The sequence below is a fragment of the Lathyrus oleraceus genome, chromosome 6 (genome assembly GCF_024323335.1).
Source record: "Lathyrus oleraceus cultivar Zhongwan6 chromosome 6, CAAS_Psat_ZW6_1.0, whole genome shotgun sequence".
Lineage (NCBI taxonomy): Eukaryota > Viridiplantae > Streptophyta > Magnoliopsida > Fabales > Fabaceae > Lathyrus > Lathyrus oleraceus.
The window spans coordinates 122,471,216-122,543,304 of NC_066584.1; the positions used below are offsets into that span (position 1 = coordinate 122,471,216).

The following is a 72,089-nucleotide window of genomic DNA, read 5'->3' on the forward strand; positions in this document are numbered from 1 at the left end:
CTAGATACCGCTCACTGTTTATTATGTTAAATGCATAATTTAATATAATTACCAACGTCACGAAAACCTACAGGGTCACACACAAAGGACGGATTGATGAGAGATAGGGTAACTAAGGAATACCGTAAGGTACGGTGCCCTTAAATGAATTAGAGAACATCGTAAGGTACGGTGTACTTGAGCAGAATACGAAATATGGTAAGGTACCATGGGCTTAAGTGATTTTGGGCATATTATAAGATATGGGCCAAAATACACTTAAGTGGGCTTTTAGCTTGAAGCCCACACAAGTGGTTCTATAAATAGAACCCTTGTGCAGAAGCATTTTTTTTGGCGGTTGCATTATTTTCGTTTTCTCTCTCTCTCTCTCTCTCTCACTCAAAGCCTTCATTCGTACCAGCTAGCACTGAGATTGAAGGAAACCGTTCGTGTGGACTGAGTAGAGACGTTGTCGTCGTTCAACGTTCGTGATCGTTTCGTGGATCTGCATCAAAGGGTTTTGATCGTTACAAGAAATCTGCACCAAAGGTTTCAACCGTCACAAGAGGCAAATATTCTATCACTGATCATGACCATTCGTAAGGATCTCTAAAGGAGAAATTTTTAAACTTCCGCTGCGCTTTGGGTCGCAATTCTCCTTCAATAACTTTCAAGCACTTTAATCTTCTCAGCCAGCAGCTGAATCTCCTTGTTCTGAGGCGGAGCACTGTAAGGAACGAACGGTTCATTATGCATTGAGAATTGATCAGCCTCCCTGTTTTCCTCTCCGTTTTCATCAAACCCGTAGAATGGAGGCAACAGACCATCCTTCATATTCTGCCCCAGACCGGGCCCAGTTTGACCACCAGCACCGAAACCAGCAGCATTGTTCACAATACCAACAGTTGTCCTCTTTCCGCCGTCACGAGACCCCAGCCCCTGGTTGGAGACACCATCCAGGTTTACACCACTGTTTGCTGCAGAAGCCCGCTCGAGCTTTTCAACTTTGTCCGCTAACGCCTTCTGACCAACTGCAAAGCCTTGCATGATGTTGATCAGCTCGTTCATTTTATCCTTCAGCTCGAGAATATCTGTGTTGGGAAGATCCATGAGTCTGGGAGTATTGCGTCTGGTAAAGTATCTGTAAGGGCGTGTTGAGTGCAAAGGTACAGTTCTGCGAGCACGAGCAATGATTCCTGAAACAATCAAGCACGTTAGCGACAGATACCTGCAAAATAAAACACAAGTTATCATGATCAATGCATGGATGCAGTGTCTATCCACATGAAGGACACTTTGTCTCTCGATCCTGGCATCATTGAGACAAATAATAATCCGGCAACAATATTCTGATAATCATCATTTGATTCCATCGTGCAGATTGGAGATATGTGATTTAGCATGATACCCCCAACCATGTGTGTGCTTGTGTGAGTGCATACAGTAAAGCAAATAAAGCTTGAAGATCAATCACTGAACGAAAATCACCATCACATAGCAAAAAGTGCACAATGAGTGCCATAGTCATACATCAAACCAGATACAAATCTCCAGAATCAGTAAGAAATACAAGCAAATGAATTCCGTCAACAAGCCTGACGGTAATCCACAACAAATGAAAGATCTAGCTGGATGAGGGTCCCACAGATGGCCCTATCTCATCTTCCATCTTCGCGAACTCTACGGCGAACCTGAACTCGGTATTCTCCTGCTGTAATCTCCCCACTTCTTTCTGATGAATCTTCATCTGTCTGAAGCAATGATCTCTCTCTGCCATATAATGATCTCTCTCGGCGATGATCTTCAGATTCTCTGTCTCCTTGACCTTCAGCTTCGACTCCCACTCAGCAATAAGAACCCGGACTCTGTCGTCCCTCTGATCTTTCACCAAGATTTGCCTTCTCTTCTCATCCTCAATGACCTTTGAAGCTCTAGCCAATCTCTCTTTGGTGATGTCATGCTCCCTGGTAGATGATGCTAAGGCTTGGCTGATTTTCCCATAATATGCGGTATCCATCTCAAAACGCTTTGCTTCCAGGGCATGTCGCTTGTCTTGATCTTCCATCTTCACTTCTCCTCAAAGTTTTCATATCTTTCAAAGATGCCCCAGGTGGATAATTCTGACTTTGGAGGAAAGACTTGATATCAAAATACCACGATTTCTCATCTTTGACTTCTTCAATAGAAAACACATAAGCTGGTCTATCAAGACGTATCACAGTCAAATTGGGAACTTTATTCCAATACTTCACCATAATCATTGAAGTCAATGTTGCAAGAGCATCTGCCATCCGGTTTTCATCTCGAGGGATATGATGAAATTCAACCTTTGTAAAGAAAGTTGAAATCCACCTTGCATAATCTCTATATGGTATCAAACCAGGTTGATTCGTCTCCCATTCACCTTTGATCTGATTCACGCCTAAAGTTGAATCTCCATAGACATCAAAATACTTGATTTTGAGATTAATGGTCTCCTCAAGCCCCATAATGTAAGCTTCATATTCAACCATATTGTTTGCACACTTGAAAGTCAATCTAGCTGTAAATGGAAAATGCGTCCCTTGAGGAGTAATAATCATTGCCCCAATGCCATTACCATATTGATTAACAACTCCATCAAATACCATGCCCCAACGTGAACCAGGTTTCGGCCCTTCTTCAAGCAATGGTTCATCACAATCTTTCATTTTCAAGTATAAAATCTCTTCATCAGGAAAATCATATTGCACTTATTGGTAATCTTCAATGTGTTGGTGAGCCAAATGGTCAGCCAAGACACTATTTTTAATCGCTTTTTGAGATCGGTATTCAATATCATACTCAGATAACAATATCTGCCAACGGGAAATCCTCCCAGTTAAAACAGGCTTCTCAAAAATGTACTTAATTGGATCTATTTTGGATATCAACCAAATGGTATGATTCAACACATATTGATGCAGACGCTTAGCAGCCCAAGCTAATGCGCAACAAGTCTTCTCAAGCATAGAATACCGAGTCTCACAGTAGGTGAACTTCTTACTGAGGTAGTAAATAGCATATTCTTTCTTTCCAGTTTCATCTTGCTGACCAAGAACACAACACATACTCTCATCAAGCACAGTCAAATACATGATCAACGATCTTCCTTCAACAGGAGGAGACAGAATCAGAGGTTCAAGGAGATACTTTTTTTTACTGTCAAAAGCTTTCTAGAAGGCTTCAGTCCAATCACAAGACTGATCTTTCTGAAGAAGCTTGAATATAGGCGAACATGTGGAAGTCATGTATAAAATGTGTCTTGAGATATAATTCAAGCGGCCGAGAAAACCTCTGACTTGCTTCTCAGTTTTGGGCGCAGGCATCTCTTGTATTGCTTTGACCTTGGTAGGATCAACTTTAATACCCTTCTCGCTGACAATAAAGCCCAACAACTTACCAGAACGAACACCAAATATACACTTATTGGGATTCAAGAGGAGTTTGTACTTCCTTAAACACTGGAAATAGCTTCAACAAATTCTCAACATGTTCCTCTTTATCAATGGATTTAGCAATCATATCATCAACATAGACTTCAATCTCTTTATGCATCATATCATAAAAAAGAGTAGTCATTGCTCTTTGGTAAGTTGCACCAGCATTCTTTAAACCGAAAGGCATCACTCTATAGCAGAATGTTCCCCAAGGTGTAATGAACATGGTATTCTCCATATCTTCGGGTGCCGTCTTGATCTGATTATATCCGGAGAATCCATCCATAAATTAAAAGACTTTGAATTTAGTTATGTTATCTACCAACATATCAATGTGTGGCAGAGGAAAATCATCTTTCAGACTAGCTTTGTTGAAATATCTATAATCAACACACATGTGGACTTTTCCATCTTTCTTAGGAACAGGCACAATATTGGCCACCCATTACGGATACTCAGCAGTAACAAGGAAACCAACATCAATTTGCTTTTGCACTTCTTCTTTGATCTTCATTGCCGTATCAGGATGTGTCCTTCTCAATTTCTACTTGACTGGAGGGCATTCTGGCTTCAACGGCAATCTATGCTCCACAATATCAGAATCCAAACCAGGCATGTGTTGATAGGACCAAGTGATGCGTTCTTTTCACAAGTATACGAACGCATCAGAGTAATATAAAAGATTGTCGAATCCACAGAGACCAAGTGTCAATCTATCGTTATCTATTGTTATGGTGTTTATCAAAGGTAATCAAAATAGGGGTTTTTAGAGTGTGCAATGAAAAGTAAATAATTAAATTTAATTTAATTAATAAAGACAGGCTCGAATGTAATTCACATAATCAATTAATAATCCAAGTACTTGCTAATAGAACTACTTATGGGCAATGTTTCCTACTTTGAAAAGAACCAATTTAACAGAAACTGTCGTTTTTGCGTATTCAGAACCGAGTTGTACTCCCTAATCAAACCCTCTTATTGTCACTTATAAAAAGGCGTGCATTACGTTAGAGTAGTAAACCTATTTTTAAGAAATATAGTATCTTGACTAAGTTGAAAACTATTTTAACTTGGATTACTTAACCAAAAGAGGTTCTCACGAACCAGACTCTAAACTTATAAACGCGTCTGAAAATAGTTTAAAATCACTTTTCTTCTTAAGTTAAAAACTCCTAATGAACTAAACAAAGCGCTTTCGGTGTATTTGAAATAGTTAAAAACAATTAAGTTTAAATAGACGTTGGACGGCTTTCTATCTTACCCAACGGAAATTAAGTGCGGGAAAACTTAAGTTGAAAGTCAAAATAGCCCTTAAGTGTTTCTACGAACAATTGTACGGATTATCGGTTCAATTACGATCCTTATATTCTAACCTTTATAGATTTAGTTAGACATGGTAAAGTAAAGGTGCACTTTAATTTAAATAAAAGTAGTGCGAGTGCGGAAAGTAAATAAAAGTAGTGTGAGTGCGGAAAGTAAATAAAAGTAGTGCGAGTGCGAGAAATAAATAAAAGTAGTGCGAGTGCGAGAAATAAATAAAAGTAGTGCGAGTGCGAGAAATAAATAAAGTAAAGCGAGTGTGGGAAATAAATAAAGTAAAGCGAGTGCGGGAAATAAATAAAGTAAAGTGTGACTGCGGGAAAATAAAATAGATAAAGGTAAAGCAATAAAAACCTGCTCCAATCAGAGGGTTGAATAAAATGCGAAGCGGAAATGAAAGTGGCGGCAGGATTAACTTCCTTCCAAAGTGCTCCAAACTCGATTACAGACTCGATCACAGACTTGATTACGCAATTTTGGTAACACCCCAATGCGAAGCAATTACCACTTTAAAATACTGAATATATGCCTAAGTGAAACTAAGTTTGCTCTAAGTTTGCATCTGCTCTAAGTTTGGATGCTTAAACAAATGAAAACGAGTCTGTATTTATAGGCAAAGGAAAATAATGGAAATGACAAGGACGCCCTTCAGTTTGAAAATGGGAGGGAAAACTTTTCTTCTTGTGGCGCCCACCACAAGTCCATATCGCTCGCCATAAGGCCAAACTGTGGCAGTGTGGAATGTGGCAGTTGAGGGAAGTTGAACTGTGACACGTCATGGTTGGATCTATGGCGCCAACCACAGTGGGAGCCACAAGTGCAAAATGCTAAATTTTAGTCTTTTTAGCTCATTTTCACTCCTTTTCTCGATCGGTGCTCCGATTAAAGTAAAAACCTGAAAACAAAGAGAAACATAGTAACAACACAACAAAATAATAATAAAACCACTAAAATGCATGCGAAATCGGAGTCGAAAATACGGTGAAATTCAGTGTCATCAAACTCTCCCAAACTTAAACCCTTGCTTGTCCTCAAGCAAAACACTAAAAAGATCATAGAAGAAGAACAGGTGTCAACGAGTGATTCGGGCTAGAAAGATTTCTAAGTTCAAGTCGGGATGCAGTGATAGGTACTAACTGAGTGAACTAAGGGTATTGTGTGACACTTATCCGCAAACACTGACATAAACTCCATTCCTATATTAACCAACCCATATTATCCCACAATACCTAGGCTTGCCTCTTCATCACTTTTTGTGTCCTTTTCATTCAGGCGCAATCACATTAAGCCCGTTATCCGTACATGCTTCATAGCAGAGTGACCTGTTAGTGATTATGATCCAAACATGGGGTTCCTGACACATAAATATGTGTAAACCCTTTTATTTGACCCAACTGCAGTTGTGGGGGATCGGATCGTAATCCGCCCTACCGAGTTCAGTGCCAGATACCTCTGAACCAACTAACAGCGGGTAAGTTTTTCTTTTTCTTTTTATTTTTGTAGCAAATTTTTACAACTCTTTTGGTTTAAATAACGTTGTGAGGGTCACCTATATCGGATTTGCCTTTTTGCTTTCTTTTATTTATTTCACTGGATCATTCACTTATGTTCATCGGTCCCCTACGTAGAGGATGCGTAGGCCGGAGCTGACTGCTGGAATAAACTACTGAGGACTTATACTGAAATGATGATTAAGGCCATGATATATGGGGTTTCGGGAATGATTCCTATATTTACGAAGTCTATGGTGCTAAAACAATACTGATGTTTCAAAAAGTTTTCCCAAGTCACCGTATCCTTACTCAAAAGTCGTCTTTAAAACCCAAAAACTTTTAGAATAACACTATTTTCTTTTACAAAAAAATTTTGGTAGGACTAAAGGAATGGGGAGATTTGACTATACTAAAGATACACTATACTGGTGACTCGTCAGACTCATGCATTATCTAAAACACTTACACTAAAAGAAAAATGAAATAAAGTAAACAAAAAAGCAATAAAAATAAACAAACTATCTAAAAACAACAAAGAAAAGCGATAAAGAAAAGCGATAAAGTCTCCTCCCACCCTTAAATCGAACATTGTCCCCAATATTTCGAAATAAGATAAGGGGAGAGTCACCTGACATCCTACTGTTGACCACTGGTGCCTTCGCCATCCTGAGGTGGACGACGGGATCGGGTACGATGATGGTCTCTCTGATCCATCCTGGCCTGTAGGGCATCCTAAGCACTCCTCACCTCTCGAAGGTTACCCAAATGGAACCTTGAGTAGCTTCTATGAGTGCAGTATGTTGACGGTGGTATTGTTGCTGACGGGCTTGCGTATTTGTGATCGTAAGCAGGGAATGTACAACAGTCTCATAGGATCTATCTGTCCTCTACTGCGATTCTTGCATGAAGCTCATGTTATCCGCCAATTGTTGTTGAATGGTAGAGAGTAGGTCGTCACGCCTTTGCTCTCTAGACATGTGGTCACGCCATATCTCCTCTGTAATATAGAAGCCAGGAGCAGAACCTGCAAAAGAAGAAGATGGTGCGGTGTGTGGTGGTGAAGGATGATGGGGGGACACATGAGGTACGGGAGATCGCTCTCGCCGATCATATTCTTCATCAGTGTCGTGTCCCTCTGCACCAGGAACATTAGGAGGAAGTGGACCTAAAACAGGTGGAACATCTAAAACATAGATCCAATTCCTTTCATCACGTACATCAGTACGTCTAGTGCATGGCAAGACAACAGATGGGATAGCTACACCGTGAACCATAAGTACATAGCCTCCTTCTCTCCTCAATCGGCACAATTTCATATCTCTCAGAAATTTTAGGTTGATTGTGCGAGGAGGTAAGGGATCTAGGGTAGCTATCTCATTGTTCAGGTTAAGCGCCCGAGCAATAGACGTAATGAGTCATCCGAAAACAATTGGTCCTGCTTTGTTAAGAGTTAAAGCCATATACGCGAGCATAAACTGGATCGAATTAATTCTTCTATTTGTGAGGCTTCCTTGCAAAAATAGAAGCTCTCGAGCATTGACCTTGTTTGGATTCTCCCGACCAAAAACAGTACATGCCAACAGATATCTAAAAACTCTGATGGTTGGGTTATGGATGGTCGAGGAAAGAATTCCTTCAAAAGAATTTATTGAAGTGTTTGACAATCTCTACTAGAAGGAAAACACCTCAACCGACCAATCTGAATCCAAAGGGGTCTCATAAATAACACCGTCCCCATGAGGGATTCCTAACAGGCCTGCTAGTGCGTCGGTACTGAATTCATATTCAACAACAAACATTCTAAATTAGACAGTACCAACTGTGCTAGCAGTGTTAGGATTGACAATATAGATTAAAGAACTTAAAAATTCGATTGTCAATCTCTCAAAGGTAGGTTCTTTGTTTGAAAAGATACTATGCAAGCCTAAATTATCTAATAAATAAAAAATGCTATGGTAGATACCCAAAGTGTAAAGACAATTTTCATCAACATACCTTGCCGGGAGGATCTCCCAATTTTGCAACCGTTCGATAATCTTCCTTTGCCTATCTCCCGGTTTCCCTCCTCAAAGGATGAATCCATTGAACTCCATTATTTAGCTCTTGAAATGCGATGAAGAAGATGAAGATGGGTATGAAAAAAGGTATGATTTTTATGAGATTTGATGGATGAAAATGGAAGTTGGGAAAATGATTTGTATTGTGTGAAGATGAGAAATGTGGGAGCTTTTGTAGGGGTTCAAGGGCTTTTTCGGAAGGTGAAAAAATGGGTTTTGAAGGTTTGAAGGTGTGAAAATGGTGAAGAATGGGAGTCTGCCCCGAGATTATATAGACGCTGTGGGGGGACCACAACATCTATGGCGGGTGCCACAAGGCTAAATTCGGCTGGGCCAGATTTTGGTCATTTGGCTTGGGCTTCTCGTTCTCTCTTTGGTTGGGGGGTCTGGATAGCATTTGCATTGTATTTTCTTAGTGACATAAGGCTTGCGTAATTTTATAAAAATAAAATTTAAACATTAGACTAAAAAATAAATAAACAATTAATATAATTAAACTATAATAAGAATATAAATATAATAAACAAACATAAAACATATATGTATAAATGTAGAAATATCAATGTGCTAACATAGTTAAGAAAAATATCCCAAATGCAATGATATAAAATAAGTTATGTAAATGCGAAAAATATAAGCATAAATGAGACAAAATAAAATGAGATGGTAAGATCATATAGTAGGGGGTTCGTCTTCCTGAGTAGATCCACGGAGCATGACTATCTCCTGGAGAAGCTCGGCGATCTCCTGGTATAAACAGTCGGCCTCGGTAGCGTGTGTGAGATCAGATACTCCCATATGTAAGGTGAGGTCAGCCACCTCTTGTCTAAGCCCGACAATCTCTCTACGACACTCTGCGATCTGGGTGCGGATGTATGGGGTATGCAATGATAAATTGTTAGAGAATACAGTGATCCTGGGAGAAGGCGGTGTAGGGGTATACTCAGAAATAGGTGGGGATCTCGGCTCCTCGATAGTCTCTCCCTGACCCTCCAAGGCATAACTCCAGTTAGTTGGATCATGCACACTAGTCATCACAGGATCAGGCAGTGTAAAATAATGAATCGCCTCGCTATCGACCAGCAATCTGAACTGTCTTGGGTGGAAAGAGGATCTCCTCATCAACCCTCTGGTCAAGCAAAAGTCGATATCCATGGTAGTGTACCCACAGTAGGTCCGGAGATGTAACAACTTGCGAGATAGACCTAAAGCGATGGCAATCTGTGTGATGATCCCTCCTACATGAATGACTCCTTCGGTCAATCTGGAAACACCGCTGAGGCCACACAACAGAAAGTTCCCACATGCTACTAGGCGAGACTGGGATGCACAAAATAGTAGGAATATCTCCTCCCCACTTAGTAATGTCTCAGCATTCGGTCTTCCTAGGAAGGAGTGTGCCAGTATCATCTGGAAGTATCTAAAAGCAGGGTTATGTATAGCCTGGGACAACTGCGTAGAAGGATCCTGACTCCCTCCACCTGATATATTACTCCAGAACTTGTCCACCTCCTTACCCAGAAAATATCCCATCGGTGTCTCAGGGATAATGTCAGGGGTGGTCTGGAAACCCAATAGGTCACCGAACTCTTTTTGGCTGAAAGAGTACTCAACTCCAAGGAGCCTGAAAGCAGCATACCCATCCGGTTCAGAGTAAGGGTCATAATCAAATGAACTGAGGAACTCCAATGTCAAGTTCCTATAGGTGTTACTCAGGTCATCATCGAACTTGTCCCAATGGAGCTGGTGGCTCAGAAATCGGATACTCGGCTCGATACCTAGGGCTTCCATGCAGTGCTGATCTGGATAGCGTGTGGGCGCCATAGGGTGCTGGTAAAGAGCTATGTAGAGATCTCTCTGAGCATCATCTCTATAGGCTACATGCATATCGTCGAAGTCCTGGATCCTGTAAAAGTTAGGAAAAGGGATCCTGAAAATACAAACCATTCAAATATTTAGTCCTCGTAAAAATATGATAAAAAATCAAATAAAAGAAAATAAATAAATGCAAAAAAGTAAAATAAAATAAAAAACCATGGTTTGCCTCCCAAGCAGCGCTTGTTTAACGTCATTAGCTTGACGATCAGAATTTATACACCTGTAGTAGTAGGAATCGATGGATCAATCAAAGTGTGGCTTGAGTAGTCTATTGGAATGTCTCCTCCTTCGTAGAGCTTTAGTCTTTGTCCATTTACAATGAATGGACTACAGGTTTCGTTCTTGATTTCTACGGCTCCGGATCTCAGAATCTTGGGTACTTCGAAAGGGCCAGTCCATCTTGAGCGCAGCTTCCCTGGGAAGAGTCGTAACCTAGAGTTGAAGAGGAGAATAGGGTCGCCTATATTGAAGTCTTTCTTTACTATTCTTTTGTCGTGCCAGGCTTTTGTTCTCTCTTTGTATATTTTTACCTTTTTGTAGGCAGATTGCCTAAGTTCTTCTAGTTTGTGAATGTCAAGGATACGCTTTTCACCAGCGGTTATGTAGTCTAAATTCAAAGTTTTAATGGCCCAATAGGCCATATGCTCTACTTCGAAAGGTAAGTGACAGGATTTTCCATAGACTAGTTAGTAGGGAGTTGTTCCTATAGGGGTTTTGAAAGCGGTTCGGTAGGCCCATAATGCTTCTTGAAGCTTTTGAGACTAGTCTCTCCTAGAGATAGAAACAGTTTTTTCTAGGATTTGTTTTATCTCCCTATTGGATACTTCTACTTGGCCACTAGTCTGTGGGTGGTATGGTGTTGATACTCTATGCCTAACTCCATATTTTCTTAAAAGTTTATCAAATATCCTCGATATGAAGTGTGATCCTCCATCACTTATGACTAAACGTGGTGTTCCAAATCTAGGGAAAATATAGTTTTTAAATAGCTTGATCACTACCCTAGTATCGTTTGGGGGTGCAGTTATAGCTTCATTCCATTTAGACATGTAGTCTACAGCTACTAAGATATACCTATTTTTTAAGGATGGTGGGAAAGGTCCCATGAAATCTATACCCCAAACGTCGAAGAGTTCTACTTCCTGAATGTTTCTTAGAGGCATTTTGTCACGCCTTGAAATGTTTCCAATGCGTTGGCATCTATCACATTTGACAATGCAAGCATGGACATCATGCCACATGGTAGGCCAGAATAGGCCAGCTTGAAGAATTTTGGCTTATGTCTTAGAAGTGCTCGCATGTCCACCATAGGGTGCAGAGTGACAATGCTCAATTATACTCTTTACCTCCTCTTCTGGAACGCAACGACGAAAAATGCCATCTTTACCCATTTTGAAAAGGACCGGTTCGTCCCAATAGAAGTTTCTCACATCGTGGAAGAACTTCTTCTTGCTGTGGTAGTCAAGATCAGGGGGTACGATATCAGCAGATAGGTAATTAACAAAGTCTGCATACGATGGTACGTTACTTATTGCTAAGGATTTTTGGAAGTTCTCATGAGGGCCTAGGTTATCGTCTTCAATGGTTTCTAGTCTAACTATCAGTCTATCATAGGCGAAATCATCATTTATGGGTACTAAGTCTGGTTTTAGATGTTCTAGCCTAGAAAGGTGATCAGCTACTACATTTTCAGTGCCTTTTTTTTATCTCTTATATCTAAATCAAATTCTTGTAGTAACAGAATCCATCGGAGTAACTTGGGCTTGGCATCTTTTTTACTTAATAGGTAACGAATGGCAGCATGATCGATGTAAACTATAATTTTTGCTCCTACAAGATAAGATCTAAATTTGTCTATAGCGAAGACTACATCGAGTAATTCCTTTTCAGTTGTTGTGTAGTTAAGTTGGGCAACGTCTAGGGTTCTACTTGCATAATAAATTGCATGTAACTTTTTATCTTTCCTTTGTCCTAAAACGGCTCCAACCGCATAATCACTAGCATCGCACATTATCTCAAAAGGTTCTGACCAATCAGGAGGTTTCATAATAGGTGTTGATACTAATGCTTGCTTTAAAATATTAAATGCGTCATTACATTTTTCATTGAAATTGAATTCGGCATATTTCATTAAAAGGCCAGTTAAAGGTTTAGTTATTTTGGAGAAGTCCTTGATAAAACGCCGGTAGAATCCAGCATGTCCAAGGAAACTTCGGACTTCTCTGATAGTTTTGGGTGGTTTTAGGTTTTCTATAACTTCTATCTTAGCTCTATCTACCTCTATACTTTTTCGGAAACTATATGTCCTAAAACAATTCCTTCGATTACCATGAAATGACACTTTTCCCAATTTAGCACGAGGTTCACCTCCACGCATCTCTCCAGGATTTTCTCAAGGATATCAAGACAATTGTGGAAATCAAATCCGCAAACCGAAAAATCATCCATAAACACTTCCATGATACCATCTAGGTAATCTGCAAAGATTGACATCATGCAGCGTTGGAAAGTGGTTGGGGCATTACAGAGGCCGAATGACATTCGTCTGTAGGCAAAAGTTCCATAAGGGCATGTGAAGGTAGTTTTTTCTTGATCTTCAGGGTGGATAGGTATTTGGAAGAATCCAGAGTATCCATCTAGATAGCATAAGTAAGAGTGTCTGGCTAGACGCTCTAACATCTGGTCTATAAATGGTAAAGGGAAATGATCCTTCCTGGTTGCTTTAACTTTCTATAATCTATACATATCTGCCATGCTCCTTCTATCCATTTTGCTACATGTTCGCCTTTATCGTTTTGTACGACTGTGATGCCTCCCTTTTTAGGTACTACATGCACAGGGCTCACCCACTTACTATCCGAGATCTGGTAGATTATACCTGCCTCAAGTAACTTAATAACTTCTTTTTTAACAACATCACTCATTATAGGGTTTATTCTTCTCTGATGTTCTCTGGAGGGTTTTGAATCTTCTTCGAGCGAAATCCGATGCATGCATACAGATGGGCTTATACCTTTCAGGTCAGAGATATTATATCCTAAGGCTGAGGGATATCTTCGTAAAACTTCTAAAAGTTGGTCTGTTTCCTCTTGGCTCAAGGTAGCACTGACTATAACTGGACGGTTCATCTCTTCATCGAGGAACTCATATCTCAGATTCTTAGGCAGTTCCTTAAGTTCTAAGGTTGGTTTCTTAGGGCACGACATAGGATCTGGGGTAAGGGATAAACATTCGTAAAGGTTATCATCGATATAGGGTTTCCTAAAGTCATCATCTTCCAGTATGAGAGTTGATGGCAACTTAATTGTTTTTATGATTTCTTATTGTTCTAATTCCCTAACGCATTCATCAATGATATCTAAGGCATAACATGTGTCTCCCATCACAGGTGCCATAAGAAATTTCGAAAGTATAAATTCTATTTTCTCGTCACCTACCTCAAAGGTCAACTTTCCTCTCTTGACATCTATTATGGCTCCTGCAGTTGATAAGAATGGTCTACTGAGAAGGATTGGTATATCATTGTCTTCTTTGATGTCCATGACAACAAAATCAGTAGGGATAAACAATTCACCTATCCTAACAGGGACATCTTCTAAAATGCCTATCGGATACTTAACAGATCTATCGGCTAACTGAAGTGACATCTTAGTGGGCTGTAATTCTCCTAAGTTTAACCTCTCACAAACTGCTAAAGGCATTAAGCTCACACTAGCTCCTAAGTCTAGAAAAGCTTTTTCGATGACATGACTATCCAAAAGACAAGGAATTGAGAAATTTCTAGGATCTTTATCCTTTTTGGCTAACTTATTCTCGAAAATGGAATTGCATTCCAAGGGCTTCGGATCGTCAAGTCTACGTTTCTTGGTAAGGATGTCTGTGAGAAACTTTGCATAAGAAGGTATTTGGGTGATGGCTTCTGTGAAAGGGATTTCTACGTGAAGTTTTTCTATAACCTTAATAAATTTCTGATACCGGTTATTGATCTGGGTTTGTTTGAGTCTTTGCGGATATGGTATAGGCGGTTTATATGGTGGGGGTGGTATATAAGCTTTATCTTTAGGTTCTTCTCCTTTTTCTTGACCTTCCTGTTTTTCAGATTCCTCTGGTTCCTTTACTTTGTCCGGGGGTTTGGTATATTCCTTAGAAGTTTCGGGTTCACTCAAACTTGGGTTTGGTGGCTCATCATAAGCGTTCCCACTTCGTAGGGTAATAGCATTGGCTTATCCTCTCGGATTTTGCTGAGGTTGTCCAGGGAACTGTCCTCTAGGTGTGGTCTGAGGGGCTTGGTTTAAAGCTACCTGAGAGATCTGGGTTTCAAGCATCTTGGTGTGAGTAACTATTTAGTCAACCTTGGTTCCTAACTGGGTCATCAGTTCGTTAACGTGAATGTTTTGGTTCATGAACTCTTTGTTTTGTTGGGTTTGAGCAGTGATAAGATTTTCCATAATTTTCTCAAGGCTCGGTTTTGCTGGTATAGGTTGCATAGGTTAATTTGGTCTTGGGGCTTGATAACCAGTTTGTCTCGGAGGTGCATTATTTTGGATAGGGTTATTGTTTTTATAGGAGAAGTTCGGGTGATTCCTCCATCCAGGGTTATAGGTATTCGAATATGGGTTCCTTTGGGTGTAGTTCACTTGCTCAGAGTGGGTTTCGTTTAATAGACTACATTCTGCAGATTGGTGTTCTTTGGTTCCACATATCTCACAATCCGACGAAACTACTGCTGCGGTATTCGGGTTTATGCACATATGCTCGACCTTGAGGGCTAATGCGTCCATTTTAGCTTGCATCATGTATATAGAGCTTAGTTCATGCACTCCTCCTTGGGCTTCCTTCTTCTCAACTGTCGCTCGTTCGACTCGCCATGATTGATGGTTTTGAGCCATATCTTCAATGAGGGCACTAGCTTCAGGATAAGGTTTGTTCATCAGCGCACCGCTTGCGGCTGCGTCGATGGTCATCTTAGTGTTATAATGAAGTCCATTATAGAAGGTCTGAATGATTAACCAATTTTCTAAACCATGATGTGGGCATGCTCTTAACAGCTCTTTATATCTCTCCCAAGCTTCGAACAGTGATTCTCCTTGGTTCTGGGTAAATCTAGTATATGGTTTCGAAGAACGGCGATCTTACTTGGGGGAAAGTATCTAGCAAGGAATACTCTTCTAAGGTTATCCCTAGTCGTAATGGAATTGGGTGGAAGGGAATCTAACCATGATAGGGCTTTTATCTCTGAGGGAAAAAGGGAATAATCTTAAACGTATTGCCTCAGGAGAAACTCCATTGGTTTTAAAAGTGTATGCTAATTGAAGAAAGATTTTTAAATGTTGGTTTGGGTTCTCAGTAGCGAGACCTGCGAATTGTCTTTGTTGCACTAGTTGCAACAGGGAAGGTTTAAGTTCAAAATTATTAGCTGGAATGGTTGGGTTTACTATACTAGAACTAGGTTCTTCATTGGATGGTTGGGCAAAGTCCTTAAGAGGTCTTTGGTTTTGATCTTTGACCATAGCTCTCCTAATTCTATGGAAAAATAAACGTGCGCGAGCGTAACGTTCAGGTTCTGCCAGAGGGTATACTAAGCTTCCGGTGCTGCGAGTTCTTCGCATTGACCGACGGGTAATAGCCTAAGTCTAAACGATATAACAACAAGGTATGAAATTTGACGAAATTGGTCCCCGGCAACGGCGCCAAAAACTTGATGCGTGCTTTTCGCAAGTATACGAACGCGTTAGAGTAATATAAAAGATTGTCGAATCCACAGAGACCAAGTGTCAATCTATCGTTATCTATTGTTATGGTGTTTATCAAAGGTAATTAAAATAGGAGTTTTTAGAATGTGCAATGAAAAGTAAAGTATTAAATTTAATTTAATTCATAAAGACAGGCTCGAATGTAATTCACATAATCAATTAATAATCCAAGTACTTGCTAATAGAACTACTTATGGGCAGTGTTTCCTACTTTGAAAGGAACCAATTTAACAGGAAATGTCGCTTTCGCGTATTCAAAACCGAGTTGTACTCCCTAATCAAACCCTCTTATTGTCACTTATAAAAAGGCGCGCATTGCGTTAGAGTAGTAAACCTATTTTTAAGAAATATAGTATCTTGACTAAGTTGAAAAGTATTTTAACCTGGATTTCTTAACCAAAAGAGGTTCTCACGAACCAGACTCTAAACTTATAAACGCGTCTGAAAATAGTTTTAAAATCACTTTTCTTCTTAAGTTAAAAACTCCTAATGAACTAAACAAAGTGCTTTCGCTGTATTTGAAATAGTTAAAAACAATTAAGTTTAAATAGACGTTGGACAGCTTTCGATCTTACCCAACGGAAATTAAGTGCGGGAAAACTTAGGTTGAAAGTCAAAATAGCCCTTAAGTGTTTCTACGAACAATTGTACGAATTATCGGTTCAATTACGATCCTTACATTCTAACCTTTATAGATTTAGTTAGACATGGTAAAGTAAAGGTGAATTTTAATTTAAATAAAAGTAGTGCGAGTGCGGAAAGTAAATAAAAGTAGTGCGAGTGCGGAAAGTAAATAAAAGTAGTGCGAGTGCGAGAAATAAATAAAAGTAGTACGAGTGCGAGAAATAAATAAAAGTAGTGCGAGTGTGGGAAATAAATAAAGTAAATCAAGTGCGGGAAATAAATAAAGTAAAGTGAGTGCGGGAAATAAATAAAGTAAAGCGAGTGCGGGAAATAAATAAAGTAAAGCGAGTGCGAGAAATCAATAAAGTAAAGCGAGTGCGGGAAATAAATAAAGTAAAGCGAGTGCGGGAAATAAATAAAGTAAAGTGCGAGTGCGGGAAAATAAAATAGATAAAGGTAAAGCAATAAAAACCTGCTCCAATTGGAGGGTTGAATAAAATGCGAAGCGGAAATGAAAATGGCGGCAGGATTAACTTCCTTCCAAAGTGCTCCAAACTCGATTACAGACTCGATAACAGACTTGATTACACAGTTGTGGTAACACCCTAATGCGAAGCGATTACCACTTTAAAATACTAAATGTATGCCTAAGTGAAACTTAGTTTGCTCTAAGTTTGCATCTGCTCTAAGTTTGGATGCTTAAACAAATGAAAACGAGTTTGTATTTATAGGCAAGGAAAATAATGGAAATGACAAGGATGCCCTTCAGTTTGAAAATGGGAGGGAAAACTTTTCTTCTTATGGCGCCGGCCACAAGTCCATGGCACCCTCCATAAGGCCAAACTATGGCAGTGGGGAACGTGGCAGTTGAGGGAAGTTGAGCTGTGACACGTCATGGCTGGACCTATGGTGCCAGCCACAGTGGGAGCCACAAGTGCAAAATGCTGAATTTTAGTCTTTTTAGCTCATTTTCACTCCTTTTCTCGATCGGGGCTCCGATTAAAGTAAAAACCTGAAAACAAAGAGAAACATAGAAATAACACAACAAAATAACAATAAAACCACTAAAATGCATGCGAAATCGGAGTCGAAAATACGGTGAAATTCAGTGTCATCACCAAGCAAACACATCTGAATACTCTTAGAGAAGATCAATCAACCCTTTCTTGACCTCTGGACACAGTCGAGACCCAATCTTGACTTCCTTGACATCATCCTCGGAACCCAAGTTGACTATCTCAATCTGCTCTTCAAATGGATGAATGGCTTTTTCCTCATGCCCAAGTAGGCGAGATAATTCATCAGATACTTCTTCATCACTTTCTTCCTCGACCTCAAACATAGGGAATTCAAAGTTTGGAGACCAACCTGCATAATGATTTGATATTTTTATTTTAGATAAGTGATTTGTGACCAAATATTATGCAGATGGACAATTATATTTATTCATTTATGTTTTTTGTGATTACCATTTTCAGAAAAAGCAAAAAGTAAAAATGAAACATCATAAATGTGGATGAATATAATTGAATTTTATTAATGATCAAGTTTGAAAGTGCCAAACAATGTTCACTTCCCCCTTAGGCATAAGGGAGGGATTTTTAAAAACAATAAAAGCAATTACTTAGAATGATGCATAATAACAGGAACATCGACAACAGTCCAATTGTTGCAAGCCTTTCCATGCGTCACAAAATTGGTGCAGTCATCATCTTCATCACCCTCGATCACAACAGCTAAGTGTTGTTCATTACCATGAATGAACCCTCCGCTATGGAAACTGGGTTGCACATCTTCAGCTCTAATTACAGACGATCCCCGTTGGAAACCCAAATCGGCCCTGCTCTTGTTCTCGGCGACCTCCACCATCTGGCCCCACTGATCAGAATTATCGTCTCCAGCAATCTTCTGCGCATCTTTAAAAGAGGACATGGATGCCCCAACTCTTTTTTCTTATGCAATAGATAGAGCTTGGGACGGGGTTCCAATCTCATCCTCAGCTTCTATGTAAGAGAAAGACGACAGATGGCTTACCAACAAAGCCTTCTCCCTACCGACGATAACAAGCTTACCATTCTTCACAAACTTCAATTTCTGATGTAGAGTGGATGTCACAACTCCAGCCTCATGTATCCATGTCCTTCCTAATAAGAATCTATAGGCAGGGTGGATATCCATTACTTGGAAAGTAATTTGGAAATCACTCAGACCTATCTTCATAGGAAGGTCCACCTCACCAATCACAGTCTTGCGAGAACCATCAAAAGCTTTGATGATCACGCCACTATACCTCATTAGAGCTCCTTGATACGACAATCTGGAGAGAGTTGATTTGGGAAGTACATTCCATGAAGATCCGGTGTCAACCAACACATTTGACAAAGCGTCTTCTTTGCCGTTCATTGATATGTGCAATGCTAAGTTGTGATTTCTACCTTCCTCAGGAAGTTCTTCGTCACAAAAGCTCAAATTATTGCAGGAAGTGATGTTAGCCATAATATGATCAAACTAATCCACCGTAACATCGTGCTCTACATAAGCTTGGTCCAATACCTTTTGCAATGCTTCTCTGTGCGCTTCAGAATTCATAAGTAGAGACAACACTGAAATCTTGGAGGGAGTTCGGAGCAGCTGCTCGACCATATTAAATTCGCTTTTCTTGATCAAACGGAGTACCTCATCATCATCATTAGGCTTCAAACTGATGGATTCACCAGACTGACACTTTTGGAGCGCTAACCGGATCAACCGCAGGCACTTCAACCTTCTTACTAACAAATACATCTTTTACATTCTTCAGGAACACAGGCCCAAAAACTCGACTGCTACGGGTCACCTTCGTCACATCAGCAATACTCACCACAGAACTGGTCGTAGGCAATGAAACCTTTTGACCGTTCTCTAACATAGTCACATTATACTCGTACAGAACAGCTCTATTGGATGCATACGGGATAGGGCCCGCTAACTGTATAACCAACGGTGATACCGGCCTATTGCTGACACTGTTACTGATGCTTTTGTTGAATTGAATTATTACTCTCATTGAAGTCTTGAATACAGGAACTATGACATTGACATCGTCACCTAAGTGACGGGATTGAAAAATCTGGATCATGCCTTCATCCATCAACCTTTGGATGTCTCTCTTCATAATCACACATCCTCGAGGATTGACATTGCAAATCGCACAACCATCATGGTCATGCTCATAATCACTCACCATACAGATCTCCTTGTGCATCGTTACTAAGGACCTTCTAATGAAACGAACATCATATACCTTGAACTCCCTGGGACAACCATCTACCATATTGACAGAAGGATTACCATGAGCAGGGAATGGGTTTGTTTGACATTCGGCACACAGTCCTCAAAGGACACCATCCCACTCTTGACCAACTTCTGGACTTCGTACTTCAGGGGGTAATAATTCTCAATATCATGGGCAGGAGCCCCTTGGTGAAAGGCACAGTGAAGCTCTGGCTTGTACCACCATGGAAGTGGCTCTGGTATCTGTGGAGGATTTCTTGGTTGCAGAAGGTTCTTGAGAACCAAAGATGAATACAATTTAGCATAAGTCATAGGAATCGGGTCACAAGATACCTTCTTCCTCTCAAAGTTCTGCTATTGTTGATTATTGTTGGTATTATTGTTGTTTTAGTTTTTTGTTCTTTGTTGTGGCTGTTGTTGACGTTGTTGTTGAATTGGTGTTGATTGATTATTTGAAAAGACTAGAATAACAGATGATACTTGATGATAGTGTTGGAGGTGTTGTGGACTTCTTCTGACATGAGTCCTCCTCTACCTCCCAATGGATACTGCATTGGTCTCACCTTCTTTCTTTTTGGCAAACCCGTTGTCGTACTTCTTGCTTGACGAAAACTCCTCTTTATACAACCGTCCCTCTCAGACACCTTCTTCTAATCTCATCCCCATATTTACCATTTTGATAAAGTCACTAGGGAAACTAGCAATCATTCGCTCATAGTAAAATGAGCTCAGGGTCTTAAGAAAGATCTTGGTCATCTCCTTTTCTTCCAAAGGAGGGGTAATCTGAGCGGAAAACTCTCTCCATCACTGGGCGTACTCTTTGAGTGTCTCCTTATCCTTCCGAGGAATTGATCTAACTTGGTCCATATCTGGCGCCATATCCATATTATATTTATATTGCTTCATAAATTCTTCACCCAAATCATTGAACGTGAAGACACTCGCACTATCCAAACCCATGTACCACCTCAGAGCGGCACCAGTCAGACTGTCTTGGAAATAATGATTCAATAACTGATCATTATCAGTTTGCGTCGACATATTTCTAGCATACATGACGAGATGACTGAGTGGACAGGTGTTCCCCTTATACTTTTCAAAGTCAGGGACTTTGAACTTCATCGGGATCTTAACATTAGGAACCAAGCAATGTTCCACAACACTCTTACCAAAGAAATATTTTCCCCTCAAGGTCTTTAACTCCTTTCGCAACTCAATGAATTGGTCTTTCATTTCGTCCATCTTATCATAAACATCCGGACCCTCAGACGGCTCGGAATGATATATGGTGTCCTCAACACGAGGCAGAGTATGAACAACCGATGGTGGCACAGACATGACCCTCAGGCACAAAGTTGGGCGGCATTCCCCACGGGAATCCGGCAGGCATGGCAGGAACGAACTGAGTAGCAGCCACGGTTGAAGAGACAACCTCGGAAATGACAGTCCTCTGTGGAGGAGGAGTTGCAAGCGTTGGAGAATATTGACTTTGAGCAGCTAGAACTGACTCCATCATGGCAGTCAGACGGGAAATCTCGTCCTTCAAGTCTCTATTCTCTTGCTCTAAGTGTTCCATGATTCATGGATGATTGGCACAGGTATTGTATCGATTGTTGGTGTAAGCCCTAGAGGCCAATACTTTTGGTACTTGTATCGAATTATTTATTAATAATAAAAGGCTTTTTCTTTATTATGTTTGTTTAATAAAGTCCCTGACATAGATAGTCCGTTTAATGTATCAAGTGTGACTTAATCATCAGAGCACATTAAACATAAGGACACTATTCTTAAAGTATCCGTAGTCAAGCTTTATTGTGAAGTGGGATAACATTAAAGCATGGAGACTATTATGTTTATAGACTGATGATCACATCTCATGGATCATGGATAAGGAGTTATCAAGTCTCAAACATAGGTATGAATATTAAGAGTAATATTTATACTGGATTGACCCGCTATGAGAATACTATATAGAATGTTATGCAAAGTGTCATAAGTTATTCTCATGGTGATAATGGTGTATACCACTCTTCGTCCTGAAACCACTATGGACCCTAGATGTAGAGTCGAGTGCTTTATTGTTAATCCAACATTGTCCGTAACTGGATAACCATAAAGACAGTTGATGGGTACTCCACAAAGCATGCTAAGGGACATGAGTGACCTAGATGGAATTTTCCCATCCTGCATAACAGGATAAATGTCTATGGGCCCAATATTGAACTGGACAAGGATGACACGGTCTATGCCTTGTGTTCGATATAGACATAAGGGCAAAAGGGTAATTATACACATACTTATTATCATAGAAGGATTTGTCAGATCACGTGACATTTACGTGTCTTGGGTAGCAGTGATGTATTACTAGATATCGCTCACTGTTTATTATGTTAAATGCGTGATTTAATATAATTGCCAACGTCGCAAAAACCTACAGGGTCACACACAAAGGACGGATTGATGAGAGATAGAGTAACTAAGGAACACCGTAAGGTACGATGCACTTAAGAGGAATACGAAATATGGTAAGGTACCACGCATTTAAGTTATTTTGGGCATATTATAAGATATGGGCCAAAATACACTTAAGTGGCCTTTTTAGCTTAAAGCCCACACAAGTGGTTCTATAAATAGAACCCTTGGGTAGAAGCATTGTCACGGTAATTGGAATTTCGTTTCCCTCTCTCTCTCTCTCACTCAAAGCCTTAATTCGTAGCAGCTAGCACTGAGATTGAAGGAATCCGTTCGTGTGGGCTGAGTAGAGGCGTTGTCATCGTTCAATGTTCGTGATCGCCACAAGAGGTAACGATTCTATCACTGATCATACCCATCCGTAAGGATCATTGGAGAAAAAATTTTTTATTTCCGCTGCGTTTTGGATCTCTATTCTCCTTTAGTGGTATCAGAGCCACTTATGAAACCATGAATCTGATAATTATTTATTTTTTGTATTAATACGATTAAAGACAGAATGAATCAAAGATTAAATTGAGATCGATCAAGTTATATATATGATATAAGTAATCTTGATGCAAAATACATTATATATGATATAGTGTTCTTGTTTCGTTCATTCAAACACTCAATGGTTGTTTTCCTTTGAACGATCAATGGTCGTTTGCTTCTTGATCCGACATTAGTATGGTGAAGCAATGACGTGTTGATCAATCATACTGAATCAACGATTAAGATGTGTTTGACGGTCTGAAATTCGTGCATCAGGGTTAGTGACGGCACAAGGGTTGTGTTGTCAGAGAGTTATGCGATTGGGGTTGTGACTGAACAAGAGTTGTGTTTTCTAACAAATTTTTGTACAGTGTTAACCGGTTAACGCATATGGTTAACCGGTTAACGCAAGACGGAATACTATTTTCAAAAAGATTTTCAAACAGTGTTAACCGGTTAACGCATATGGTTAACCGGTTAACGCAAGACGGAATACAACTTCCTAACAGTTTTCAGCAGTGTTAACCGGTTAACGTATTTGGTTAACCGGTTAACGCAAAACAAAATACAAATTATGAACATATTTTCAAACAGTGTTAACCGGTTAACGCATATGGTTAACCGGTTAACGCAAGGCAAAATTCATCCGTTCGGCTAACTCTGTGTTATGTGATCGATCGTCGAGATTTAATTTGGTTTTAATTAATTAATAGAGTTAAAATTAATAATAATAATAATAATGTGTTTATTATTGTCTTGTGGTGATCGGTTATGGCCTTAGTTTTCCTTTATTTTATTTTGGGTTTTAAAAATACGACATGCGTGTCGTGTCTCTCTTTTAATCTCTCAATGTAACTTCTTTTCTCATCTCACTCCCTCGTATGTAAAACGAGTTTCTTTATGTAATGTAATGTTATGAAGAAAGCAAAGAAGTCAGTGCCAAAGGAGGACAACCTTGAAGATCTTTCTTGGAGAAGCTTAGATCGTTATTAGGTTAGCTTAGGTTCTCTCATTGGCTTGGGAGAACAATTGCGCTAGGGGCCATAACTGTTTCATTATATATGTATGTTGATGCATGTGAGTGTATGTTGATGCATGTGAGAGACGATTTATATGATAAATAAGCCGGTGAGATTAGAATAATTGCAAATTCCCTCAAATTAAATATTAAGTTTATGCTTTCCAAGTTTTAACACTCATCAAGACTAGTATCGGATAATGTAGGTTTCGCCTACGCGAGGTGCATGTTCTATATTAGTAAGGTGCGATGGGATAATTGTAATATCCAACTGTTAAAACAATGGGTCAAACTTAACTAAACTAATTATAATAATATTATATATGTTTAGAAGCAAGAGTTGGGAATGATCCATATGATGGATTGGAATAAAGAGTTATTCACCCAACTGAAATTTTCGAGAGTTGTATGAGATACAATTGGAAGGAGTTCCTACCTAAATAACCTAGTTTTATGTAATCCTCCTACGCGGACTTAGAACGAAGTGAAATATGGATCTCGACCCACTAGAAAGTCTTCCAACGGGATTTTCCGAATCAAATGATGAGGGTCATTTGTTTTGAGTAAAATAGTGGGAGCATATTTAATTAAAGGCCTAATTACATATGTTATTAATACTTATATTAATTCTTATGTAGATTACCATGACAACAAACACCTCTAACAACATCTTGCGATCAATCCTTGACAAAGAAAAATTGTCTGGGACAAATTTTCTAGATTGGCACCGAAACCTGAGTATTGTCCTCAAACATGATAAAAAGCTGTATGTCTTGGAGAAACTTGTTCCTGAAGAGGAACCTCCTAGTTCTTCACCTAAGGCAGAAAGAGATGCTTATAAGAAGCATGTCGATGATGCAAATGAAACTGCTTGTCTCATGCTAGCTACCATGAACTCAGAATTGCAAAAGCAACATGAGAACATGGCAGCGTTCAATATGATCGAACACCTGAAGATGCTCTATCAAGAGAAAGCAAGGCATGAAAGGTTTGAAGTTTCAAAAGCCCTTTTTCAAGGCAAGTTAGCTGAGGGAGCCCCTGTAGGTCCCCATGTGCTCAAGATGATTGGGTATGTGGAAAACCTTGAGAGATTGGGTTTTCCCCTCGGAAAGGAACTTACGACTGATTTGATCTTGCAATCATTGCCAGATAGATTCAGTCAATTTGTCCTAAATTTCAATATGAATGATATGGACAAATCTTTTCCTAAACTGCTCGCCATGTTAAGAACTGCTGAGCAGAATCTGAAGTCAAAAGGGAAGTCCATTCTGATGATCGGAAATGGAAAGAGACAGAACAAAAGGCCCACTAAGCAGGGTGATAAAGGGAAAGGCAAGGATGTTGCCAAACCCAAACCCACCGTTGATGCTTTAAAGCCTAGTGGAGGCATAGAAAAAGAAGGCAGCTGCTTCCATTGCGGTAAGACCGAACACTGGAAGAGAAACTGCCCAAAGTACCTGGAAGATAAGAAGAATGGAGTAGAGACTTCAACTTCAGGTATTTTTGTTATTGAAATTAATTTATCTACTTTTGCATCATGGGTATTAGATACTGGATGCGGTTCTCACATTTGTATCAATGTGCAGGGACTAAAAAGGAGTAGAGATTTGGCAAAAGGTAAAGTCGACCTATGAGTTGGCAATGGAGAAAAGGTTGCTGCTTTAGCCGTAGGAACTTATGTATTGACTTTACCTAGTGGTTTAATAATTCAGTTAGAGAACTGTTATTATGTACCTGCAATTAGCAAGAATATTATTTTCGTTTCTTGTTTGAACACGTTTGGTTTTTCGTTTATAATAAAGAACAATTGTTGCTCAACTTATTTGAATGATATATTCTATGCTACTGCACAAATGAACAATGGATTATATGTCATTGATCTTGAAATGCCTATTTATAACATTAATACTAAAAGGATGAAACCTAATGAGTTAAATCCAACTTACCTTTGGTATTGTCGATTAGGCCACATAAATGAGAAACGCATTTCCAAACTCCATAAAGATGGACTCTTGGACTCTTTTGATTATGAATCATATGAGACATGCAGATCTTGTTTAATTGGAAAGATGACAAAGTCTCCATTCACAGGAAAATGTGAAAGAGCTAATGATCTTTTGGCCCTCATACATACTGATGTATGTGGACCACTGAACATACCAGCCAGAGGAGGTTTTCAGTACTTCATCACATTTACTGATGATTTCAGTAGATATGGTTATGTGTATTTAATGAAACACAAATCAGAGTCCTTTGAAACGTTCAAGGAATTCAAGAATGAAGTACAAAACCAACTAGGTAAGAATATTAAAACTCTTCGATCAGATCAAGGTGGTGAATATTTAAGCCTAGAGTTTGATGACTATCTGAAAGAGTGTGGGATCTTATCCCAACTTACTCCTCCTAGAACACCCCAATGGAATGCTGTATCTGAGAGAAGAAATCGAACCCTGTTAGACATGGTCCAATCTATTATGAGTCACACCGATCTTCTAAACTCCTTTTGGGGACATGCACTATTGACAACAGCTTACACACTTAACTGTGTTCCATCCAAAAAGGTTGAGAAGACACCATATGAGATATGGAGTGGTAAGAAACCACATATGTCTTACATGAAGATTTGGGGTTGCGAAGTTTATGTGAAACGACAAATTTCAACTAAGCTTGAGCTCAAATCTGACAAATGCTTATTTGTGGGGTATCCTAAAGAAACAAGAGGGTATTACTTCTACAATCCTTCTGAGGGCAAAGTGTTTGTCGCTCGAACTGGAGTTTTACTAGAAAAGGATTTTATTTCCAAAGGAATCAGTGGGAGGAAAGTAGAGCTTGAAGAAATTCAAGAATCACAAAGCACCGATACATCTATGGAGGAATTAGAGCAGGAAACACAAGTAGTTGTGGAAGAGCAACCTGCTCAAGTAGAACAAGACCAGCGTAGGTCAAGCAGGATACATCACCTACCTGAGAGATATGGATATCTCATAACAGATCAAGGTGATGTATTACTCATGGATCAAGATGAGCCTGTGACCTACTAAGAGGCCATAATTGGTCCCGAGTCTGAGAAGTGGCTAGAAGCCATGAAATCTGAAATGGATTCCATGTACACAAACCAAGTTTGGACCTTGGTAGAGCCTCCTATAGGAGTTAACCCTATAGGATGCAAGTGGGTCTTCAAAAAGAAGACTAACATGGATGGTAAGGTACATACCTATAAGGCAAGACTGGTTGCAAAAGGATATAAACAAATTCATGGGGTTGACTATGATGAAACCTTCTCACCAGTTGCAATGCTTAAATCTGTTCGGATTTTACTTGATATCGCTGCATATCATGATTATGAAATATGGCAGATGGATGTCAAAACTGCTTTCCTTAATGGGAATCTTCTTGAGGATGTGTACATGACACAATCTGAAGGATTTGACATACTAGAAGAAGCCCAAAAGATATGTAAATTACAAAGGTCAATCTATGGATTGAAGCAAGCTTCCAGAAGCTGGAATCTTCGTTTTGATGAAACAGTAAAACAATATGGATTCATCGAGAACGAATATGAGCCTTGTGTCTACAAGAATATTAGTGGGAGCATGATCATTTTCCTGGTATTATATGTAGATGACATATTACTCATTGGAAACGATGTCCCTACCATGCAACAAGTAAAGTCTTGGTTGGGGAAATGCTTTTCTACGAATGACCTAGGTGAAGCAGCCTATATATTAGGAATCAGAATCTATAGAGATAGATCACAAAAACTTCTTGGCCTAAGTCAGAGTACGTACATAGACAAAGTGCTGAGACGCTTTAACATGCATGATTCCAAGAAAGGATTCACACCTATGCAACATGGTTTGTGTCTATCAAAAACACAACCCCCTTCAACTAAGGAAGAAAGGGATCGCATGAATAAGATTCCATATGCATCTGCAATAGGATCTATCGTGTATGCCATGTTATGTACTCGACTAGATGTCTCGTATGCTTTAAGTGCAACGAGTAGGTACCAATCTGATCCTGGTGATGCCCATTGGGTAGCTGTAAAGAATATCCTTAAGTACTTGAGAAGGACTAAGGATTCATTCTTGATATATGGAGGTCAGGAAGAGTTGGCTGTAATTGGATACACCGATGCCAGCTTCCAGACAGATAAGGATGACTTTAGATCACAATCTGGTTATGAGTTTTGCTTAAACGGTGGCGCTGTGAGCTGGAAAAGTTCAAAGCAAGATACAATTGTTGATTCTACAACCGAGGTTGAGTATATTGCTGCCTCAAGTGCAGCAAAGGAAGCTGTTTGGATCAAAAAGTTCATTAGTGAACTTGACATAATTACTAGCATTGTGGATCCCATTGGTCTCTATTGTGATAACAATGGTGCTATCACACAAGCTAAGGAGCCTAGATCTCACCAACGATCAAAACACATACTTAGGCGTTATCACCTCATCCGAGAGATAATAGATAGAGGAGATGTGAAAATATGTAGAGTACCCACACTTGACAATATTGCTGACCCCCTGACAAAGCCTCTTGCGTAGCAGAAGCATGATGGCCATACTAGATCTATGGGCATTAGGGGTATGCCTGATTGGCCCTAGTGCTAGTGGGAGATTGTTGGTGTAAGCCCTAGAGGCCAATACTTTTGGTACTTGTATCGAATTATTTATTAATAATAAAAGGCTTTTTCTTTATTATGTTTGTTTAATAAAGTCTCTGGAATAGATAGTCCGTTTAATGTATCAAGTGTGACTTAATCATGAGAGCACATTAAACATAAGGACATTATTCTTAAAGTATCTGTAGTCGAGCTTTATTGTGAAGTGGGATAACATTAAAGCATGGAGACTATTATGTTTATAGACTGATGATCACATCTCATGGATCATTGATAAGGAGTTATCAAGTCTCAAACATAGGTATGAAAATTAAGAGTAATATTTATACTGGATTGACCCGCTATGAGAATACTATATAGAATGTTATGCAAAGTGTCATAAGTTATTCCCATGGTGATAATGGTGTATACCACTCTTCGACCTGAAACCATTATGGACCTTAGATGTAGAGTCGAGTGCTTTATTGTTGATCCAACGTTGTCCGTAACTGGATAACCATAAAGACAGTTGATGGGTACTCCACAAAGCATGCTAAGGGCCCAATATTGAATTGGACAAGTATGACACGGTCTATGCCTTGTGTTCGATATAGACATAAGGGCAAAAGGGTAATTATACACATAATTATTATCACAGAAGGATTTGTCAGATCACATGACATTTTCATGTCTTGGGTAGCAGTGATGTGTTGCTAGATACCGCTCACTGTTATTATGTCAAATGCGTGATTTAATATAATTGTCAACATCGCGAAAACCTACAGGGTCACACACAAAGGACGGATTGATGAGAGATAGAGTAACTAAGGAACACCGTAAGGTACGGTGCACTTAAGAGGAATACGAAATATGGTAAGGTACCACACGCTTAAGTGATTTTGGGCATATTATAAGATACGGGCCAAAATACACTTAAGTGGGCTTTTTAGCTTAAAGCCCACACAGGTGGTTCTATAAATAGAACCCTTGGGTAGAAGCATTGTCACGGTAATTGGAATTTCATTTCCCTCTCTCTCTCACTCAAAGCCTTCATTCGTAGCAGCTAGCACTGAGATTGAAGGAATCTGTTCGTGTGGACTGAGTAGAGGCGTTGTCATCGTTCAACATTCGTGATCGCCACAAGAGGTAACGATTCTATCACTCATCATGCCCATTCGTCAGGATCATTAAAGGAGAAATTTTTTAAATTCCGCTGCCTTTTGGATCGCCATTCTCCTTCATCGATGAGTCAGCTTGGCTGAAGCACTGAAGAATAACCCATAAGACATCTGGCGGAAGAAAAACCTGCTATGCAAATGATGCATGAAATGCAATGCTTTGATTGTTTTTATTTTCAAGGAACATACTATTTTATTTGCAAATATATACAATAACAACAATTGCAACAATTTGATTGACCATAAAATCTCCTTTATTTATAATTGGAAGGATTACAATGAGTACAATTTTAGAAACCAAACTACAAATACAAGAGGAAAGAAGACTAATCATCCTAAGGACCCCTATCAACAGTGGCAGATGATCGGGCCGCAGGCGCGTACTTCCTTCGGATGCGTCGAGTCTCGGACTCCAAAGAAGTCTTCATCCGAGTCTTCTCGAGGACAAGCTGATCAACAATCTTCTTCCAAGCAACAGAAGGCTGAGGTACACTAGCATAAGATGAAACCTCTGGCTCTCTCTGTCTCTTCATTACTCGGTCTTCAAGAAGCTCAATAAGTGCATATTTGTCCTTAGAATCAAGCTGTAACTCCTCATGCTTTCTGCTTAAAGCATGGAATTGCTCTTCCCACATATCCTTCTCTTGCTTCATCTTGGAGAGTGCATCTTCCAACTCCTCTACATCTTGGTTAGGGAGATTTGATGGCTCAACCACAACCATAGACATAGGTCTCTCACAAGCATACATCATCTTCAATTCGAAAGCTCTCTTCTTTACCCAAAGAGTGTAGGCTTCCAAAGCTACACAGTTGCACGGACCAAACTCGGATCTTCCTTTCCTATGCACATTTTTCCAAGCATGCACAATCTTATGCTTCAAACATTGGGGATCTTTACCCTCTTGATAGAAAAGACCATCTAACTAAGTTTTATTAGGTTTGTCTCTTAAGGGGAACCCAAGTTGACGATAAGCCAAAGCAGGGTTGTAGTTAATTCCACGTTGTGTACCAATGAGAGGCACATTAGAGAATTCACCACAACAATCAATAATCTCCAAGATACCCAATGAAGAATCATACCAAACTATATCATCATTATTGAGAGACATAAGTCTCTGAGACCACCGTAGACATTGTTTGTTCTCCACAAAAGTAGGCGTCTGAGGCAAGTGCAAAATAAACCACTTGTGCAGAAGAGGAACACAGCAGATAATAGTCCCACCACCTTTAGAATTCCTCAAATGCAAAGAGAAATACATATCTCCTAATAGAGTAGGCACAAGGTTCCCAATCAAGAAAATTCTAATGGTGTTAACATCAACAAAACCATCAATGTTAGGGAACAAGGCTAAACTATAGATGAGCAACAAAAAGATAGCTTCAGAAGCATCCACACTACCGGCTTGAGCAAACACAATAACTTCCTTGATGAAGAACTCAGAAGTCAACCCAAACATTCCTCCTTTCTTCACCCAATGAGCCTCAATCTCAGACTTCTTCAAGTGAAGAGCTTCAGCTATAAGATGAGATTTAGGAATCTCCTCCAATCCACTAAAAGGAACCTTATTAGAAACAAGTATTCCCAAGAGATGGGCATACTCCTCCAACGTAGGCATAAGATAATAACCGGGAAAAGAGACGCAATGGTAGAGAGGGTCATAAAACTGAACCAACACACTCAAAAGTCCTTCAACCACATTAGCAGACAAAATAGATAGAAGCTTCCCATGATGTTGTTTGAAGTCCAAGGGATCTAATACAAAAGATGATAGCTTCCTTAACTCTTTCAAATCTGGACATTTGAAACTGTACTTCTTAGTGTTCCTTCGTCCATAATCCATGGTCTGAAAATATTTGCAAATAAAACCTTAGTTCCTTGAAGTTATTTTTCGTGTGATGAATGTCATGATGCGCATGAATGCAAGAATCACAAATAAGGGATCACACACAAGGCAAGCAAACAAAGGTCAAGGGATGAATCAAGTCATTTTCAAGATCGATCATCCATTTTTGTGGATTATGGTTTTCACCTTATCGACACCCAAGTTCCATTGATATTGACAAGACTTGATTGGATCAACCAAGAATCAAGGGTTTGTTATGAGTCACGAGCATGAAGTCAGGTTAAGAAACATCCCAAAGGAGTGTACTAAGGATAAAAACATGTAGATCATGTTCTAAAAAGTTCCCAGAGTCTTAATTCCATCTATCGAATATTACAGGTTAGGATGACTGACTCATCAACCCATAATATTCTCAAGAGAAACTCGTATGAGTGTAGTATCGTGTAACAACTGTTATCAAGTCTACACTTGAACAGTCTTCATACTACGTCCTAAATAGGCGAAGATGGGTTAAATGTTCTACGGTCCTCAGCTTCTCGGACCCCAAATTAGAGAAAGTAATGCCTAACCACAAATAACTTGTGTGACATCAATAGCTCCAAAAGGGTCTCCACTGAGTAGATGGGTCTCAAGCCAACTTGTTAAGGACTACTCCATACAAGTCAAACATGACTATACCATGCTCCTATCTTAATTGCACTCAAGTTCGGGTTAGAACTTACCTCACCACTCAGATATCACCAAGCACAACAAGCAGATTATATCATACAAGCAGATATACAAACATCAAATATACAAATATATACACACAAAAAAGTAGGCTAAACCCACTGGTGACTACTCCATAGCAGAGTCGCCACTTAATTTCTATGGAGGTAAATTCATGACCATTAAGTTATGGATAAACTTAACGTCAATAAAACCAGAGTCGCCACCACGCTTTTATTATTTCCAATGGAAAAGGGAAAAGTACGAACAAAACCCAAAGATAAGAAGTTTTCACACCAAAACTAATAAAATGCCAGAGATTACAGGTAAGGGGGTTGGTTACACATAGGGAAGGTGTTAGCACCCAAAGTGTCCTAGGTACTCCTAGGGAGCCCTTTTTTGTGTGCATATGTATTTTTGTACAAAATGATGTTTGCAATAAATAGAGTGGTGGGATGAGAAAAGAATTCATTAATTATATTTTTGTGTTTGACTAGACCTTCGGACTTGTGCCTATGTACCAACATAAAAATGAGGGATCAAAATCTCATAGTTCGTGATTACAATTTCAAAGTGAATGAGCTACTTTTAAGAAAATTTTAAGTTTAACAAAGGCACAAAAGGCCTAAAAGGTTTGAATGAGTGTTAGTTCTTTTTTCTTTCGAAATTTTAAGTCAATATGATTAGATTCATTTACAAGTTCGATTAAGAAAAGAGTTTGAAAATGCGATGGCATAAGGCCAAAGTTTCTAATTTGCAATAAAGTCTACGTTTAGAAATCATAAGCAAAGAATATTTTAAAAGGAGGGAGAGATTTAAAATTCAATAAGTGGGGGAGGAGATGAAGAGACTAATCCTAATCAAAAATTTAAAAGTTAAGATTTGAAAAGACTTGACCAATGGGATGCAATCCAATAGACAAGAATGTCATATAGAAATCCAATTTTCCCTTGGACTTTAGAATCAAGCAATATCAATACACACAATAGCAAGGTGAAGAACAATGCATCAAATAATGATAGTCACATCCAAGCTTAGCAACTCCATGATCTTCTTCATGATCTCCCATGTATCAGATGATCTACTCCTTGAATGGCTTAGAGTAGCTCACTAGACACAGGTTCAAAGTAACAGCTTCATTAAAATCATGTTGCAGATGAACTCAAATGGATCTTCAATATTTGCATCAGATGAAAGTTCACTTCACATGCACTTGGTTTCATGAATGTTGGCATTGGCTGTAGCGGTGTATTCGTCGCTATATGATCTATTGGTTAAATCATAAGCTAAGCATACAAGGAATTAGAGTCGCCACCGCACTTTTATTTATCCAAAGGACTGGCTAAAAAGCGAACAAAAGCCTAAGAAGTTTTACACGTAGAAAACTAATAAAAAGATCAGAGAGTCTGGGTAAGGGGTAAATTACGCAATGGGAAGGTGTTAGGCACCCACTACGTCCTAGGTACTCCTAGGGAGCCCTTTTCACACTTTGTTGTTTGAAAATTATTTGTTATTGACATAAGCATTGTGCAAACATGATTGGGATGGTGAGAAAAGAATATACAATTTTTATTGGGTTTGAACGGATGAACCCGTTGCCTACGTACCTTCCATCAAAGGTAAGGATCAAAACGCCGTAGTTCGGCTAAAAGATTTCCAAAAGTTAGTTAGTTCAATTTTAAACACCAACCCTAGGTCTTACGTTATCCACGGGAGAAAACTCAACCTTATACAAACAACAAGTCCACCATGTGAGAAAAGCTTCAACTTGCCAGGGAGGGGTTAACCCTATAATAGGCAAGGAAGACTTACAATTCAATCAACTAAGGACAAAAGGTGAGATTAACATCAACCACTAAGATAAATCAAACCTATAGCTCATGTATGAAAAGATTAACAATGGACAAAGCCAAAACAAGTGAATGGGTGAAATTAATTGATTATGATTATGAAAATGGAGGTCAAAGTATGATTAAGATTAATTCAAAGAAGTATTATGAAATGGAGTTTGAAAAGAGTCAAGGACTTGGGTCCAGGTTTTTAGTTAGAAAAAAAAACATGAAGATGTTTGCACAACACTTATTTCAAATTGAAAAGCCTAGTGTGAAAAGGTTTAGGACATAATGAGGATGAATGGATGAAGATGGATTGTAAAACTTCTTAGAAGGTTCACCTCTTGAAATCATATAGAAGATGATTCAAGTGTGTCCTTTGGAAGGCAATGGATAATAACAAACAAACAAAGAAGCAATTTAAACAAAGCGGATACCGGATGCCAATCACTGGTCTTATACCAATCTCCTAAAACAAAATGGGATATCAGATGCCACTCAATGGACTTACACTAATCTCCTCAAAAGAAAACAAGAGAGAAAAAATGGAAGTCAACTGCCAATCTATCTGGACTTAGGTTAACTACACACATATGCTCATGGGAATACCAATGCCACATTACAGGGACTTACAATGGATCCTCACATACAAGAACAAAAGCAACAATATGATCATAGGAAAGCAACTGCCAACTTACAGGGACTTATAATTGCAACCTCTCATACACATCAAACAGACCAAGTTATGATCACAGGAAAACAGATGCCAACCTACAGGGACTTATAACTGCATCCTCACATACAAGAACAAAAGCAACAAATGATCATAGGGAAACAAATGCCAACTTACAGGGGCTTACAATTGTACCCTCACATACAATCAAACAAAACAACAGAAGATATGAGTGACCAATGAGGTCTTACACTCTATCCTTCCATGTCATAGGAACAATGGCCAAAGGAAATGGACTTACAATTGCCCTCAATGGGTAAACAACAATGACAATATCACAAAGACAAATGAGATAATTGTGCATTAATGAGCAATTAATGATGGTGATAAATGCATGAGGCATACCAGCAAACATGTGCATATGAAGCAATCAATCAATCAATGAATATCGAACAGCACACTCTATAACCAAACAAGGAGGCTCACACAAGAGGTTAGGCACTGAGGCCAACTGGAATAGGGTCAAAGGTTTGCTCTTAACCTTGCCATTGAGAGGCTAAGGTGAAGCAGATGAAAGGATATGAGGGGTGTACCTCATTGCTCTTATCCCTGGTCAGGGAGAGCATCAGATAATAGAAAGTGTGGGAGCTCAGAAAGATGGAGCTCTTTCCACATTATTGACTCAATAGATCTTGGGCTATGATCTCAATGCTACAACCATGTAATGGGAGCAAGGAGAAGACTCACTGAATAGTAGGGGATAGGTTGCTTATCCCTTTGATCTACCAATTGCCTTACTTGAAGGACTTTTCCTGCTTGGGGACAAAATTAAACACACACAAGCATTGCCTCTTAAGGAGGACTTCAGACAGTTGCCTGGCCAAGTAACAGGCCAGGTCTTCCAGACTACATGAAGAAGAAGTAATTATACCTCAAAAGCAAATTGCTAAATAGCAAAGCAAAGCAAGTTCAAAGAACTTAAGCAACTAAGAGTACCTGAAAAAGTCAAACTAATCAGTAAACAGTTCAACAGTTTAAATCAAAAGGAATGGATAAACAACAGTCAACACAGAGGGACCCAGGTGCATAGCACAAGACTCAAACTATATGAGTCATACCACCTACAAAACAAAGGTTAGCATATGATAAACAAATAGACATCAATCAAATTTGTATGGTTTCTTTGAAGCATTGATGCTTAACCTGAAACAATGAACTCAAACATAAGCCAGGAGACCACTAGGACTAGCCTAGGGTCAAGAATGAAAGAAAAAGTCAAAACAGCAAAGAAAAGTCAACCAAAGTCAAATTCAAACATTTAAGAAGCAATCTCAATTGGGCCCAAGTTCATATCATGCATCATTGTCATTTCATAAACACAAGAAGGCAAGGCATGGCAAATGAAAGCACATAGGAGTCAACAGCAAGACTTGCATCAAAAGTCAACTCAAACATTTTTAAAAATCACCAAATAAATCATGATCAATCCTAACACCTAACATGGTAAGCATGTAAAATTTCATCACAATTGGACAAGTGGAAGGCAGTCAATGAAAATCATGAAGTCAAAGCACATTTGAACATGTTCAAAGAAGTCAACAGAAAGACTTAGCTCAAAACCAAACATAATCAATTCCAAAAATTATCAAATAATTCATGCTCAATCACAATCCACAACATGACATTCATATGAAATTTCAACTCAATTGGATCATGGGAAGATGGTCAATTAAAATCAAGAAGTCAACACAATTTCAAGTGTGCACAAAGAAGTCAACAAAACATGTGTCATCTTCAAAAAATCATAATTAAATGAAAACAGATGAGAAATGGATGGGATCAACACCAATGCAAAGCTCAAGATGTCTAGTATGCACATATGAAATTTCATGGTCATACAATAAGATATGAGAATTTCCCAAATGAAATGGCAAGAAGTGTCACACAAAGTCAACATTTGACTAGGCAGGGAAGAAAATTCACAAACAAATAGGAAATGGCATGATTAAATCCAAGAAAATTCACACACAAACTAGACATATGAGAGATGATTCATGCAAAATTTCACATTATTTGAAGGCCAGGAAGCATGTCAACAAAAATCATGAAAATGCACATCATTGGTGTGACACAAATTGTCACACCCTACTTCAAAAATTTATATCTAACAAACCACATATGATAAATGCACAAACTCTACATGGAAACAAAGGTGAATGAGTGTAGATTAACCATAAAAAATTTCAGAATCATTGGATACATCCTCATCATTTCACAAGGGTTTTGGCAAAAGGTGTCAAATGAGCATACATGTTAATAATTATAATTCCATTAAAAATCCAGCCATCCAAAAAATTATTAAAAATCATGATAAAAAAGTAGACATTCATGTGAACATGATGAAAAAAATTTCATGAAATTTGGATTTGAAATGCACGAGTTATGAATTTTGTAAGATGTTGAATCAAATGGAATAAATATTGAACACAAGAACATGAATTAATGGTCAATTTGGGCATGGTGGCAAACTTGTAATAATTGGGAACAAGTAGTAAAACGGTGTACAGCGAAAAGAAACGTGGCAGGAGGGCGTTGGCTTTGGCAATGGAACAGTATGTATTTCATGCAAAAACACGATATAACAGCAGCCAAACGCAGAACACGATTTCTGGGTTTAAATTTTTTAGGGTTTGTAAAGCTACAGTGCATCTTCATCAACCAACAACTATCGTGAAATTCAAACACGCCCAGAAACATCAACCAAGCATGGCAATCGATTCAGCAAACCAAGTGCGTTCATAATATAGCATCCATCATCATTAATTCGAGCACACAAAAGAGAAAGAAGCAAGAACAAGTTCATGCGTGAAACTTAAAATCCGTATAAGTCAGTGAATATCCAACCATTTCATGCAATCCATAGCTCATTACAATCAGCAAAGAGAGATCTATCCTAAACATAGCACGATTTGGAAAAAAGAGAGGGTCGAAATGTTACCAAGATTGAAGAACAGTTGAGTTGTAGTGGTTATTTGGCCTTCAAAGCTCGAAACAGATGTGCTTTGTAGTTGGTAATGATGACTGCTTGAAGGAACTCAGCTCGAACAACTCAATTCCACCTTGAATCTACACTTGCCATGGAAATGCTTGAAGAAAACAGAGTTCAAAAGGAGCTTCCAGTTGGTATTTGCTGGTTCAAATAGTCTCCAAATGGTGGTCAGAACATGGAACAACCAAGAGAGGCTCAAGGGTTTGGAGTTTTGAGCAGAAAAAAGCCAAGATGTGAAAATGCAAGAATGAGAGAATGAGGATTTCTGTGCTGTTATGGGCTGCTACTAGGGTTGGAATGAGCAGAAAATGTGCTCTTATACTTCTGTTTAAGGTCTGCTAATGAAGTGCTAAGCTTGTTTTACTTTAATGAAGCCATTTGCAAATTTGCTAATTTTGATACAAGTTGCACATGGAGGTGTGGTCTGCACGATTTGGGCCTCAAAACAAGTTGCAAATACCATGCCAAACAATTCCCAATTGGTCAAATTGCTTAAAACTTGCTAAATTAAAAAGTCAACTTTTTTCACACTTGAAATGAATAAAGTCAAGGCCAAAAATGCCATTTCGAATGGTGAGGTTTTGGTAAATGATGAATGAATCTTTGGAAAGAGGGGATTAAATGGAGCTTGTAGGAAAAAACCCCACTAAATTTGGCCTTGTGGTTCATGAGATATGGCCATTTGAAGTTCAAAAAATTGTGAAAATGAATTGATCATATCTTGCAAACCATACATGGGATTTGGGAGTTCTTGGACTTTTTGAAAATGGGAGAACAAGATCTTCAACTTTCATGTTGGGCAAAAATTCATTTGAAGCTTGTATCATGATGTAAGTTGAAGATCAAGAAGTTTCTATTTTTGGCAGTTGAAATTACAGGTCCACTTTCTATTTTGGGAAATTTTCTGATTGGCTTCAAATTCTTCAATGATGTTGATTGCCATGATATATGAGGCCTATATAAGCATGAGTGAGCTCCTTCAAATCAATTCCATCCATCAAATCACTGATTAAATCCACAGTTGACCAAGTTTGACTTTTTCTAGGGTTTTGGATGACTGAAGCATTTCTGATGAATTCCAAACCCTAATTCTTTGAGGACTTGACTTCACATGATGTCCCAAGTTGTATGAACTCTTGATTATTGATCATGATGCCCAAATTCTGCAAGAATGGCCATCATCCGTTGCTTTGACTGACTGTTGACTGTCTTTGACCTAATTGCCAATGATTGCTTCAACTGCAAGCAACAAGGTTAAACTGACAATATTTTTGTACTTTGGAATAATACACATATGAAAGGCAAGGATATACAAGTGCAAAGTATGCTTGGTGATCAAGAAACAACCCACAAGGCAGACTACCCACTAGGAGGGAAACTAGGGCATGCGGTGATCCTTGAGGCCATGATATGATATGATATGGGCCATGAGGGATCTTAGGGCCCAAAATTGGGGTCTTACAGATGCCCCTATTTAAGGTCATTCTAGCCGGAGAAGTGAAGTTTAGAAATCTTCATCTCGACGCGGTAGAATGGGCTTAAATAACAGTAATGAGACAAATTTTGGTCCCTAAGAGACCTCATGATGCAAATGTATGTATGCAAAAGACACAAATTCTATGGGGATATGATTTACACAGAAGCAAAAGACGATCCATCGGAGTAGTACACTCACCAGGAACAGAGATTCTGACAAGACTCTAATTGGGGATAATAAAAGAAATGCGTGAACAAGACACGACTCCAAACTGGGGATAACAGAAAACAGACATAGAAACCTCACTGGGGAGTGAAGGACTCACACCGGGAGACAAGAATTCCACAGGAAAATAAATCCATTGGAGAGACACAAGCTGACTCCTGAGGAGAAGCAAAAGATAAAACTTCACTGAGGAAGCACCAAAGAAATGAGATGTTACCAGCATAAGGGTAACAAACTCAGGAAAATCTGACTCCACAGGGGACCAAAGTCATAATAGGGAGCAGAAAGGAAGGAACACCAGGGGTACCGGTTACTGGGTATATAATAGGTGACCGACCGAAACGTGAATTGGTATATATGCCAAGACACACATCATCCTGAAGAAAGCTAGAATAGCAGACTTGCTCAAAGGATGGATATTCAATTCCACAAGGAGTATGAATCTTACTCTGCGGGGAAAACAAACAAAAGATTAACCCAAGAGTGCATGAGACATATTATTCAATACCGGCAGACCGTGAATAATATACTCGAAAGGGAAAGACACCAGAGATACCGGTTACTGGGTATATAATAGGTGACTGACCAAAGACGTGAATTGGTATATATGCCAAAACACTCATCATCCGAAAGGAGGGCTTGAAAAAGCAAATCGACTTATAGGATGGACATTCGAATCCACAACGGGAAAACGAATCTTACTCAACTGGGGACACAAACCCAAAGAGTGCATGAGATACAATATCCATTACCGGCAGACCGTGGATAAGAAACTCGCATGAGATATATTATCTATTACCGTCAGAACGTAGATAATAAACTCGCATGGTAAGAAACACCAGAGATACCGGTTACTGGGTATATAATAGGTGATCTACCGAAACGTGAATTGGTATATATGCCAAGACACTCATCATCCAGAACACAAACTGGTTAAAGGATGGATATTCGATTCTACAAAGAATACGAATCTTGCTCAGCTGGGGAAAATCAACAAAGGATTCCAACTAAAGAGCGCATGAGACATATTATTCATTACCGGCAGACCGTGAATAATAAACTCGAAAGGAAAAGACACCAGAGATACCGGTTACTGGGTATATAATAGGTGACTAACCAAGACAGAGAGACAATCGATACCAAGCATCCGGGTAAACGAAAGACAATTCAAAGGGATAGATTGCAAGCATCCGACAATTATCCAACAACAAAGAAAATATTCGACTCCGCAAAGGGAAATAACGAATCTTACTCGACTGGGGAAACGCAAAAGGCTTCGACTGAAGAGTGCATGAGACATATTATTCATTACCGGCAAACCGTGAATAATATACTCGCATGGAAGATTATCCACAACCGGTTACTGGGTTAATAAAGGATAAATCAACCGAAAAGAAAGGCATCGGGATACCAAACTAGGTATATAATGATAACCAATCAAAAGGAGCAACAGTCATTACCAACAAAAGGGTAAATGAAAGGCGATCTGCTGAGGATAAATTGCGAGCATCCGGCAATTATCCAAAGGGACTAGCTGGGGATACATTGATGAACAATCAATGATCCGGGGAACAAATCACTAGCAAACGGTGAAAGGACCCACTGGGGATAAAATTGCTAGCATACGGCAATTATCCACAAAAGATTTGCTGGAGACATAAGTGCTTACCTGAGCAACTTATCCAAGCAAAGGAAAATCAACATCGAATATCGAATGAAGATAACCATAAAAATTAGGGTTTACATCTACCGAATACGGGGTAGAAGACCAACAACTCCGCGTGGGGATAGAACGAATCACAAATCCGCACGGGAAACCAAAATAGGGTTTATAACAAACCACAAACTGCTGAAAAGCAGGCAAATATAGGATTTACAACTACCGGTATGAGGGTAGAAAACCAACAACTCTGGCTGGAGAATAAAAGGTGTATAACCACAAATTCTGCCAAGAAAGCCAGGAAAAGATAGGACTTACAACTACCGGTATGAGGGTAGAGGCCCAAAAAAATTCCACTGGGGAACAACCCACTGGAAAGCACAAGATTTTGACGAATAGCCAATTCGGGAATAATCCGAAAAGACAGACTGAATCAAGACACGTCCTAATGAGGATATAACTCAAGTAGGAACATCCATCCCAATATATATGTTGGGAGGAAACGGAAAAAACCGTCATCCACGAGGATATATCTCAGTGGGGAACTGTAGAAGGAAAGACAACTTTTTCTGCTTATGGGGTTGACTCTATATGGAGAGATTTTACACACCCGACATCTGCTTGGGAAGATCTGTAAAGAGATCCACATCACCCAAAAGCAGTGAATAACAAACAAAGGATATATGGCAAAAATGCAACATGAATATCTGAATGTTTTATGAATATGCATGAATATGCGTGGTTTATGTTTGATGAATGCTGACAAAACAGACAATTCTAACACAAACAGGTTCAGGAATCAAACACCCGGTATTATACTTCCAGGGGAAAACCAACTGGAGAGCCAATCCGCGGAGATCTTTATGCTGAGAAAGCAAAAATCTGCAGGCACTGCTGAAGGAACAGAGAATCAGCAATAATAGGAAACAAACCACTCCAGGGTACAAAAAGTCACAACGGGCAAAACAGCCACCACGACAACTCTGCAGGAACAAGAGAAATCCCAAAGCATCTGCAGGGGATCTGATCGCTCGACTGGGTGAGTCGAGAATGGGATACAAACTGCAAGTGCACAGTTCTATCGCGTAGTTTTAAAAGATATCGATCCCACAGGGACTTATGAATCGATATACCGTTATCTAAAGTTACTACGTAAATCTAAGGTGAAGATGTTTGATTGTTTGGGGAAAAACTAAGAGCTAAACTAATATCTAGATTAAATATTAATAAAACGGATATCGGTATGTAATTCGTCAAAACTAGGGAATCAAGTCTTTGTCGGTTTCTAGGTTTTTAATATAAATCGTCTCAGTTAACTTTATTGGTTAAAGGTTTTATCTCAAACTCTCGCTCTGTTGAATAAACCATGATTTTATATTAATGTTGCTGTCACTTATAATTAAGTCAAAAACCATATTTTGAAAGCAATAAAGTTGCAGAAACTCTTTTTAAGAAAATACTGACCGTTTTAAACACCCTTATCTCAAACTCTCGCTCTGTTGACTTAGGTTATATGATTAAATCCAAATGCTTAACTCTCGTCCTCACATTCAATCTTTAAAAATACTTTTTGGAAAAGGTCAGAATTTAATTAACTCTAAAACTTGCTCTCGCCCTGATCTAGAATTAATGCCTAACTCACACTGTCCAGTCAAAACCTCAAACTCTCGCTCTGTTGGTTTTAACTTCTTTATGTTCTTTACTTTTGTAAAAAATCTTGTTATTAAACCTGTAAGTTGAGACCGTAAAAAGATTGATTCTAATTTTAAGTTTAGATAGACCGACTCAGTCTCGACCCCTTATTCTACTTACTTTACATACCGATACCTAGGCAAATTAGCCAGACATGCTAAATAAATAAGAATTTATATCATGCATAAACAGACTCATTCCAGGCAGGCAATATGAATAAACAATAGAATAAAACATTAAAAATTAAATAACGATTAAAGAACCTGAATGCGTAATACAATGGTCTTGAACACTCCACCACAAGCCGGTAGGATTTGTTCTTGGATTCTTCAATTAAACAGTAAATTAAATCAAGGAAATAAAACTGGAATATAACGTAAGGTTAAATCCGGTATAAAGTTGCACAATAGTTTCCGGTGTAGAAACTATTATGCGAAAAATATCTAAAAGCTAAAACAGGAAAGGTAAATTTGCAAGGGGAAAAAGAAAGTAAAGCTTGCAAAAGAAATAAATAAAATGAACAATGCTGGAAAGGAAGAAAAATAAGCAAAGGCGTGAAAAGTAAATTCGGCAGAGCTTCCGCAAAACTGAGCGTGCAAAAACTCACCTCGGTAAAGAGAGGAGATGGCTATTTATAATAGCCTTGGTAACTGTCTTGCGTTTCCTACGAGTCTTCAGCATGGCTAAATACACGGCTTGGGAATAGGACACGAAGTCCTCAACGTTACTTCCATTCTTCTGAGAGCGTAACTTGCGCCAAAAAGCTAGTGGACTGGTGTGACGCTCGTCACACCATGTGTGACGTCCGTCACAAGGCTACTTCGCGTGACGCTCGTCACAACCCTTGTGACGCCCGTCACAGGGGCAACGTGCGCTTTCTTTTGGGCTGGGCTTGGTCTTGGTTATTTGTTTCCTTTTTATTGCTTTTTACACCTCCTTTTCTTCCCTTTTTCACTTTTGCTTCAAAATGGGTACCTGATGTAAATAGAAAAGAAATACTGCATAATATCTGATAAAATGGGATAAATTAAAGTAAATGATAATATAATCTAATTAAATTAAGTCTTAAAATGTGATATAGTTTCATGTTATCAAACTCCCCCATACTTAAATCTTTGCTTGTCCTCAAGCAAAATTCAGTATAGAACTTGTTAAAGGTTTTAGCTAGATGAAATTTCAAAGCACACCTCAATTCGTACTAGGTTGCCAATGGATTTTTGTTTAGGAGGATTTGAGTTTAATCTTGACATCAACAACTACCGTTACAACTTAGATAACCCTACTTTTATGCCAATCAGTTTCAAGTACACTATGATAGCTATCCTGGTTCCTTTAGTCTTATTTTACCCGTTTTCATTCTAGCGAAATCACATTAAGCCCTTTATCTTTTCGCGCACATAGTGGAGTAACCGGTTAGTGATTATGATCCGCTTTTAGCTAGAAGTTCTGGTACATAAGTCGGATAACTTCATTATTCAGTCCATTGCAAATTGCGGGGGATCGAACCGTAGTCCGCCCTACCAAGTTCAGTACCAGATTCCTACTGAACCAACTCATAATGGATCTTTCGTATTGTGCTTTTGCATGATCTGCAACCTTTAGATTAAATGATCTGGTAAGGATCACCTAATTTAATTAGTGCATTTCTTGATATATTTATATATTTTAGGTTACTTTGGGGATCATTCACTTATATTCATCGGCTCTCCACGTAGTTTGCTATTAAGACGGTGCTGACTTCTGTATAAACTACTTGGGGTTGCCATAGAACTAAAAGTTCGAGGAATTGGTCTAATAGGTACTTATCCTGATCTAACATATTGAGGTTCTCAGAGCGTTGTTATGGTAATGATTTTGTTTTGATTTCACTCAAATTTTATAGAGTAAGCAACCTTTATACTTATTGGGTGTGTTAAAATTTTTGTTATGGCTCAGGAAATTGAGGGGAATAGATAATAGAAAATTTTCACGCTTAGGAACTTAACTTAAAATAAATATATATTATAATAATAATTTTTTTTTTTTTTTTTCATAATAAGAAGGGGAAATAACAATGAAAGGGAAAATAACATTTTTTTTTTTCATAATAAGAAGGGGAAATAACAATGAAAGGGAAAATAACATACTTGAAAAAAATGAGAATGGAAAGAATATTGTTTCCCCCCATACTTAAACTAAACATTGTCCTCAATGTTTTAAGGAAATGAAATACAAGACGGAAAGGAAAAAGGAAATAACAACTAAGGCTGCCTTCCGCCTCTGGTTCTTGGACCTGGTGATCTTTGACGTATGTCTAAGTTGTCGAACCTGTTGAGCAATTCAGTAAACCGCTGGTCGGTTATGGCATTCCGAGCGTCCTGTTGCTGTTGCATTTGACGCATCATCTGCATCATATCTGCATTCTGTGCCTGCATACCATCGATAGCATCCATAATGTCGTCGGTGGTCGCAGGTCGTCTTCGTCGACGACGTTGGGAGGATGGGCCGGCTGCATTACTGGAAGGGTTTAGCGGGACTGATTGTTGTGTTGGCGGATGATCACCTTGTTCCATTTCTGCAAACTCATCTGTTTGCTGGTTTGTTTGTGAAGGCTCGGTGGTTTCAGGAGCGCTAAGATCGTAGAGGTGGCGGTCCGGGTTTGTGACATCGGTTAGGGTGGTATTGGGTAGCACAACACTTGGGACTGCTTGGTTGTTCACCATAAGATAATAGCCTCCGCCTACTCTGTTTTTAATCAGGCGGCTGGAGCGGCAATAGCTGATATCCATAGACAGGGGAGGTAGGGATTCTAAAGTTTGGAGTTTATCCCCTAGGTTCAGGCCAAGTGCTATGGAGGTTATTAATCCACCAATTAAAAAGGGTTGTCGGCCTCTAGCACATAAGGTGCGGATATGATGAAAGAGAAAAGAGGCGGCGTTTACCTTAGTATCCGGTTCGAAAACGCACTGGAGGAAAAATAATTCCTTCGAGTTAACTTTACTGTTGTTTGGTCTTCCAAAAAGTGTGTTTTGCAGGATACGGAGAAAATAACGGATGGTGGGGTTATGGATGTGGGAGAGAAGGAGTTCTTCCCAGTTGTAGGTATTTATACCGGAAATTTTCTTAAAAAGATCGAAAACTAGAACTGTATTCCAGTTTGAGGTTGGAGGGATTCTGGCATGCAGCAGACCTTCTGTGGGAAATTGTAGCATGGCACTCAATTCGCGTTGGGTTAGAGAGTACTCGGTGTTAAACATACGGAAGGTTGCCGTACCGGTTAGAAATTCGTCTTCACCGGTGGGAGTGGTGTAGTCGTAAGAACTTAGGAATTCTAAGGTTAGGGACGGGTAGGTGGGTTGGTTATGAGTGCAAAGGAAGGTTAAATCGGCTTTACGGAGCATCCACTCGATACCTTGGAGTAAGCCTAATTGTTGCAAACAAGTTAAATCGGGGTACCTGGTGGGAGCGACGCCGCGCTGCTGGAAGCGCTCGAATTGCTCTTGCTGATAGTTGTCATCTCCGGATCGGAAGATGATATTTCCGAAATTTTGATTTCCCGCCATTGTGATGAATTTTTGAAGGGATGATTTGGAAAGGAAAAGAAGTGTATTTGATATGAGAGAATTGTTTTGTGGTGAATGAGGGAAGTTTTGATGGGTATTTATAGGAGAAGGGTTGGAAGATTGAAAGAAAAAGTGGTTGAAAAGTAATTAAGTGTGGTAAATGAAAAATGAATGGGGAATGTAAAAAATCAAAGTGTAACGTTCGTCTCCAACGGCTCCTTAACGTTCACTTGTCTGAAGGGCGTTACGCTCGTCACAGGGGTGTGACGTTCGTAACAGGCGTTTTGCGTGCCGTTCGTCATGGAGTGTGTGACGCTCGTCACACCTCCTTTTTGGCAAGGCTTCAGTGGCGCTTCACAGAATTACTTTGGCGTATTTTAATGTTTCATTTTGCTTATGATCAGTTTAATTTATTGTGCACGCTTAATCTGCTTTGTATAGTAATAATAATAGGTAACAACAGTAGAGCATAATAGCCATTGCATAATAAAATTAATTAAACAGCTTCAATAAAAATGATCATAAAGTATTACAGGGAAGGAAAATAATGAAATGAAATAGAAATAAACATGAATTCAAACAACATTAATGAAAAAAAAATCTAGCCTAAAACTAAATAACTTAGAAAGAAATATAACTAAATTCCATCTATCTTCGGATCTCTGGCCGGAGGAGCAAAAGAGTTAACATGATGCCGTAACATACGTAACTGACTTGCCGTGCTGCTCATGTGTTCTAGGACTACAAGTCTCAAGCTGTGGAAATCTTCCCTGAGGGCGTTTTGTTCCGACATCAAAGCTTCAATGACGGCTTTAATATCTGTTCCTGGCATATGATGTCGGAGATCAGGCATGGCTGATTCTTCGGTCAGGACAGGCTGAGGAGGAGGATCAATATCATAGTAGCCGGATGGAGTCTGAGGGTCAGATTCAGCAAGAGAGATATGGTCAACATAGTGCTCATAGTCGTCACAAATCTCATAATCCTGGATGGATTCAGTGGATCCAGCAGGAGTTGGGGTTTCATTCAGGTTATAGAGCCAGTTCCTTTGGTTATGAACACTAGTCCTAGGATCGGGCATGGTGAATAGGCAGAGAACCTGGTTATCAATAATAAGCTCGAACTCATCAGACCCTATGTTTGCTATAAACATAGTGTTGAAGAGGAAGGGTATACTCATAGTAGTAATGCCACAAAAAGGGTTAAGGTCAAGCATAGGCTGACGTAATCCAATAGCATTACCTATCATAGTGATCAAACCGCCTATTCTAATGGGTGCTCGCTCATCCTGGATAAGGTGGTCCAAATTAGCTAACATAAAAGTAGCACCGTTTACTGGACGGTTCTGGGAAGCACAAAATATGATGAAGAGTTCATCACGTGAAACTGAAGTACTATTTGGCTTCTTCCCAAATAAAGTGTGGGTCAGGATCTTATGGAAATAGCGAAAAGCCGGGTTATGTATGTTTCCAGAGAGAAACTCATGTTCTTCGGGCTCATCATTTCCAGTCAGCTTACCCCAAAAGTGTTCAAGCTCTCTATATTCAAAAAGTTCTTCCTGGCTTATAGTGAATGTATCAAAGGAGGTAGGGAAACCCAAAAGGTTGGTGAAGTCTCTAATATTAAATTGGTACTCCATATTGAACATTCTGAACTGGATAAAACCTCTGCTAATTCCTTTTCCATGGCTAGGTAGATAGATTAATGAACTAAGGAATTCTAGTGTGAGTCTCCGGTAGGTGGTGAAATGTCTCAGGATAGGGGAAGTCTCCCATCCTATCTGATTCAGCAAAAACAGGACACTCTGTCTCAGTCCAAGGGCAGTCATAGCCCAATCATCAGCATATAAACTAGGTAGCATCTCTCTAGCGGCTAGTTCTTCAAACTTTCGTTTCTGAGCCATTCCTCTGAACTTGATACCCATACGGTCAAAATGTCCCATCTGGTTAGTGTTAACTAGAGAAAAGAAACATGAGTTTAAGTCAGGATTTGGCCAAATGCCGAAAGAAGAAAAGAATTATTATTATTATATGGATATATTTTTTTTTTCTTTTTGAATAAATCAATAATGAATACTAAATAGAAATTAAAAGAATAATTAAGAGAAAAATAGAGAAATGATAATAATAATAAAATAATAAAATAGCAAATTAATTTGTGGGTTGTCTCCCACTAAGCGCTTTGTTTAAATGTCGCAAGCTCGACAAAGAAACTGTTAAATATAGTCTATGAGTCCTGGGGGCGTTTCGTCTAAGTGTAGAATTTGCGAATCCTCGTTGGTTTCCGCATAGTGATAATGTTTCAGACGTTGCCCGTTTACGGTGAACGGTTCTGTAGATTGTCCTTTTATTTCTACCGCTCCACTGGGAAAGATTTTAGTGATATGAAAAGGTCCTGACCATCTGGATCGTAGTTTTCCCGGGAATAATTTAGTCTGGAGTTAAATAAAAGTACTGCGTCGCCTTGCTTGAAGATTTTCCTTGATATACGCTTGTCATGCCATTGTTTTGTTCTTTCTTTATAGATTTTGGCATTTTCATAGGCGTCTCTTCTGAGTTCCTCTAATTCGTTTATGTCAAGGATTCTCTTTTCACCGGCGGCTTTATAATTCAAATTTAAATTTCTAATAGCCCAATAGGCTTTATGTTCTAATTCTACCGGGAGGTGACAGGATTTTCCATAAATGAGCTTAAATGGGGTCGTCCCTATGGGGGTTTTATAAGCAGTTCGGTATGCCCACAAAGCTTCTGGTAATTTCAATGACCAATCTTTCCTTGAAGTGGCGACCGTTTTTTCTAGTATTTGCTTGATTTCTCTGTTAGATACTTCCACTTGTCCACTGGTTTGAGGGTGGTAAGGCGTTGCTATCCTATGTCTCACTCCATATTTAAGTAGTAGTTTTTCGAATACCTTGGATATAAAGTGTGATCCACCATCACTGACTACTATTCTTGGGATGCCAAATCTCGGAAATATTATATTTTTAAAGAGTCTAGTTACTACTCGGGTGTCATTAGTTGGAGAAGCTATAGCTTCGATCCACTTTGATACGTAGTCAACCGCCACGAGTATGTATTTGTTACCGAAGGAGGATGGAAATGGTCCCATGAAGTCTATCCCCCACACGTCAAAAATCTCTACTTCCAAAATACCTTTTTGTGGCATCTCGTCACGTCTAGATATGTTTCCCGTGCGTTGACATCTGTCACACTCCTTAATAGCCGCATGTACGTCCTTCCATATAGTTGGCCAATAAAAGCCAGCTTGTAGGATCTTAGAGCAGGTCTTGGATGTACTTGTGTGTCCACCATAAGGCGCGGAGTGACAGTGTTGGATTATATTTTCTACCTCTTCTTCGGGTACACATCGACGGAAAATACCATCGGGGCCTCTTTTGAAAAGTAAGGGATCATCCCAGTAATAGTGTTTTATGTCGTGGAAGAATCATTTCTTCTGCTGGTAAGATAAAGTAGGTGGAACTATTCCGGCAGCTAAATAATTGACTAGATCAGCGTACCATGGTATGACAGATATAGCTAAGGTGGTTTCTACTTGCATGTCGGAGTTGTTCTCTTCCAAAGTAGCTATGAGTTTATCATACGAGAAATCATCATTAATGGATGTTCTTTCTGGTTCAAGGTTCTCAAGTCTAGAGAGGTGGTCTGCTACTACGTTTTCAGTTCCTTTCTTGTCCTTGATTTCTAAGTCGAATTCTTGTAGTAACAAGATCCATCTTAGGAGTCTAGGTTTAGCATCCTTTTTTGTTAGAAGGTACCTGATAGCGGCGTGATCGGTGTAAACTATTATTTTGGCTCCTACCAAGTAAGAACGAAATTTATCTAGCGCAAATACTACTGCTAGGAGTTCTTTCTCGGTTGTGGCATAATTCATCTGTGCTTCATCCAGGGTTCTGCTAGCGTAATATATAACATGGAGCTTTTTATCCTTTCTTTGTCCTAGAACAGCACCTACAGCATAATCACTGGCATCGCTCATTATTTCGAATGGTTCATTCCAGTCTGGTGTCTGCATAATGGGTGCGGAGATCAATGCTTGTTTAAGAGTTTGAAATGCTTTTAAACAGTTATCGTCGAATATGAATTCAGCATCTTTCATCAGCAGTCCGGTTAAGGGTTTGGTTATCTTAGAGAAGTCTTTGATGAATCGTCGGTAAAAACCGGCGTGTCCTAGAAAGCTTCGTACTTCTCTCACGGTTCTTGGGGGTTGAAGATTTTCGATTACCTCTATTTTGGCTTTGTCTACTTCAATTCCTCTGTTCGAGATGATGTGTCCCAAAACAATGCCTTCTTGTACCATAAAGTGGCACTTTTCCCAATTAAGTACTAAGTTTACTTTTACACATCGCTCAAGAACTCTTTCCAGGTTTTCAAGGCATTCTTCGAAACTTTGTCCGTATACAGAAAAGTCATCCATAAATACTTCCATGATGTTTTCGAGAAAGTCGGCGAAAATCGCCATCATGCATCTTTGAAAAGTTGCAGGGGCATTACACAGACCAAACGGCATTCGTCTATACGCGAAGGTACCAAAGGGGCATGTGAATGTTGTCTTTTCTTGGTCATCAGGGTGAATTGGTATTTGAAAGAAGCCTGAATAACCGTCTAAATAACAGAAATGTGAATGTTTTGCTAATCGTTCTAACATTTGGTCAATGAATGGTAAAGGGAAATGATCTTTTCGGGTTGCTTTGTTTAGTTTCCTATAATCAATGCACATTCTCCATCCCGATTCGATTCGTTTAGTTATAGTTTCTCCTTTTTCGTTTTCAATAACGGTTATGCCTCCTTTCTTTGGTACAACGTGTACAGGACTGACCCATTTGCTATCAGATATAGGATATATAATACCTGCTTCCAATAACTTGGTTATTTCTTTCTTTACTACCTCACTTAGGATCGGATTTAGTCTTCTCTGGTGTTCCCTAGAGGTTTTACAGTCTTCTTCTAACATGATGCGGTGCATACAAATAGAAGGGCTTATTCCTTTAAGATCGGTTATGTGGTATCCTAGTGCAGTTGGATATTTTCTTAAGATATGTAGGAGTTTTTCTGTTTCGAGTCTTCCTAGATCTGCATTGACTATCACAGGTCGTTCAAGTTCTAAGTCTAGGAATTCATATCTCAGATTTTTGGGAAGTGTTTTCAAATCAGGGGTTGGTTTGTTAAGACACTGCGTAGGGTCCGGTGTTATTGCTAGGCATTGTTTAGATTTGTCCTCTAAAAGATAGTCTGATGGTTTGTCTTCTCCTGACTCTGCTTCTTTTATGCATTCATCGATGATATCCATGAAGTAACATGTATCTTCTATTGCAGGTGCTTTCAAGAATTGGGAAAGAATGAATTCAATTTTCTCTTCACCTACTTCGAAGGTGAGTCTTCCTCGTTTTACGTCTATGATTGCACCGGCAGTTGCTAAGAATGGTCTTCCTAGTATAATAGGTGTAGTATCATCTTCTCTAATGTCCATAATTGTGAAGTCAGTGGGAATGTAAAACTGACCTATGCGTACGGGAACGTTTTCAAGGATTCCTACAGGATATTTGATGGAACGATCTGCTAGTTGTACAGACATTTTGGTCGGTCTTAATTCTCCCATTTCCAGTCTCTTACATATGGATAAAGGCATAACGCTAATTCCGGCTCCTAAATCGCATAAGGCTTTGTCGATGACAAATTTTCCTATGTGACAGGGTATAGAGAAGCTACCCGGATCCTTGAGTTTAGGGGGCATGTTTTGGATTATAGCGCTACAGTCGGCAGGGAGTGTAACGGTTTCGCTATCCTCAAGTTTCCTCTTATTAGAAAGAATTTCTTTTAAGAATTTAGCATATGAGGGCATCTGCGTAATAGCTTCGGTAAACGGAATTGTAACGTTTAATTGTTTAAGGAGATCAACAAATTTTCTAAATTGGCCTACATCTTTGGTTTTAACAAGCCTTTGAGGGTAAGGTATAGGTGGTTTGTAAGGTGGTGGAGGTACATAAGGTTCCTTCTTTTTTAGGGTTTCCTTATTACTCTCTTCCTTTTCCTTAGGTTCACTTTCCTCAGTGGATTTCTCAGGGTTTTGGTTTTCTATCCTTGGGTCAAACGGTCCTTCCACTTCCGTTCCACTTCTCAATATAATTGCATGAGCTTGGCTTCTCGGATTGGGTTGGGGTTGTCTAGGGAATGTACCAGTTGGTGCAGCAGTAGGTGCTTGTTGTTGAGCTACTTGAGATATTTGCGTTTCCAGCATTTTGTTATGGGTAGCCAGGGCATCTACTTTGCTTGCTAGTTGTTTAAGTTGTTCGCTAGTGTGTATGTTCTGGTTTAAGAAATCTTTATTGGTTTGTTGTTGGGAAGCTATAAAGTTTTCCATCATGATTTCTAAGTTGGATTTTCTAGGGGTATTATTGTTAGGATTCGGTTTCTGATATCCCGGAGGTACAGATGGGGTTTGATTTGGAGACTGTCCAGGTGCGTATAAAGCATTATTACTCTTATATGAGAAGTTTGGATGGTTCTTCCAATTTGGGTTATAGGTATTCGAATAGGGGCTTCCTTGAGCATAGTTTACTTGCTCTGTTTGGATTCCAGTCAAGAGTTGACATTCCGCAGGAGTGTGGCCTTGGATTCCACAGACCTCGCAATTCTGAGTTATAGCAACCACGGCTGCTGGAGGCGATACGTTTAAACTTTCAATCTTCTGGACCAAAGCATCCACTTTTGCATTGACGTGATCAAGGTTACTTATCTCGTACATGCCAGTTTTCGGTTGAGGTTTTTCCACTGTTGTTCGTTCGGTTCCCCACTGATAGTGGTTTTGGGCCATGCTCTCGATAAGCTGGTAAGCATCAGCATAAGGTTTGTTCATTAGTGCACCACCTGCAGCGGCGTCTATTGTTAACCTTGTATTGTATAAGAGACCATTATAAAATGTGTGAATTACTAACCAGTCTTCCAAACCATGGTGTGGGCAAAGTCTCATCATGTCTTTGTATCTTTCCCATGCTTCGAAAAGAGACTCGTTGTCTTTCTGTTTAAATCCGTTTATCTGGGCTCTTAACATAGCTGTTTTGCTTGGTGGAAAATATCGGGCAAGAAAAACTTTCTTCAACTCGTTCCAAGTGGTGACTGAGTTGGAAGGAAGAGATTGAAGCCATCTTCTAGCGCTATCTCTTAATGAGAAAGGAAAAAGACGAAGTCGAATTGCCTCTGAAGTGACACCATTAGCTTTAACAGTATCAGCGTATTGAACAAATACGGATAAATGAAGGTTTGGATCTTCGGTAAGATTTCCAGAGAATTGGTTCTGTTGCACAGCCTGCAACAGTGAAGGTTTAAGTTCAAAGTTGTTTGCTTCGATTGCGGGTGGAGCAATACTTGAATGCGGTTCATCTTGCGATGGAGCGGCGTAATCTCTAAGAGCACGAGCTGGTTCTGCCATCTCGGTTAAAGAAGGAAAAATGTTTTTGATATCAGGAAGGTTTATAGGAGGGAGATTGTTTTCAGCACGATATTCCCGAATTCGTCGTAAGACTCGGAGATATAGTTCGATATCGTTGATTCGTAAATAGAGCGGTTCGCCTTGAGAGCGAGTGCGTGGCATACAAATCAACGAAAGAAAGAAAATAGAAGAAAAAGAAACCTTAGTCTCTACAGCGTAACGGAAGAGTTACGATATCGATTGAATAAAAGTCCCCGGCAACGGCGCCAAAAAACTTGATCGCTCGACTGGGTGAGTCGAGAATGGGATACAAACTGCAAGTGCACAGTTCTATCGCGTAGTTTTAAAAGATATCGATCCCACAGGGACTTATAAATCGATATACCGTTATCTAAAGTTACTACGTAAATCTAAGGTGAAGATGTTTGATTGTTTGGGGAAAAACTAAGAGCTAAACTAATATCTAGATTAAATATTAATAAAACGGATATCGGTATGTAATTCGTCAAAACTAGGGAATCAAGTCTTTGTCGGTTTCTAGGTTTTTAAAATAAATCGTCTCAGTTAACTTTATTGGTTAAAGGTTTTATCTCAAACTCTCGCTCTGTTGAATAAACCATGATTTTATATTAATGTTGCTGTCACTTATAATTAAGTCAAAAACCATATTTTGAAAGCAATAAAGTTGCAGAAACTCTTTTTAAGAAAATACTGACCGTTTTAAACACCCTTATCTCAAACTCTCGCTCTGTTGACTTAGGTTATATGATTAAATCCAAATGCTTAACTCTCGTCCTCACATTCAATCTTTAAAAATACTTTTTGGAAAAGGTCAGAATTTAATTAACTCTAAAACTTGCTCTCGCCCTGCTCTAGAATTAATGCCTAACTCACACTGTCCAGTCAAAACCTCAAACTCTCGCTCTGTTGGTTTTAACTTCTTTATGTTCTTTACTTTTGTAAAAAATCTTGTTATTAAACCTGTAAGTTGAGACCGTAAAAAGATTGATTCTAATTTTAAGTTTAGATAGACCGACTCAGTCTCGACCCCTTATTCTGCTTACTTTACATACCGATACCTAGGCAAATTAGCCAGACATGCTAAATAAATAAGAATTTATATCATGCATAAACAGACTCATTCCAGGCAGGCAATATGAATAAACAATAGAATAAAACATTAAAAATTAAATAACGATTAAAGAACCTGAATGCGTAATACAATGGTCTTGAACACTCCACCACAAGCCGGTAGGATTTGTTCTTGGATTCTTCAATTAAACAGTAAATTAAATCAAGGAAATAAAACTGGAATATAACGTAAGGTTAAATCCGGTATAAAGTTGCACAATAGTTTCCGGTGTAGAAACTATTATGCGAAAAATATCTAAAAGCTAAAACAGGAAAGGTAAATTTGCAAGGGAAAAAGAAAGTAAAGCTTGCAAAAGAAATAAATAAAATGAACAATGCTGGAAAGGAAGAAAAATAAGCAAAGGCGTGAAAAGTAAATTCGGCAGAGCTTCCGCAAAACTGAGCGTGCAAAAACTCACCTCGGTAAAGAGAGGAGATGGCTATTTATAATAGCCTTGGTAACTGTCTTGCGTTTCCTACGAGTCTTCAGCATGGCTAAATACACGGCTTGGGAATAGGACACGAAGTCCTCAACGTTACTTCCATTCTTCTGAGAGCGTAACTTGCGCCAAAAAGCTAGTGGACTGGTGTGACGCTCGTCACACCATGTGTGACGTCCGTCACAAGGCTACTTCGCGTGACGCTCGTCACAACCCTTGTGACGCCCGTCACAGGGGCAACGTGCGCTTTCTTTTGGGCTGGGCTTGGTCTTGGTTATTTGTTTCCTTTTTATTGCTTTTTACACCTCCTTTTCTTCCCTTTTTCACTTTTGCTTCAAAATGGGTACCTGATGTAAATAGAAAAGAAATACTGCATAATATCTGATAAAATGGGATAAATTAAAGTAAATGATAATATAATCTAATTAAATTAAGTCTTAAAATGTGATATAGTTTCATGTTATCAGGATCCCTAGTGTCAACTGAAAAAAACAACAAGTGCATAAGCACAAATTGCTGTAGAAGCAAAAATCCACATAACTCCGCTGGGGAACAACCCACTGAGGGAGAATGATATCATCCAAATAGAATCTAACTGCATAAGCAAATCTACTGGGGAAAACTGTCGGCTACTCTCTTGGGGAACAAACCACTGAGGGAGGACAGATCAAACAAGTAGATTCTGCGACAAACTACTCTACTCGGGGAGAATACACAAAGCAAACTGATCACAACAAGTAGATTCTGCAATATAAGCCAACTCTACTGGGGATCACCAACAGTCAGGAAACCAATCCGCGCTCTCGGGATGGTAGAGCCATCATCTGACCATACTGGGGATTGAAGGAGTATTCAACAAGCAAAGCTGCCGCAATAAACACTCTGCGGACTATGCTGAGGAAGAGATGGTTGAAAACACTGGGATATCAACCCGAACAACCACTGAGTAGGAAAATAAATCCTGCTCTGCTGAGGAGAGAATAAGTACTCTGATGGAGAAAAAGCAACAAATCCGCGGACGACTTCGCCGGGGAAAGGGGTAAAGTACCGGGTATCAAACCACTGACTTACCAAATCTTCAAAAGAAAACAGCCGTGCTGAAGAAGCAGACAACTCCTGCTGGCAACTGCACTGGGAAGAGAGATAACAACTCTGTTCGCGAATCCGGTGGGGATATCAACAACAGTCCTAACCATGACTATGCTGAGGGGACAAATAAAGTCCGGGGATGTCAACCCACTGGAGAAGGTGTCGGGGCACCAAGATGACAAAACCAACAACCGCCTAAACTTCTACAAGAAAAATCACCCATGCTGGGGTAAGCTGCTGGAGATAGCGAAGTCTTCAACAATAAACCGCTTGCGACTGTACTGGGGAACAGCCCCAACAACAACTCTGTCTGAGGAACAACCTCAACAAAGGTTGGAAGAAAGAAGATACCACCAAACCGGGAATATGAACCAATGTCTTACCTGTTGGAAATCATGCCACCCTTGGGAGAGCACTGAGATATTCTTGAGTATCCTTTTAGTCATGTGAATGTTCACTTTGTCTAAAACAAAAATTTTGAAAAATTTGATTTGTTTAAAACAATGATATTTTATCAATTTAAAACATGCAAAACATTTGTTGAATTGAAACAAATAAGAGTGCAAATAATTGGATAAAAAGCTCAAATTTATTTGATGGAATGGTAGTCCGCAAATGGCAAGACTCCATAGATCTGTACAAATTTGAAATCAGTGATATATATTGGAAGAGGGCTACATTGAACATAATGATCCTTTCTCTACCAATTTGAATCTCGATGTATCCGAAGCTTCAGTTGACGACGAATTGAGAATCTTCTGACAAAATGATGACTGGAACAGAAAGTCTTGTCAGGATGCAGTTACTTGCCAAATCCCTAATTTTTGCCTAGATTGCCCCAGGGTGAGGTACTCAATCTAGCGGGATGCAAATATATTTTTTTTTCAAGTCTCTAATTTTTGCCTGGATTACCCTTGCGGGTTCTCCACCGAGACGCTCATTTTTGGCTAAGCCGCCCCTTCGGGTTTTCAACTTAGCGAGCTATTCTGTTTTTCATTTGCGTATACCTTTTTTTTTTTAGGCAAAGTATCTCTTAACTGCATCTGAGTTCACAGGACGAGTGAAATCCTCCCCATCCATTGTTGTAAGCATTAAAGCTCCGCCTGAAAAGGCTCTCTTAACAACATATGGACCCTCATAGTTTGGAGTCCACTTGCCCCTGGAATCGGGCGCGAAAGACAAGACTTTCTTGAGCACAAGGTCACCCTCTCGGAACACACGAGGCTTGACCTTCTTATCAAATGCTTTCTTCATTCTCTGCTGATACAACTGACCATGACACATGGCAGTTAATCGCTTCTCTTCAATCAAATTCAACTGGTCATAACGACTCTGAATCCATTCAGCATCAGTCAACTTGGCTTCCATCAAGACTCTCATTGATGGGATCTCCACCTCTACTGGGAGAACGGCTTCCATGCCATAAACAAGAGAGAAAGGGGTTGCCCCTGTTGAAGTGCGTACAGACGTACGATATCCATGCAAAGCAAATGGCAGCATCTCATGCCAATCTTTGTACGTAACAGTCATCTTCTGGATAATCCTCTTGATATTCTTGTTAGCAGCTTCAACAGCCCCATTCATCTTAGGTCTGTAGGGAGAGGAATTATGGTGTGCAATTTTGAATTCAGCGCACAACTCATCCATCATCTGGTTGTTCAGATTGGATCCATTATCAGTAATGATCCTTTCTGGCACACCATAACGGCAAATCAACTGGTTCTTGATAAACTTCACAACCACCTGTCTGGTCACGTTCGCATACGAAGCGGCTTCAACCCATTTGGTGAAGTAATCAATTGCTACGAGAATAAACCGATGTCCGTTGGACGCTTTTGGCTCAATCATGCCAATCATGTCAATTCCCCACATAGAGAAAGGCCATGGTGATGAAATCACATTCAGGAGTGTCGGAGGAATATGAATCTTATCCGCATAAATTTGACACTTGTGACATTTCTTCACATACTTGCAACAGTCAGACTCCATTGTCAGCCAATAGTAGCCTGCTCTTAACATCTTCTTAGCCATGGCATGTCCATTGGAATGAGTACCAAATGAACCCTCAGGGACCTCAGTCATCAACAGGTTTGCTTCGTGTCTATCCACGCATCTGAGCAAAACCATATCAAAATTTCTCTTGTACAGCACTTCACCACTGAGGTAGAAACTGCCTGACAACCTTCTCAAAGTTTTCCTATCTTTCACAGATGCCCCAGGCGGGTAGACCTGGTTCTGGAGGAAATTCTTGATATCAAAATACCAAGGCTTGTCGTCTTTCACTTCTTCAATTGCAAATATGTGAGCGGGTCTGTCCAAGCGCATCACAGTAATGTTGGGAACATCATTCCACCATCTGACTACTATCATGGAAGAAAGCGTAGCAAGTGCATCTGCCATCCGATTATCCTCTCGAGGAATATGATAAAATTCAACTTCTGTAAAGAAAGTTGAAATTCTCCTTGCGTAATCTCTGTATGGGATGAGACCTGGTTGATTTGTCTCCCATTCACCTTTGATCTGATTGACAACCAAAGCTGAATCACCATAGACATCAAGATATTTGATTCTTAAATCAATGCATTCTTCCAGTCCCATAATACAGGCTTCATACTCCGCCATATTATTCGTGCATCTGAAGGTTAGCCTTGCTGTAAACGGAATGTGTGAACCTTGAGGATTAATGATCACTGCCCCAATTCCATTTCCATACTGATTAACAGCGCCATCAAACACCATCGTCCATCTGGAACCAGGTTCCGGACCTTCATCAAGTGTAGGCTCATCGCAATCTTTCATCTTCAAATACAGAATTTCCTCATCAGGGAAGTCAAACTGAACAGACTGATGATCTTCAATCGGCTGGTGGGCTAAATGGTCAGCCAAGATACTACCTTTGATAGCTTCCTGAGCTCGATACTGAATATCATACTCAGACAACAGCATCTGCCAACGGGCAATCCTCCCAGTTAAAGCAGGCTTCTCGAAGATATACTTAATTGGATCCATTCTGGATATCAACCAAGTTGTATGATTTATCATGTACTGGCGCAAACGCTTAGCAGCCCAAGCTAAAGCACAGCACGTCTTCTCAAGCATAGAGTACCGAGACTCGCAATCAGTAAACTTCTTACTGAGGTAGTATATAGCAAATTCCTTCTTCCCTGATTCATCTTGTTGACCGAGTACACAACCCATCGAGTCTTCAAGAACTGTCAGATACATAATCAGAGGTCTTCCTTCTACAGGCGGAGACAAAATCGGAGGTTCAGACAGATATTCCTTGATACTGTCGAAAGCTTTCTGGCAATCCTCGGTCCAATCATGAGACTGATCTTTCCGGAGGAGCTTGAATATCGGCGCACATGTGGCAGTCATGTGGGATATAAATCTGGAAATGTAGTTCAAGCGGCCAAGAAAACCTCGGACTTGCTTCTCAGTTTTGGGTGCAGGCATCTCTTGTATTGCTTTGACCTTTGCAGGATCAACCTCAATACCTCTTTCACTTACCACAAAACCCAACAACTTGCCGGAACGGACTCCAAAAGTACATTTGTTCGGATTCAGGCGAAGTTTGAACTTCCTCAAACGCTGAAAAAGCTTCAACAAATGCTCAACATGTTCAACTTCCGTTCGGGACTTAGCAATCATATCATCAACATAGACTTCTATCTCCTTGTGCATCATATCATGAAACAAGGTAGTCATAGCTCGTTGATACGTGGCTCCGGCGTTCTTCAAACCGAAGGGCATCACTCGATAATAGAATGTTCCCCAAGGTGTGATGAATGTTGTCTTCTCCATATCCTCTGGTGCCATCTTAATTTGATTATATCCGGAAAATCCGTCCATAAAGGAAAAGACTTTGAATTTAGCCGTATTGTCTACCAACATGTCAATGTGTGGTAGGGGAAAATCGTCTTTTGGGCTAGCTTTATTCAAATCTCTATAATCAACGCACATACGGACTTTTCCGTCCTTCTTAGGAACAGGCACAATATTGGCCACCCATTGAGGATATGTCGAAGTCACCAGAAACCCCGCATCAATCTGCTTCTGAACTTCCTCTTTGATCTTTACTGCCATATCTGGATGAGTTCTTCTGAGCTTCTGCTTCACAGGCACGCACTCAGGCTTCAAAGGCAGGAAATGTTGCACAATATCTGTATCTAAACCCGGCATGTCTTCATAGGACCAAGCAAAGATATCTGAATATTCTCGTAGCAAACTGACCAAATCTTCCTTGACAGACTCTTCAAGAAGTGCCCCAATCTTCACCAAGCGAACACAATCTTCAGACCCCAAGTTGACTGTTTCCAAGTCTTCGAGATGCGGCTGAATGATCTTCTCTTCGTGCTCAAGGAGACGGGTGATCTCATCAGGAATCTCTTCGACGTCATCTTCTTCTGCCTCAAATACAGGGAATTCAAGATTGGGAGATGGCGTTGGATCATTATGTTCAATGGGTTTAGAAATCCCTGCATAATGATTTTGGATAACAAAAAGCTTTTGTATTTAAACAAGCAAATCATTTATGCAGATGAAAAAGTTGTTTTTGTTTTTCATGGTTTTTTGTGATCACTGATTTCATGACGAAAAGCAAAAAGTGAAAACAAAGGAAAAACAAATGTTTAACAATGCAAAAATTGAATGAAAACATCATTGTATATATATGCTTTGCCAACAATGTCATCACTTCTCCTTTTGGCATGGGAGAAGGGTTTTAAACAAAGTGAAACAATTTACTCTGATCTATGGATGACTGTAGGAACATCTACAGCGACCCAATTGTGGCAGACACCACCAGGAATAACAAAATTGTCCAAGTCTTCTGCATCTTCTTCTATGATAGCAGCAGCTTCCTCTTCTTCAGGGTGATCAGCATGGATGAATCCTCCACTGGTGAACAAACCTTGCTCGTTGAATGCCCCAGAATCATAGCCAATACCAGCCCGGGATCGGTTATCTTCAAGTTCAATCACTTTCCCTAAACCAGCAACTGCACCACATTCAATGGCCAGCTTTGCATCCTGTCGCATCGCGCGAAAAACCGGCGGGAGAAGAAAGAACAACAGAGCCGCCACCGTGCGTTATTTATCCCAAAAGAGGGAAAGGAAACGCTCGAAGTAAACCTAGGAAAAGAACATGGTCTCGCGACCAAAGGGGATGGGTTCGGGAGTCGGTTATGCGAAGGGAAGGTATTAGCACCCCTACGCATCCGTAGTACTCTACGGGATCCACGCACACTAGAAAGGAAAAATGGTTGCTAACACTGCTCAACTACTCACACACACACTGGCTGAAAGAAACGAAAGAGACTGACTGAAACTGAACTCGGCAGGATGTCGCATCCTGGGCCTACTTAGTCTATCAGGCATAGACATCAGAGTCCAAGTAATTCGGACAGGGGAGACGACACATGCTCGCTAGGATATCGCATCCTATGCATACGTATCTTCTCGGACGAGAGAAGAATCAGAGCATTCGTAGCTCGGCTGACACGCACACAAACGAACAAGACACAGGCAAACGTGGAGCCCGACTGCCAATCACTGGACTTATGTCAGCATCCGAACCTAAAACACACGCAAAGAGGCAAACATGGAGCCCAAATGCCAATCACTGGACTTACATTGACATCCGAACCAAAACAAACACAACAGATAGATAGGGAGTCGGGGACTCAGCCTATAACTGTCAAACACACACAAACAGACAGACAGCAAATGCTAAGGAGTCACGGACTCGAGCCTAGCAAAGGTCAAACAACACACACAAAAGAAAGAAAAGGTGCCCGGAGAGATCAGCTCAATCTCCTGCCTACATACTCCATCTGGTATGGAGATCAGGGCGATGTAGTTCCCCTACGCAGGGACGAAGGTTCTAGCCTAACCAGATAACAGAGGGAGACACAACTCTAGGGAGACTACGACTCGAGCCTAGATGTTGTCATGCAAAAGTTAACCCTAAGTTAAGGTTTCTAGCTAAATGGCACAAGGGCCAACCTATCCTAAGCAGACACAGGAAAAGCAAAGTCTCAATTGCAACTAGGGCAAGAGAAAAGGGATATCTCAATCACAACAGGGGTGAGAGAAAAGAATTAGATGTTAGTGGTTAGTCAAACTCGACAAGACATCGCATCTCGTGCCTACGTATCTCATCTGAACATGAGAATCAGAGTTGCCGTAGTTCGGCCAAACAACTCCAAGCATGGCTCACACAAGGGTTAAGCCACACAGACTTGACTTGCACAGGAAGCAAGTCAAGCACAACCTACCTTGCACAAGGGCAAGTCTAAGCTAAAACCTAAAGAGGCAAAGCAAACAGGCAAACACAGAAAGCACACTCTATATGCATACAAGAGGCTCACACATCAAGGGTTAGGCACTAGGGCCAACTGGAATAGGGTAAGTGTGCTCTTAACCTTGCCATTGAGAGGCTAAGGTGAAGCAGATGAAAGGAGATGAGGGGTGTGCCTCATTGCTCTTATCCCTGGCCAGGAAGAGCACTTGACAAGAATGTGTGGGTTCAGAAAGTGGGAACCCTTCTACACATTGGATACTGACTCAACTGTGCAATTGCACAAGATCTTGGGCGAAGATCTCAGTGCTACAACCATGTAATGGGAGCACTGAGAAGACTCACTGAATAGTAGGGGATAGATTGCTTATCCCTTTGATCTACCAATTGCCTCTTCACTTAGGAGGTCTTTGACTCTGTACAGGGACAAGATTTAAACATACACAAACATTGCCTCTTAAGGAGGACTTCAGACAGTTTGCCCGGCCAAGTAACAAGCCGGGTCTCCAGACTACATGAAGAAGAAGTAATTATACCTCAAGCAAGTTGCTAAAAAAAGCAAAGCAAAGCAAGTTCAGAGAACTTAAGCAACTAAAGTACCTGAAAAAGTCAAACCAATCAGTATGCAATTCAACAGTTAAAAGCAAAAGGAATGGGATTCACAGACAAAACAGAGGGACCAATGTGCATGGCACAAAACTCAAACACATGAGTCACACCTACAAAACAAAGGTTAGCACATGATATATAACCCAACTTAATCAAATTTGGATGATCCTTAAGGCATTGGTGCTCAACCTGAAACATTAACTCAATGGTAAGCTCAAAAGACCACTAGGACTAGCCTAGGGTCAAGGATGAAAGGAAAAGGTCAAAACAGCAAAGAAAAGTCAACCAAAGTCAAGGTCAAACATTTGAGAAACTATCACAATTGGACCCACATTCAAATCATGCATTATTATTATTTCATGAACATTTGAAGTCAAAGTAAGGCAAATGAAAGCTCAAAGAAGTCAACAGAATGACTTGCATCAAAAGTCAACCCAAACATTTTCAAAAATCATCAAATAAATCACACTCAATCCTAACATCTAGCATGGTATACATGTAAAATTTCATGGCATTTGGATGAGAGGAAGGCAGTCAATTAAAATCATGAAGTCAACACAATTTCAATCATGCACAAAGAAAGTCAACAAACATGGGTCAACTTCAAAAAATCATATCAAATTGAAAACAGATGAGAAATGAATGAGATTAACACCAATGCAAAGCTCAAGATGTCTAATATGCACATGTGAAATTTCATGATCAGGTGATATGGTATGAGGATTTCCCAAATGATTTGGCAACATGTATCACATAAAGTCAACCATTGACTAGGCAGGGAAGAAAATTCACAATCAAATGGAAAATTGCACAATTAAATCCAGGAAAAATCACACATCAACTAGACATATAAAGGATGGTTCATGCAAAAAATTGGATCATTTGGATGTAAGGAAGCATGTCAACCAAAATTGGGAAAATGCATATCATTCATGTAGCATCAAATGTAACCTCTAACTTCAAAAAAACAAAGCTCACACACCACATATGATAAATGCACAAACTGTACATGGAAACAAAGGTAAATGAGTCTAGTTTCACCACAAAAAATTTCAAGGGCAATGGATGCAACATGAGTATTTCACAATTGTTTTGGCAAGAGGTATCAAATTTTGTCACATAACACAAACCCTAGAGCCAATTAATATTCATTGATCAGAAAAATCTGGAAAAATAATAGTAAAAAACTAGACATTTTCATGATCAAGATGCAAAAAATCCCACAATTTTTGGAATTGAAATGAATTAAATATGAATTATGGAAGTTGATGAACATTTTGGATTAAACATGAACAAATAGGATGAATGGAATGGTCAAAGTGGGTTGACCAGTGGCATATTTGTAATATAGCGCACCACTAACCAAAACGACTGCGCTTAAAGGGCGACCAGGAAATGTCCTGATTGGTCCGCATCCAATGAAACAGTAACACAAACAACAACAGCCAATCAAATTCAAACTTTCTGGGCAAGGTAGGGTTTATCATACAGCATCATGAACATCATCATCACCAATTCGAATTTTTCACAAAAATCCCAGAAACCAAAACTAAATATGTGCAAATGTTCAGCATGGCATGGACATCATGAATCTATCATTAGTTTTCACTTAAACAACACATACACATTGAATCGACCAAAGGAACTATGAACATCAAACTTTGTTCATGAATGAATTTTTCCAGAAATGGCTAATGATCATACCAATAGAAGCATTAGGGCATGGTGAAAACAAATCCAAGCATGGTTTTCATTATAACACAACATGGAGTGAGATTCGAACAAAAATACATATGAGCACAAAACTTAAATCTCAGATTTCTTACAACCTAGTCAACCAATTCATATGAGACAAAGTGCATCAGCTTCAGCATGGCAGGAACTAACTAAAGCATGTGGTAGCTTGGCAAATGAAGGAAATCGATACTTACTTGATTCTGAAGAAAATCCAAGATGCAGTGATGTTTTGTATGTTCCAAGCTCCAACAGATGCTCACAAGGCTTTGGAATGAAGGAAACTTGAGGTAAGTTAGCTCAATGATGCCTGGAAGCTCCCAAAATTTGAATTGCCATTGTTGGTTCTTCTGAAAACAGAACTTGAAGATGGCCGTCCAGTTGATGAACTGTGCTTGCAAAAGGTTCCAGATGATGTCCAGATGATGGCACACTGCAGAAAGGCTCGAGGGTTTGAAGCTCTTTTACAGAAATTTGATTTTTGCCAAAATACAAATTGAGAGAGAAGAGAGTATTCTGTGGTTTTTAGGTTGTGTCTAGGGTTAGAAAGTGCAGAAAATGACTTTATATTGGTCTGTTTAAGGTCCCTTAATCATGTGCTAAGCTGGTTTTACTTAAATCAAGCCAATTGCAAATTGCTAAGTTTTGGTCATAAGGAAATGGAGGTGTAGTGTATGCCACGAAAATGGGCCTTGGCCAGCTGCAAAATGACAATTACACTTGCTGTTTCTTGTTGGTTAATGAATGGTAAGCTTGCTTAAGTGAAATGAAACCAAAATGCATTATTATCAAGTTTGCACCTTTGGCCAAAATGGTGATATGATGGTATCATGAACATGAATTAGGGCTTGGAACATGTTGCAAATGACATTTAGAATGAATCCCAATTGTCCAATTGTGTAAAAAATGTTTGAATCAAAAAGTCAACTATTGGTCAAACTTGATTTTTAAATGAAATAGGTCAAAAAATGCCATTTTGATTGGCAAGGTTTTGGTACATGATGTTTACATTTTTGGAAAGAGGAGGAAAAATGTGGTTTGTAGGAAAAAACCCCATCAAATTTGGCCTTATGGTTTGAGAGATATGCCCATTGGAAGTTCATAAAAATGTGAAAATGATTTGACCATATCTTGCAAACCATACATGGGATTTTGGAGTTCTTGGACTTTTTGAAAATGGGAGAACAAGATCTTCAACTTTCATGTTGGGAAAAAATTCATTTGAAGCTTGTATCATGATGTAAGTTGAGGATCAAGAAGTTTCCATTTTGGCAGTTAAAATTACAGGTCCAGTTTCTATTTTTGGAAATTTTCTGTTTGGCTTCAAATTCTTCCATGATGTTGATTGCCATGACATATGAGGCCTATTAGGACATGAATAAGCTCCCTCAAACCATTTCCATCCATCAAAACCAAAGAATCAACCACAGTTGACCAACTTTGACTTTTCTAGGGTTTTGGACTGACTGTGCACTTCTGATGAATTCCAAACCCTAATTCCTTGAGACCTTGACTTCAAATGATGTCCCAAGTTGTATGTACTCTTGATTATTGACCATGGTGCCCAAAATCCACAAGAATGGCCACCATCCACTGCTTTGACTGATTGTTGATTGTCTAGGGTTTTCTAGGGTTTCTGCCTGGCTGTGCATGAACTGATGACCTCTGAGCCTTCAACCCTTGACTTGAATACTTCAAATGGACCTCCAAGTCATGTGAACTTGTTGGACAAACCCTAGGACTTTTGCTCCTTGAGAAATACCTTTGCTTGATTGGTTGACTGATCTCCTGATCAGTTTGACCTAATTCTTGCTTGCTTGCTCTTGAGGCAACTGGGGGACAATGCAAATGCTATGCAATGGACCATGATATGCTATGACCTAATATGAGATGATATGTACAATGATAGGTGCAAATTTGAGGTGCTACACATCCTTGTAGGAAGTGAATGAAGGAGACTTCTTCTCGATTGGTTCATCTATAGATAAAGCTTGGAATGGAGTTCCAATTTCATCCTCAGCATCAATGTACGAGAAAGAAGACAAATTACTGACCAGGAGAGCCTTTTCTCCCCCTACCACAACCAGTTTCTTGTTTTTCACAAACTTCAGCTTCTGGTGTAGGGTGGATGTCACGGCACCAGCCTCGTGAATCCATGGTCTGCCCAAGAGACAACTGTATGATGGGTGGATATCCATTACTTGAAAGGTGATCTGGAAATCACTTGGTCCAATCTTGATTGGGAGATCAACTTCCCCAATCACGGTCTTGCGCGACCCATCAAAAGCTTTCACAACAACCCCACTCTGCCTCATAGGAGGACCTTGATATGACAGACGAGAGAGTGTGGATTTCGGCAATACATTAAGGGACGATCCAGTGTCCACCAACACATTGGACATTGCATCAGATTTGCAGTTCATGGAGATGTGTAAGGCCATGTTGTGGTCTCTTCCCTCCTCAGGGAGATCAGCGTCACAAAAGCTCAAAGTGTTGCAAGCAGTGATGTTTGCAACAATGCTATCAAATTGTTCCAGGGTGACGTCATGATCAACGTACGCCAGGTCCAAGACTTTCTGCAGAGATTCCCTATGGGGTTCTGAGTTCAGCAGCAAAGAAAGAATGGAAATCTTGGAAGGCGTATGTAGAAGCTGATCTACAATGTTGTACTCACTTTTTCTGATGAGCCTCAGCATCTCATCAGATTCTTCATCAACAATGCCACTAGGGCCACCTGAAGAAACAGGAGTCTTTGGTACGGAGGAGGAGGGTTTAGCAGTATCAGGTGCCGGATTCTGAGCATTCACAGCGGTCCCCACCGGGCGCTCAACAGCATCAGAGGTAGTAGCCTTAGCTGGTGCAGAAAATACACGACCGCTTCGGGTCAACCCACTAACATCAGCAATAGTGGTCACGGAAGTGGAAGGCAACGGCACTTCGACTCCATCCTGGACAGCTACAGGATTGTACCGGAATGGTACAGCTCGATCGGATGAATACGGCACAGGGCCGGCTGGTTTGATGATCAAAGAGGGGGAAGCCTTTGGCTTGTTGCTATTGTAACGAATAACAACGGGCTCGGGCAGTTTGAACACTGGCGATATGACATTCACCTCAGGTTCAACCGTATCAACATTGCGATTCTGCAGAATCTCAATGGTACCCTCATTCAACAACTTCTGAAGTTCTCTGCGGACCTGGTCGCAACCCAAACGATTAACCGAGCAGACGCGGCACTTGTCGTGGTTATGCTCCAAATAGCTGTGCTGACACATCATCTTATGTAAATCAACCAACGACTGCCTGATATGACTGACATATCTGACCTTGTACTTCCCAAGGCATTCCTGGATCATGTTGACAGATTTCCCATGCGCAGGCAATGGGTTCCTGGTGACGTTCGGGTTTGAGTCTTCAAAACTCAAAATTCCACTTCTCATAAGGTCTTGCACCTTAGTCTTCAATGGAAAGCAGTTCTCAACATTGTGACCCGGAGCACCGGAATGGTAGACACAATGCTGGTCTGGTTTGTACCACCATTGCGGATTTGCAGGAATGGCAGGAGGATCCCTGGGAGAAACCAATTTCCTCTCCAACAAGGAGGGATAAAGCTCTGCATATGTCATCGAAATCGGATCAAAGCTGACCTTCTTCCTATCGTAGTTCATGTTGGCTTGGTTGGTCGTACTTCCACGAGGCTGGTAGGCCTGTTGCTGTGGACGTTGCTGTTGCTGATATTGCGGTTGTTGATATTGCTGCTGATGTTGATATTGTTGAGGTTGATACTGTGGCGCACTGTCTTTGAATACAGGTGCTATATGAGCCACCTGATGTTGATGTCCGGCACGACGTGTAGGCTTCCTCTGAACAGAGGGTCTTCTTTGCTTGGGCTGAGACTGCACGGCATGTGCTTCCCCTTCTTTCCTCTTAAACTCTCCATATCGTTTAGAGGAGGAACCATCATCCTTCGCCAATCGTCCTTCACGGACCCCTTCTTCCAGACGCATCCCCATGTTCACCATCTCGGTGAAATCAGAGGGAGCGCTCGCCACCATTCGTTCATAATAAAATGAACCAAGAGTTTTCAGAAAAATCTTGGTCATCTCTTTCTCTTCCAACGGTGGGGTGATTTGAGCTGCCAGCTCACGCCATCTCTGGGCGTACTCCTTGAATGACTCCTTGTCCTTTTGGGACATGGACCTGAGCTGATCTCTGTCAGGCGCCATATCAACATTGTATTTATATTGCTTGACGAAAGCTTCGCCAAGATGATTGAAAGACCGGATGTTAGCACTGTCCAGGCTCATGTACCACCTGAGCGTGGCACCAGACAAACTGTCTTGGAAGTAGTGGATCAAGAGTTGATCGTTGTCAGTCTGCGTTGACATTTTCCTGGCGTACATAACCAGGTGTGCTAACGGACAAGTGTTCCCTTTATACTTTTCAAAGTCTGGGACCTTGAATTTAACTGGTATCTTGACACCGGGAACTAGGCAGAGTTCGGCTGCTGACTTGCCAAAGAGATCCTTGCCTCTAAGAGTTCTCAATTCCTTTCTCAGCTCAAGGAATTGATCGTTCATTGCATCCATTTTCTCGTGAACATCTGAGCCCTCAGATGCTTCAGAGTGATAAATGGTGTCGTCTACCCTGGGCATGGTATGCACGACAGGCGGAGCAGCAACAGGGACCGGGCTAGATGCCGGCATATGAGCGAATGTTGGAGCTGGCAGATCAGGCATGAAACCAGGAGGCATGCCCCAAGGGAAACCGGGTGGCATGGCATTGGGCGCAGGGGCGCTGACGGGCACCGTTGAAGTAGACACTTCAGAAATAACTGTCCGCTGAGCAGGAGTTGCAGGAGGTGGAGTAGGCTGATTCTGGGCAGCAAGAAGTTGCTCCATCAGAGCGCCAAGTCTGGCGACTTCTTCCCTTAGATCTCGGTTCTCTTGCTCCAACTGTTCCATGATTCTGGCAGAGTTGACTCTTGTATAATACCAGTGAGTCAGCTTGTCTTCAAAATAAATGAAGAACAGAGATTAGAACCGGAAGACCAGAAACAAAGGGGGTACCTCCTTATGCAAGAATGATGCATGCAATGCTTGTGCAGATGCTTTGTTTTTTAAGGAACCCTTAGGGTGTTATTTGCAATATTTTGAATATTTAAACATTTTAATTGCTCATGGAAAATATTTCATTCAATATATTGAGACAAAGAAGTACAGCATTTTTTCAATTATTACAAAGAGGAAAGGTAAATAACATCCTATGGATCCCTAGAAGCTCGGGATGCTGGAAGACGAGAAGTGCACAACTTCTTGATCTCTCTCTCATAGGAAGCCTCCATATCAGCTTTCTCCTTCGTAAGTCGATCATACTTCCTCTTCCAGAATTTGGAAGACTGAGGAAGCAGAGAAGTCCAAGCGTCGTTAGGATCGTCGATCACTTGGTGCTCGAGAAATTCAATCATAGCATCTTTCTCCTTGAGCTGCTGCAGCAATTCCTCCCTCTCACGGATCCAGGCATGCGAAAGGTCCTCCTCTCTCAACTCCTCTACACGTTGGGTAGGGAGGGTTGAAGGCCCAGCCATATCCAACGGTGTAGGTCTTGGATAATCATACGGCATCAGGTAGGTAGCAGCCCTCTGTCTGACCCAAGAGGTGTATGGCTCCAAAGCTATGCAATTCTTCGGACCCAATTCATTCATACTCTTCTTACGGATATTGCGCCAAGCGCGGACAAATCTGGCTTTCAGGCCTTGGGGATCTTTACCCTCCTGAAAGAATACACCTTCTAACAGAATGTTATGGGGTTTATCCTTTAGGGGGAACCCAAGCTGACGTCGTGCAAGCATAGGGTTGTAGCTGATCCCACCACATGTACCAAGAAGAGGCACATTGGGGAATTCACCACAAGAATCGATGATCCGGACGGTGTCGTACACACGATCATACCAGGTGATATCATCATTGGTGAGAGACATGAGTCTCTGAGACCACCGTAGACATCCCTTGTTCTCCTTGAAAGCGACTGTTTGAGGCAAGTGTGAAATAAACCACTTGTACAGCAGGGGTAGACAGCAGACAATGACTCCTCCATTCTTCATATTCCTTAAGTGCATGGAGACATATGCATCACCCAACAAGGTCGGAACTGGATTAAGGACCGAAAAGATCCTAATGGCATTCATATCCACGAACTCGTCGAAGTTGGGAAACAGCACCAATCCATAGATGAGCAGCACAAATAGAGCCTCAAAGGCATCCTCACTCATGGCCTTCCCATAGAAAGTGGCTTGGGCAATGAGGAACTCGGAAGGAAAACCTTGAATTCCGCCTTTGGTGGTCAGATTAGCTCTAATCAGATCTTCATCTATGTGCAACAAGCTGGAAATCTCTCGAGCAGATGGAGTATCCTCTAAGCCACTGAACGGCACTTGATCCAGAATTGGAATCCCAATAAGGTGAGAATACTCCTCCAAAGTCGGCAATAGCTGGAAGTCCGGAAATAAGAAGCAGTGGTAGAGCGGATCATAGAACTGAACAAGAGTGCTCATCAATCCCTCATCCACCTGAGTAGTCAGCAATGGCAGAAGCTTCCCATAGCGAGCTTTGAAACCCAAGGGATCTAATACATATGATGTCAGATTCCTTAACTCTTTTACATCGGGATGTCTAAAGCTGTACTTCTTTGTATACCTTTTTGGTCTTTCCATGTCTGAAAATTTTGCAAATAAACCCTTTTTAAGTTCCTTGAAAATTTTCATTTTGATGACATGAATGTGGATGAATGCGTGAATGCATGAATGCAACAAACACACTCAAGGATCAAGCAAAGCACACCAAACAAAGGTCGTGGGAAAGCTCTATGTATCCCTAATATCAATCATCCATTTTGGTGGATTTAGGTTTTCACCTTATCGACACCCAAGTTCCATTGATATTAACGGTACATGAACCGGTTCTAACATTCTTAATATCAACCAGCCGCTTTGATGGATTTTAGGTTTTACACCTGATCCGGGATCCATTGATATTAACAATGTTTGAACGACTCAACCACGA

General features: G+C 40.0%; 2 pseudogenes; both read left to right on the forward strand.

Annotated features, from left to right (window-relative positions):
* The first annotated feature begins 15,204 nt into the window (after positions 1 to 15,204).
* Positions 15,205 to 15,302, forward strand: LOC127099375 (uncharacterized; annotated as a pseudogene).
* Positions 15,303 to 53,240: 37,938 nt separating this feature from the next.
* LOC127099035 (uncharacterized) lies at positions 53,241 to 53,340 on the forward strand (annotated as a pseudogene).
* The last annotated feature ends 18,749 nt before the right edge of the window (positions 53,341 to 72,089 follow it).